Source organism: Arachis hypogaea, chromosome 12 (assembly GCF_003086295.3).
Source record: "Arachis hypogaea cultivar Tifrunner chromosome 12, arahy.Tifrunner.gnm2.J5K5, whole genome shotgun sequence".
Taxonomy (NCBI): Eukaryota; Viridiplantae; Streptophyta; class Magnoliopsida; order Fabales; family Fabaceae; genus Arachis; species Arachis hypogaea.
The window spans coordinates 51,756,691-51,828,779 of NC_092047.1; the positions used below are offsets into that span (position 1 = coordinate 51,756,691).

General features: G+C 37.2%; 1 protein-coding gene and 1 long non-coding RNA gene across 4 annotated transcripts; one reads left to right on the forward strand and one right to left on the reverse strand.

The window, feature by feature from the left end:
* Positions 1-7,750: 7,750 nt before the first annotated feature.
* LOC112727384 (uncharacterized) lies at positions 7,751-35,293 on the forward strand. Of its 3 annotated transcripts, XM_029290725.2 has the most exons (21): positions 7,751-8,245; positions 9,744-9,802; positions 12,242-12,323; positions 12,509-12,576; positions 13,141-13,210; positions 13,583-13,664; positions 13,976-14,040; positions 15,839-16,921; positions 17,058-17,120; positions 17,198-17,244; positions 20,281-20,326; positions 20,438-20,517; positions 23,104-23,217; positions 25,598-25,679; positions 28,205-28,330; positions 29,372-29,452; positions 30,171-30,296; positions 31,396-31,558; positions 32,951-33,039; positions 33,367-33,421; positions 34,332-35,293. In XM_029290725.2, exons 1-18 carry the CDS (start codon positions 7,922-7,924, stop codon positions 31,456-31,458), a joined length of 2,661 nt encoding a protein of 886 aa, XP_029146558.1. In that variant the 5' UTR covers positions 7,751-7,921; the 3' UTR covers positions 31,459-31,558; positions 32,951-33,039; positions 33,367-33,421; positions 34,332-35,293. The 3 variants fall into 3 exon arrangements, with proteins under 3 accessions (XP_029146558.1, XP_029146557.1, XP_072065366.1); XM_029290724.2 differs by lacking the exon at positions 34,332-35,293 and having other exon boundaries at positions 33,299-33,626; XM_072209265.1 differs by lacking the exons at positions 12,242-12,323; positions 33,367-33,421; positions 34,332-35,293 and having other exon boundaries at positions 7,780-8,245; positions 32,951-33,228.
* A 27,836-nt stretch (positions 35,294-63,129) lies between these two features.
* Positions 63,130-68,417, reverse strand: LOC112727386 (uncharacterized). The gene is made up of 4 exons (XR_011868493.1): positions 67,427-68,417; positions 64,093-65,196; positions 63,842-63,999; positions 63,130-63,393 (listed from the first exon to the last, which is right to left on the reverse strand). It is a non-coding gene; the product is annotated as an uncharacterized lncRNA (long non-coding RNA).
* Between the last annotated feature and the right edge of the window lie 3,672 nt (positions 68,418-72,089).

Below are 72,089 nucleotides of genomic sequence, written 5' to 3' on the forward strand. Positions count from 1 at the left end.
ATTCAACATTTTTATTGAAAAGGCTATGAAAAGAAAACTACCTCAGGTTGGGTTGCCTCCCAACAAGCGCTTCTTTATTGTCATTAGCTTGATATTCTTCAATTCTTTTCAAGAAGGTTGTAGGTTCTGAACCTCTTTTTCCTTATCCCATTGTCCTCCCAAATACAGCTTTGCTCTGTGACCATTTGCTGTAAATTGACTCTTTGTTGCTTCATCTAGCAATTCAATACTCCCATAAGGAAAAACCTTTGTCACCAAGTACGGGCCAGTCCACTTAGACTTAAGTTTGCCAGGGAAGATCTTGAGCCTTGAGTTATACAGGAGCACTTGTTGTCCTGGCTTGAATTCCTTCTTTGTGATCTTCTTATCATGCCACTTCTTAGCTCTTTCCTTGTATATTTTAGCACTCTCATAGGCTTCTAGCCTGAATTCATCTAACTCATTTAGTTGTAACAACCTTTTCTCTCCTGTAGCTTGGGAATCAAGGTTGAGGAGTTTAGTGGCCCAAAAAGCTCTGTGTTCCAGCTCTACAGGGAGGTGACAGGATTTGCCATATAATAACTGAAAGGGTGACTTGCCAATAGGGGTTTGTAAGCTGTCCTATATGCCCATAAGGCATCTTCTAACTTCCTAGCCCAATCCTTTCTCGTGCTTCCCACTGTTTTCTCTAGGATCTTCTTCAGTTTCCTATTTGCGAGTTCAGCCTGGCCATTAGTCTGAGGGTGGTAAGGTGTGGCTACTTTATGGATTATTCCATATCTGTGGAGGAGTTTCTCCATCTGTTTGTTGCAAAAGTGACCACCACCATCACTAACCAGCCCCTTGGGCACTCCATATCTTGTGAAATGTGCTTTTTAAGGAATTGGAGGACAATCTGTGCATCACAGGTGGTTGTGGCTATGGCTTCCACCCACTTTGATACATACTCTACTGCCACCAGGATATATCTGAAAGAGTAGGAAGGAGGAAAAGGTCCCATGAAATCAATGCCCCATAAGTCAAACACCTCCACTTCCAGGATGAAGTTTTGAGGCATCTCATTTCTCTTTGTCAATCCTCCAGTTTTTTGACATTCATTGCATTGGTGAACGAACTCTCTGGCATCCTTGAAGATGGTTGGCCAATAAAACCCACTCTGTAATACCTTTGCAGCTGTTCTCTCTGGTCCAAAGTGTCCACCATATGCTGAGCCATGGCAATGCCATAGTATGTCCTTCATTTCACTTTCAGGGACACACCTCCTAATCATTCCATCAGAGCATCTCTTGAATAGAAAAGGTTCATCCCACAAGAACTTCCTTGCTTCATTGAGTAATTTCTTCATTTGTTGCTTGGAGAATTCTTGAGGTATCTTCCTTCCTACCTTGTAGTTTGTTATGTCAGCAAACCAAGGTGTTTGTTGAATTTGGAAAAGATGTTCATCAGAGAAGTTCTCATTTATTTGATGTGGTTTGTCTTGCTTAGCTTCTTGTGGCACTCTTGATAGATGATCTGCTACTTGATTTTCACTTCCCTTCTTATCCCTCACTTCAATATCAAATTCTTGTAGCAACAACACCCACCTAATAAGCCTTGGCTTTGAATCCTGTTTAGACATTAAATACTTGAGAGCAGAATGGTCAGTGTATACTATAACTTTTAAACCGATCAAGTATTGTCTAAACTTATCAAATGCATATACAATTGCTAAAAATTCTTTTTCAGTGGTGGTATAATTTTTCTGTGTTTCATTCAACACTTTGCTAGCATAATATATGACATGATGTAATGTGTCCTTCTTTTGCCCCAGTACAGCACCGATAGCAAGGTTGCTTGCATCACACATAAGTTTAAAAGGTAAATTCCAGTCAGGGGGTGTGATAATTGGTGCTGTTATGAGCTTTCTCTTGAGAGTTTTGCTATTTTTGAAAAGTCCTTGATGAACCTTCTGTAGAAGCCAGCATGCCCAAGAAAACTTCTTACTACTTTCACATTAACAGGTATAGGGAGTTTTTCAATAACTTCTATTTTAGCTTTATCAACTTCTATACCTCTACATGACACTTTATGCCCAAGAACTATTCCTTCCGGAACCATGAAATGGCATTTTTCCCAATTCAACACCAAATTAGTTTCTTGGCATCTTTTCAAAACAAGCGTTAAGTTATGCAAGCAAGTGTTAAATGAATTGCCAAAAACAGAAAAATCATCCATGAAGACTTCTAAAAATTTTTCCACCATATCAGAAAAAATAGAAAGCATACACCTTTGAAAAGTGGCTGGGGCGTTGCACAGCCCAAAGGGCATCCTTCTATAGGCAAACACTCCAAATGGGCATGTGAAGGAGGTCTTCTCTTAATCCTTGGGGTCTACCACTATTTGATTGTAACCAGAATACCCATCCAGGAAGCAATAATAAGCATGGCCTGCTAGTCTTTCCAACATTTGATCGATGAATGGCAAAGGAAAATGATCTTTTCTTGTTGCATCATTCAATCTCCTGTAGTCTATGCACATTCTCCACCCAGTCACTGTCCTAGTGGGGATCAACTCATTCTTTTCATTGGTGATGACTGTCATTCCTCCCTTTTTTGGCACAACTTGAACCGGACTCACCCAAGAGCTGTCTGAGATTGGGAAAATTATCCCTGCATTCCATAGCTTCATCACTTTTTTTTGAACCACCTCTTTCATGGTTGGGTTGAGTCTTCTTTGAGGTTGAACCACAGGTTTTGATTCTTCCTCCAATAAAATTTTGTGCATGCAAATAGCAGGGCTGATGCCTTTGATGTCCTCAATTGTCCACCCCAAGGCTGTTTTGTGAGTTTTTAATACTTCAATCAACCTTGCTTCCTCATCCATGTTCAAAGAGGAATTTATAATCACTGGTAATGCCTCTGCTTCCCCAAGAAACACGTATTTGAGGTGAGGAGGGAGAGGTTTTAACTCCTGTTTTGGTTTCTCCTCTTTCTTGTCTTCAATGAGTATTTCTATCACTTCCTCTCTTTGTTCTTTCTGATGCTCCAAATAGTCGTCTTCAAACATTTCTTCTACCAGCCCTTCTATCATATCCACATTCATGTAGTTTTCTTGCTCAGAGGGGTGTTGCATTGATTTGAAGACATTGATTACCATTTGTTCATTATGCATCCTGAAGATCATTTCTCCCTTCTCCACATCAATAGTAGTTCTTGCTGTGGCTAGAAATGGTCTCCCCAAAATGATTGAGCTGCTTCCTTCCCCTTCTGTGTCTAAGATTATGAAGTCTGCGGGAAAGATAAACTTTCCAACCTTCACTAGTAAATTCTCCACAATACCATTGGGTGTCTTGATTGATCTATCGGCCATGACTAGTGACATCCTGGTGGGTTTAATTTCTTCTATGGCAAGCTTTCTCATCAATGATAGAGGCATCAAATTGATGTTGGCACCTAGATCACACAGCGCGTTTTCCAATGTTATCTTGCCTATGGTGCATGAAACTATAAAACTCCCTGGATCTTTGAGCTTTGGTGGGATACCCATCTGGATCACAGCGCTACATTCTTCAGTGAGCATGATAGTTTCCTTTTCTTGCCAACTTCTCTTCTTGTTGATTAGCTCCTTCATGAACTTGGCATATAGTGGCATCTGCTCCAGTGCCTCAGCCAAGGGAATATTTATCTCCAACTTCTTAAAAGTCTCAAGGAATTTGTGAAATTGTTGGTCCTTTGCCTCCTTGTTGAATCTCTGGGGATATGACAGTGGAGGTACAAAGGTCTTCTCTGCTTGTTGCTTTTGATTCTTTGTTGGCTCTTCAATTGCTTTATTCCCCTTTTTTGGAATTTTTGATTGTTCCTCCTTTTCTTGAGTTTGCTTTGAAGCTTGCTCGCTTGCCATTGCATCATCATCATTGGCTTCCTCTGTGTGTGTTGGCTGTTCCTCTTCTATTGGTCTTTTACTGCTCTTCAATGTTCTCCCACTCCTTAATTGTATTGCCTTGCATTCTTCCTTAGGATTTGGGATTGTGTCACTCGGCAGTGAGCTTGAAGGTCTCTCAACAGAAATCTGTTTGGAGATTTGCCCAATTTGCCTCTCTAGGCTCTTCATGGAGGCTTCATGGTTCTTGGTTGTCATTTCCTGGTGTTTCAACATTTTGTCTATCAAGGTCTCCAAGTTAGTGAGTCTTTGAGATTCAGGTGATACTTGTGGTGGGTTGTGAGATGTGGGTGGTGGATGGTAAGAAATTTGGTTGGTGGGTTGGTTATTAGATTGGTACTGGATGGGGTTGGGGTAGTTGTTTTGAGGTTTTCTGTAAGGGTTCTGGTTTGTTTGCTGCTGGTTGTGGTTTTGGTTGTTTCTTGAAGTGTTTTGGTTTGAGTTCCTCTGCCATGGTTGTTGGTTTTGGGTGTGATTATCTCCCCATCTGAGGTTTGGGTGGTTCTTCTAGGATGGATTGTATGTATCACCATACACTTCATTTGGTCCTTGGTTGTGCATATACTGTACTTGCTCTTGTTGTTGTTCTTCTTGAGTTTCTTCATTTTGCCCCCATGTGGATGATGGTTGGCTTGTGTTAACTGCTGCAACTTGGAGGCTATCAATCCTCTTGGCCATTTGCTCAAATTGTTGTTGAATTTGCTGCTGCATCATCTTGTTTTGAGCCAAGATTGAGTCCACCCCTTCTAGCTCCATTACTCCTCTCCTTTGTGATGGTTGGCGATTTCTTTGATGAGCAAAGAAATATTGATTGTTGGCCACCATGTCAATAAGATTTTGAGCTTCTTCTGCTGTTTTTATCAGTTGCAATGATCCTCCAGCTGAGTGGTCAAGTGATTCTTGAGCCTTTAGAGTGAGTCCTTCATAGAAGTTCTGTAGCTTGTCCCACTCAGTGAACATTTCTGGTGGACATTTCCTCAGTAGAGCCTTGTATCTCTCCCATGCTTCATACAGATTTTCAGCATCCAATTGCGTGAATGTTTGCACCTCAGTCTTCAGCCTGATGACTCTTTGAGGTGGATAGAATTTGGCTAGAAATTTAGTCACCAAGTCATCCCAGCTAGTGATGCTTCCTTGAGGAAAAGTTTCAAGCCATTGTGCGGCCTTGTCCCTCAGTGAGAACGGGAACAGAAGAAGCTTGTAAGCTTCAGGATTCACGCCATTGGACTTGACAGTGTCACAAATCCTTAAGAGGGTAGATAGATGTTGATTTGGATCCTCCAATGGTCCTCCCCCAAACGAGCAGTTGTTTTGGACCAATGTAATGAGTTGTGGCTTCAATTCAAAGTTATTTGCATTGACATTAGGGGTGAGAATGCTGCTTCCACAATGTCTAGCATTTGCAAAGGTATAGGAGGCCAATACTCTCCTCTGCTGTGGGTTATTGTTAACCCCTCCTCCTGGATTAGATGGATCTCCTTCCATCTCGTGATATTCGTCCTCAGATTCTTCCTCTCCAACAATATTTTTTCCTCTTTCAGCTCTTCTCAACCTTCTAAGAGTTCTCTGGTCAGTTTCAGATAAAACAGGAATGGATCTCCCTGTACCTGACATACAAACAAAACAAAAGAAACACCACCAGTAACTCTTCAGTCTATTGCTAGAACGAAGTTTAGTTTAAGCAAAATTTCAAACAGTTAGCGTGTTAATTGAAAATTAAAGACCAGAAAAGTAAAAGTGCTTGATCTAGATCTCCACTTCACTTAATCATTGTCAATCTAATTAATCCCCGGCAACGGCGCCAAAAACATGATGTGCGGAAAACGATCCGACACAAAACTCACCGGCAAGTGCACCGGGTCGCATCAAGTAATAATAACTCACGGGAGTGAGGTCGATCCCACAGGGATTGAAGGATTGAGCAATTTTAGTTTAGTGGTTTATTTAGTCAAGCGAATCAAGATTTAGTTGAGAGATTTGTGATTTGCAGAATTTAAATTTCATGGAAAATAAAGGAAATGGGTAATTCGCATGAAATTAAAGAGCAAAGAAAGTAAATAAGCTGAATCTTAAAGTGCAAGTAATATAAATTGCAGAAACTTAGATCGCAAGAAATGTAAATTGCAGAATCTTAAAGTGCAAGAAATGTAAATGGCTTGAATTGTAAAGGGGATTGGGAATAGGATTTGCAGAAATTAAACAGAGAAAAGTAAATCTCAACAAGTAGATAAGCAAAAGAGGAGTTAAAATGAAACGGATCTCAACTGGAAACGTAAATTGCTTGAAGAAGCGTTCAACAGAGAAATTAAAATGAAAACTCCAGATCTCAGGACCCAAGAGACTAGATAACCAAGTCTAGATCTCAATGCCTTCCTAGATCCAACAAGAGCAATTGCAAAGGAAATGTAAATTGCAGAGAAAGTAGTAGAGGAAGCAATTAATAGAAACTGAAATTCAATTGTGCAGTAAGTAAACAGAGAGATCTCAGGATGAGATTGAAACAGAATTTCTTCAATTCTCCAACCCAAGATCAAAGCCAATGTAAATGAAATTGAAAGCAAGAAAACTAAAAGGAAGGGAATTCAATTCTCCTTCCCTGAGACTTAGAAACTCAAAATCACTCCACACCAAAAGCTCTCCGAAAACTACCTACCAAAAACTAAAGGAAAGCTTTCTACAAAACTACTAAATCCAAACCGAAAGAAAAGCCTCCCCAAAACTTAAATCTTAAGCTATTTATACACTTTCTTCAAATGGTCTTCAAGCCTTGAATTGGGCCTTTGCTCTTGATGGAATTGGGTTGATAGAGGCCTTGGTTGATTGCTCTTGGAGTTGGAGAGAGAACCGAAGTGAACCGGGTTGGGAGTTATAAAAGCTTGAGTAAAAGTTTGAGGCAAACTTTTACTCAAACTTTTCACATCAGCAACCCCATTCTTGCTGCTACCAACGTTTGAGCTAAAGTTTGGGGTCAAACTTTTGCTCAAACGTTGGCCCCTTATGCACACTCATAGCGCCAACGTTTGCCAAAAAGTTTGAGGCAAACGTTGGCGCAAACTTTTTTCCAGGGTGTGTTGTTGATGGCGCCAACGTTTGCCAAAAAGTTTGAGGCAAATGTTGGCGCAAACTTTTTCTCTCCAGGGTGTTGATTTGTGATGCCAACGTTTGCCAAAAAGTTTGAGGCAAACGTTGGCTCAAGCTTTTCTCCCAAAAGTTTGAGGCAAACTTTTGCTCAAGCTTTTTGTTCCCTGGTGTGTTTTCACTTATCCGAAAGTTTGAGCTAAAGTTTGAGGCAAACTTTTGCTCAAACTTTTTGTTCTCTCTTGCTCCGAGCCATTCCTTCTTGCTTCAACCTTTCTCCAAGCTTTCTTCACCTATCATCAATCAACCAAACACATCAAAGCTATGCTCAAAATCATGAGTTTGTCATTCTTTCATAATATGTGGCAATTATAGCATAAATCCTCATGAAATTGCATTAATTCATCTATGGTTGATTAAATCAAAGGAAACATGGAAATCTACCCAATTGTCTAGCTTACGGCTCAAGAAAGTGCATAAATCAATTGAAAACAAAAGAAAAAGGCTAGTGAAACTAGGCTAAGATGACTTGTCATCACAACACCAAACTTAAAGCTTGCTTGTCCCCAAGCAAGAAATGAATTATTGAGAAGAAGGAATGAAATGGAAGATGATGTTCATGCTAGCAGAGTATTATTGGTAATTCATGGGATTTTATGTGGATATGTAAACACTCACTTCTTATTGACTCTTAGGCCTAGAAAGTCTTCTTCAAGCATCAAGCAACACACTGCTATGACCTCTCATTATTCCTTTATCCTTGGCTATTATTTTGTTTATAAGCTTTATTTGAGTGTCATGTGTAACAAGAAGTTGCCCTTTCGTTTCCTCTAAATAACAAAGCTTGCCATTATTTTGTTCTTCTGTTCATTTTCTTTCCCTCCTTTTGACTTTTTCTACCACTCCTGTCTTATAGTCGTCTCTTTTCTGTTCTGTTCAATTTCAAATGGATTCTCTACACTCTCTTCAAGTCCACTGTTTTCTCTCTCCGCTCTCGCCCAAGATTCGATTTCCTGAATCCTCAAGGAGGTGTCGATTTTCTCGCCGTTTCCAGGCCCATTTTCCCGGAAAGCTGCGGGTATTCTCTTCCAATGGATTCAGCGGGAGCAAGAACAGACGGAAACATGTTCTCTCAATCCGCAGTTCCTCGAAAACTGGTTCCGAAGTTGAAAGCATCTCTCTTCAGGAAGGCGATGAACGCCCTCCGTTTGATATCAATCTTGCCGTAATTCTTGCTGGATTTGCCTTCGAAGCCTACACTACTCCTCCAGTATGTATAATCTCTGATTTTTTTTTTTAATTTTGTTTTTCTACTTTCTTGGTTACTGTTTGGTTCCCGAGAAAATTGATAAGGTTTTAGATAGATCACTTTTTCTGCGCATTTTCTTTATATTCCTACGAACGAAAATACTTTTTCCTTTTCTAAACTTGAGGATATGAGATTGCACTCAAACAAATAAAAAGAGAAAAAACCTTTTTCCTTTTGAATTTTGTGTTTTCCGAGAATCAAGCAATGAAGCAATGAGGTGACTATTCTCTCTAGTGGGAATAAAACTCAAGAATCAAGTGTTATCTTGACCGTTCATATCCATTAAATTAAATCAATGGTTAGCAAGGGTAACATGATTTCTTGTCTCTGGAGGATAATAGTTTATATGATTGTATCTGAACCCAGCTACTATTCCTTCAAAACATAAACCTGCAATTTTAATGGTTGAGTATAATAAAAGCTACTTTGATTCTGGATGACAGTGATTATAACATCAAAACTATTTGTTTGTGAATGAATATGACATTTTAATGTACATCAATATTTGACAATAATACGTTTTCATTTTCTTAGTATCACCAAATTGTTTTTACTAAGGAGATGATGATGGAGAAGAAGACCAATATTCTCCTCCTCATCCATCACACACAGTCCCACACCAAGTCCCCAACATAGAAGGACCCAATCTTTCATGTCCAACTCCAATAAGCTCACAAAAACACCAAAGTTAAAGGATCTAAACCACCCAAAAATATGATATTTTCTCCTTCTTCCGCGTCGCTCTCACCCTCCCCTTTCCCCATCTTATTCATCACCATTACTGACATCCATTCTCATCGAATATGCAAGAAAGGTGAAAGAAATAAATCACCACCATCAACAGGCAACAATAGCAATATAACATCGAGACTTGGAATGAGGGCTAGTGGGCCACTGCCAGAGGAGGAAAAATCATAGAAGTGGGAGGAGGCCACATTGTTATGGGAAGGAGTGTAAGATAGAAGAAAGGGCTTCAAGGTCTATTCTATTAAATCTTGGACCATTGATTTAATGGATATGAGCGGTCAAGATTTAACACTTGATCCTATCCATTTTTTATCACTGGAGAGGATATGCTCCCTGATGGACAGAACTAGAAATGGAATATTTTAAAGGAGTAAACTGAGGATATCAAAAAGCCATTGAGGACATTAGGAATGTAATTTCAATAATCAGGCTAGACTTTAGTACCTCCTTCTAGACTAATTATTTTGTCCTTCTATCTCCCCATTCCAACTATCATCAGACAGTCTAAAGGAATGTAGGACCATACATTTTCTTGATGTTTCTTTGTCAGCATAAGTTTGAGGATAGAATAAATAAGATGATGATCATGCAATGCTGAGAGTCATTGTTTGTTTGTTCGCTGCTTTTGTTTCATGTTTCAAAACTGTTTGTACTTTTGTAAATACTCAATTTTAATCTTTTTAAATCTGGTTCACTTTGCAAAATTTTGCAGGAGAACATAGGCAGGCGTGAAGTTGATGCTGCTGGTTGCAAGACAGTCTATCTCTCTGAGTAAGTGAATTTAGAGATGTTCTCACTGCATGAATTTGAATAGTTACACTTGATAATTTATTACGTCATTAGTATTGCTCATTGTCATCAATTCATTCATATGATTGTGTTACATACCTTGGAGAGAGAGAGAATGCTCAGTCAGCACCAAAGGCAGCCAAAAAAGGAAAGAAAATAATCCCTTTACCTTATCATTATTCTAGAAGAAGCAATAAAGAAAATGGAGGAATAATAGGGCAGGAGAAATGTGTAATCATAAGTGACAATAATTGATGATTGGATTGGTCAGATGAGAGAATCAAGGAGGTGTAATCGTAGGAGTTGAATGCTAATTATGATAATTAATTTGAGGGAAGGCAATAAAAGGAGGAGCTGATTAGGTGAGAGGTAGGAAAAGACTTGGAAAGGCCTAGGCTAGGAGAGAAGAGGACTCTCGAAATTCCTCTATTATCTTTTACTGTTCTATTGTATTTCTGTATTTCCATTAAAATAAATACCAGTGTAACAACTGGTATCAGAGCACCGATCTTAGGTGTTCTGTGCATGGTTTCCACGCAAGCTGCCATGGAATCGAGGTTGGAAGTCTTGGAGAAGCAAATGGAGGAGATGAGGGAGGCCCAGAATCGTTCGCTGGAAGCTCAAAACCGATCGTTTGAACTCGTATCCACCAACTTGCTGAGACAGGTGAGGGAAATGCTTTCGCAACAACACCATGACCAGGGAGGAAATGGGGCTGGAGGGAGAAACGGGGGAGATGGAGAAGGTTCAGAAGGCAGAGGCGGCGGCAATAATGAAGGTGAAACAGAACAGAGGAGATTTGAGCCTACCAGGAAGCTTGACATTCCCATCTTCTCGGGAGATGATGCAAATGGCTGGCTGGTGAAGATGGAAAGATATTTTCATGTCACCCAGGTGGCTCCGGCAGAAAGGATGGACTTTGTCACTCTTGCTTTGGAGGGAGAGGCTCTCGCATGGATGGAGTGGTGGGAAGAATACACACCATTTCAGACATGAGACGATTTAAGGAGGACTTATTGAAACTTTTTCAACTTGGAGCTGCTCTCAACCCCATGGCTCCGTTACTCGAGGTGAAACAGGTGGCGGACGTCGCTCAGTATAGGCGAGAGTTTGAGGCTGCAGCACGAACGCAGAGAAACCTGGGAACAGAGGCTCTCATGTGCATCTTTGTCAATGGACTCAAAAAGGAAATTCAGGAAGAATTGGAGGTGGCTCAGTTCGATAATTTACCAGCTTTAATGGATAGAGCCATGGCTATTGAATGGAGAAATCAAGCATGGAAGGAGACTGGGGTTGACCCTAACGGCAAGAGGGTGGAGGGGTTGCTGGAAGGGAGCGGATCAGGCGGATCTGGTTCGGTGGGAGCTAGATTTGGATTTTTCAAAAATTCTAATTCGGCGAAGTACAACACCCACGACGGCAGCGAATCGAGGGGCGAGATTGGATCCAACACAAACAGAGGCACCCCTACTTCTCGTACAGGCCTTACCACCAGTTCGAATGGAGGCAGCAGCGCTTCTCATTCGCAGACGACTCGTAACAGCGGCACACGGCGGCTCTCGAACGAAGAGTGGGCAGAGAGACAGAGGAAAGGGTTGTGCTTCAGATGTGGAGAGAAATGGGGACCTGATCATAGGTGCTCCATGAAGCACTATCAAATCATACTCCTAGGAGAAGATGCAGAAGAGGAGGCAGAAGGAGACGTAAGAATGAACCAAGAGGCCCATACAGGGGAACCTGAACGGGAAGAGCTGCAACTGTTATCATACAGCTGCAATTCAAGAAGCCTTTCCTTCCGTCCACCTTGAGGACAAGGTGATGCTTCAAGGGGAAGGTATTGTTACATACCTTGGAGAGAGAGAGAATGCTCAGTCAGCAGCAAAGGCAGCCAAAAAAGGAAAGAAAATAATCCCTTTACCTTATCATTATTCTAGAAGAAGCAATAAAGAAAATGGAGGAATAATAGAGCAGGAGAAATGTGTAATCATAAGTGACAATAATTGATGATTGGATTAGTCAGATGAGAGAATCAGCGGCTTCACTTTATCGACACTGACCCAAGTAGCCACTTTGCTACGGTCTATCAGTATTCGGTGTTCACCTTAATCCAGCCTATAGGTAGCCCTTTCCATGGCGCCGACAACCTGGCTCTGATACCATTGTTAGGTATCTAAGGAAAGTGGGAAACCACACCTTAAAAGCTAGCTGTTAAGGGGGAAGAACCACTCTCCTTATATACAATATCAAGCATCCCATACTATTCGATGTGGGACTTTGAGCACCCATAATACCCAAGTCCCTAATAGATTGATTCAAATAGGCTACGTGAGCTTTGGTTGCCGGTATTTTACTATCCATCATGATCTTCCTTATTCCTTATGGGGATACTGAGCAAGTTCATTTTTGTTTGACTCTATGCAGGAGATTTTTTCGTGAAATTTATCATGGTCAATTGTTTGTAAGGTTGAAAAAAGGGCTCAATTTTCCCGCCATGGATCCCTGGGTTAGTTGTCTTATTTTGATATCATATCTTATATCTTATTTATATAAAGCTTGACTCTACTGCATCGTTCTGTACTAAGATGTTTATGGTTTATTTGTTGTTCCTGTACCTCTTACCAGAGTGTATCTATAATAAATAGTAATAATTTATTTAAGTTATTTACATTCTTTTTATCTGACTTGTAGGGATCAAGTGATCCATATGTAGTCATGCGGATGGATTCTCAGACAGCTAAAAGCAAGATCAAGTGGGGGTGAGTTTTTTTCCTCCTCCCCCCCCCCCCTTCTTCCCCTCGGTGCATGTGCGCTTGTCTCACCTTTTGAATTGAAAAAAAAAAAGGTGATACAAGTCTTAATGGAAAAAAAGGGGGCTACAAACCTCAATGGGTCATGCTCATTCGCTCGGTAGAATTTTTACAGTGCCAACTGTGGGCTTTTCCTTGATGTTAGAAAATGATCTTTGTTGTTGCTGTTGCAAGCATCTTTTATCTTGAATTGGATTGCCATTTTTTAATTGAAATTTTGTATTGGTTGAATTGCAGCAAGGATAATGTTGGGGACCATAATATGTTGTTATATTCTTCCTTATCTGAAATCTGATGTTAAACTGTTGCTTTGTATTTATGTACTGCATTTTAAATAATTGACTGAGTTGTAAGAAGGACAATATTTTTTGTTTTCGAATTCCATTAAATTAAGCTCATTTCTTCAGGTTTTTCCCCCTTTATAATCCAAAGTCTTAGTTTCTGCTTTGCCTTTACATGCTGCTTTAAATTATTATCTTATATATCTGGTGAGAAATTTGTTTCATCTGGCAGTAAAAGAGAACCAATATGGAATGAGGAGTTTACTTTTAATATAAAGCAACCTCCAAGCAATCCTCTACAGGTCTTTCTCTCTCTCTCTTTGTCTCACTCTTATGTGGATGATTTGTGTAAAAATTGTTTTGATAGAACACTGTTTGATCAGGTGTAGCTGAATCACCTAGTTAGACAAGACTTGATTTTTGTTTTTCATCTTGTGCTGTTGTTTGAATCATGTATATCATTTCCTGGATGTTTACTCCTATGGTGTTATTTAGACAAAGCAGCTTGTAGCTTTAATCAACTACTTACAGTCGGAAATATAATTTCCTTTCATTACGGGTAAATAATGAAACTATTTATTGAAAAATTAATAATAAATAAGATAAAGGTTTTGGTGTTTTAAAATTATCTTAAAAATTCACACCAGTTTTCTAACAAATGGCAATAATCTTAGGTTGCAGCTTGGGATGCAAACCTTGTGACTCCTCACAAACGCATGGGAAATGCAGCGGTTGACTTGAAGTGGCTTTGTGATGGTAAGTGAGGACTGAAAAGCTTGTAAGATATATTGATGCTATGCTGAATGTTTTTCAATGTTTCTTAATGCTTTAATTTGGGTTGAACTCTTGCCTCATTTTCTTACAGTTATGTCTGACTGATATGTTTACTTGGGAATTTCTTTATTTTTATTCATTTTGTTGCTGCCAAATGGCAATAAAGTAATACAGACATTAAGATATGATTTTATTCAGTAAGGTCTCATAAAGCTCAGTTATTTTTATTGGAGTTATGTTGCTGCAACACGTGTCCAAGATTTTCTCAAATAACAACAATGCACTTTTTGTAGGAGATGTTCATGAAATAGAGGTGGAGTTGGAGGGAATGGGTGGTGGTGGAAAGGTTCAACTGGAGGTATGTTTCTTTTTAATGGAGAAATGGAGAAAAATGTTTACAGTATGCTTGAGAATTACTTACCATTTATATTTTAGTGGTCAACACATTACCTAGGCTATTTGTACTTAATGCTCTTTCTTTCTTTCTTTCCTTTTTTTTTCTTTATAGAGAAAAATAATCGTTAAAAGACGAATTACAATTTTCGCAACATGATAAGACATTTACATATAGTTGAAAAATGAACTAAAAGCCATGGAGGAAAACCATGCAGGAAAGGGTTGCCAAAAACTTATATTGTTTTATGCCCTATTGAAACTTAATTTTCTTAAGTTAACATTTCATCCTTTCCATTTGCGGGGGTAAGGATGCGAACGTCTATGATCCTTGTATCTCTCAAGTGGACGCCTCGTACAACTTTATTGGAGGTTATATGCTCTTTTTAATTAAGTTCTACAAGAAAGAATAAAAATCTTGACTTTTGCTTGAACTCAAGATTATCTAAGACAAAACCAGTTCACTTTATCGTCAAGAGTGTGTTTGGGTAGAGTATTTTAAAATTTTGAAGAATTTAAAATGCTATGTAATTAAATTGTTGAAATTCAAATACATGTAATTTTAAAATATCTTGTTTGTATATGCAACAAGAGAATGAGGATGAATATATGTGGCAAGTTCGATTCCAAATTCTTTCCTTTTCTTATCAATCATGTTTTAATGAAGAGGAATTTTGAGAATTCCTTCTCTTATGAGAGCATTTGAAATTTTTTACTCCATAAAATACTTTGAATGTTGGAACTACTTAAAATACTTTGAATTTTTAATCTTCCTTATATTAATATCCGAAGCATTTAAAGTTAAAGGATTTAAAATACTGTTAAAAGAAACATTCCCTCCTCCAAATAGCTTATCCAAATTGAGAATAGACTTGAGGATAAAGGATGGAAGAATTTTAGAGAGGAGGTATTCGAAGAACTCAATATGAAAACTAACTTATCTTTCCATATTGACAATTACATACATATATTTACAATAGATGAGAGTGATACTTTCATGATTGTTAGTTTGAGTACCTAGCTTCTAGATAGTTCCTAGCTTCTATGCCATCAATAGTAATAAATATGTCTCTACTTCCAACAAGCTTGAACTACTTAAAATACTTTGAATTTTTAATCTTCCTTATATTAATATCCAAAGCATTTAAAGTTAAAGGATTTAAAATACTGTTAAAAGATACATTCCCTCCTCCAAATAGCTTATCCAAATTGAGAGTAGACTTGAGGATAAAGGATGGAAGAATTTTAGAGAGGAGGTATTCGAAGAACTCAATATGAAAACTAACTTATCTTCCATATTGACAATTACATACATATATTTACAATAGATGAGAGTGATACTTTCATGATTGTTAGTTTGAGTACCTAGCTTCTAGATAGTTCCTAGCTTCTATGACATCAATAGTAATAAATATGTCTCTACTTCTAACAAGCTTGAACTACTTCAATGCTTAATTTGATGTAAATGCACTTATCTACTATATATAATGGGCATATGGCAGAGTTTCGGTGCACAACTTTCTTTTCCTAAAATACCTTTCATCATATAATCCATTAATTTTTTTTGGGTATTTCTAAGAGTTGAACCAAAGACCTGTTATTAGAGTATAAGATACTTATTATGTTGACTAACTTTATATTTGTTATTATTACACATTCAATTTATAAGGTGATGATTTGTTACACTAATATATGTAAATAATATCAGTTTCCAATTTGATGAGTCATAAGTTGTTGATCTATAAATAAATTTTGAATTTTAGGTTAAATATAAAACCTTTGATGAAATTGAGGAAGAGAAGAAGTGGTGGAAGATACCTTTTGTTTCAGAATTTCTAAAGATAAATGGTGTTGATACTGCACTTAAAAAGGTTATTGGTTCTGATACAGTGCAAGCTCGCCAGTTTGTGGAATATGCATTTGGGCAGTTGAAGTCATTTAATAATTTGAATCTCCAGAAGGGTCAGATATCTGGTAGTGATAATGAGAAGTATGATACTGATGGCTCTGGGGAACTGAATGATTCTTCTGTTGAACTAAATATGCCTTCTCAAGAGGCTGGTAGTTCCAAAGTCTCAAAAGAAGATTGCATTGAACAGAGAAACTTGAAGGAGTTGCATAAGTATGATGGCAATACTGACAATGGACAAGATTCTGATTCATCAACACAATTTAGTGATGAAGAGCTGTCAAATCAACTTTTCTGGAAAAATTTTGCTAATGTTATTAATGCTAACATTGTTCAAAAGCTAGGCCTCTCTGTTCCAGAGAAGTTAAAGTGGGATGGGTTGGAGTTTCTAAATAAAATTGGCTCACAGTCACAAAATATTGCAGAAAATATATATATTCAGTCTGGACTTGCATTACCAGGAGGCACGGATGATAAAGATCAAACAAGTGATAAGGATAATACAAGGGATAATGATAAAACAAGTGATCAGCCTGCCATCGCTGTAATTCAATCTTCACTTCCAGAGGTCAAGAAAGCAACAGAGAATTTAATTAGACAGACTGATTCAATTTTAGGTGGTTTGATGCTTCTGACTGCAACAATTTCAAAAATGAAAAATGAAGCACGTTCTTCGGAAGAGAAAGAAACCAAAGAAGATTGTACCAAAGTAGGAGGTGATGACACACAATATTCTACTAGTCAGGAGTTTCTTCCCCCACAGAATGGATTACTGTTGGATGAGAAGAAAGCTGAAGAGATGAGAGCACTTTTTTCAACTGCAGAAAGTGCTGTGGAGGCTTGGGCAATGCTGGCCACTTCACTTGGTCATCCTAGTTTCATTAAGTCTGAGTTTGAAAAAATATGTTTCTTAGATAATGCATCCACAGACACGCAGGTCTTTTCTTTTCTCCTCTACGATATATATGCTACATTGCTACTCTAACAATTGCAGTGTATCACCCCAAATACCATTTATGCGGATATCTCATTCAATACACTTCTTTCAATTAGCTAATAATTGAAACCTCCAGGTTGCAATTTGGCGTGATTCCACAAGGAGGAGGTTGGTGGTTGCTTTTAGGGGAACAGAACAGGTAGTTCTTGCAATTGCTATTTGATATGAAATGTGGTTTCTGGTAAGTCTAAAAGATGCTTATATTTGATTTTTCAGTCTCAATGGAAGGACTTAAGAACTGATCTAATGCTTGTTCCAGCCGGGTAAAATTCATTTCCAATCTTGTGACCATGCATAAGATTCAAATATAAATGGTTTAGGCACGGATATGATTTTTGGCTGAGCACTTATGTTGCTTGACCCATGTAGCCGACTCCGTATAGTGTGACAACTTTTGTTGTTGTTGTTGTACTATTTTGTTCTAGTATCTCACTATGTTTTCACAGTTGCATATTTTAGTCTCTTGTGAGAACATGTATGATATTTGATAAATCAGCTTAATCTACAAGATGCTTCCACTTGAAATGTATACTCAAATGTACAGGGGATCATCCTCTTTATAGAGGAATTACAGAAATAGGAATAACTAGAAAATGGGAAAATACTAGCCTAAAACAAAGGAAAGATTTCTAATTATAAAATTCCTAAAATTAAGATAAACTAAAAAGGAAAGGATATAATTAATTCTATTTACAGAAAATTCATGAAAGAAATCAGCAATTTGATTTTGATTTGATTTAGTTAACACGCTTCTTCAAGCTGGCTTGAAGATATCCTTCATTGACAGCTTGCTTATTATGCTATCAAAGGTCTTCTTGGGTATTCTTTTAGTTAGAACATCTGTTGATTGCTCTGTGGTTGGAACATATGAGATGCAAATCTGTCATCTCTCAATTTTTTCCTTTATAACATGTCGGTATTCCTTTAGTTTTGTCATGCTGAACTGGATTATGGGCAATAGAAATAGCAGATTTTTTGTCACAATACAACTTCATTGGTGGGGAAATGGAACCTTTAGTTCTTGTAGGAGTTTCTCTACCCATTGTGCTTCACATATTCCATGAGCCACTACTCTAAACTCTGCTTCTGCACTACTTGTCACAACACTGTTTTTTCCTCCTCCAACTAACCAGGTTCCCTCCAACAAAAGTACAATACCCAGATGTTGACCTTCTATCCATGACATTCCCAGCCCAATCTGCATCTATATAGGCTTCTGCTTGAAGATGTACACGGTTTTTGTAGAGTAACCCTTTCCCAGGCGATCCCTTCAAGTACCTTAGGATTCTAAAGACAGCATCCATGTGTTCTAGGCCAGGTGAATGCATAAACTAGCTTACCATGCTCACAGCAAAGGCTATATCTATGGGATAAATAGATTAGCCTCCCCACCAACCACTGATGTCTCCCTTTGTCCATTACATTTTCTGGTTCAGCTGGCTTCAATTTTAAGTTAGGCTCTATAGATGTTTCAGTAGCTTTACAACCAAGTAATCTAGTCTTTTTTAAAAGATCTAGGATGTACTTCTGTTGGTTCATAAAAATGCCTTCCTTAGACCTTGCAAATTCAATTCCAAGGAAGTATTTTAATGAGCCAAGTTCTTTGATTTCAAATGCTTTGGCAAGCTTCTCCTTCAAGTCTTTTAGCTCCAAGATATCTCCTATTTGAGCCAAATAACCACTAGGAATACTAGACACAGAACTGGAATTTAACAGCCTTATGAGCTGCCCAACCTGTTCCTTACTCAAGGATGATTTTTCAGCCTCATAAGCAGTTGGGGTAGAACGTGGGACCATTTTTGCTGCCTTTAAGATGTGCTGGTTTTCCATGAATCTTCCAGTAGGTTTCTCGGGTGTGACGGGGTTTATTGCAGCGGTCAAACCAAAGATTGGAGGGGTGCTTCTAATTTGATGAACTTCTAAGTGTAGCAGGTGCCACTAAGAGTGCATTAGACTCCAAATAAGTCTGTTCAATCTTGCCTTTTCCCATCATCACAGTTTTACGGGTTTCCTCTCTTCTAACTTCAGCAAATACTTCTCCAATTGAGGGTAGGATTGCTCTTCCAATAATTCTGCCCCAAACTTCATCTAGTTCCACGTTGAGGCCTACAAGAAATTGAAATATCCTCCCTTCTTCTGCTCTTTGTTGGTGGTGTTTGGCATCAACGGCTAAATTCCACTTGTAGTTATTGAAGTGGTCAAGGTCCTGCCACATCCGCTTCAATGTGTGGAAATATTTGGTGATGTTGTCACTCACTTGTTGAATTTCTCTGGCTTTTAGAGTAAGTTCATAAATCTGGGATTTTTTCCCAATATCTGAATACATCTCCTTGACACTATCCCATAATTCTTTGGTAGTGGTATAGTATATATAGTTACTACTGATATCCTCCGCCATTGAGTTCACCAGCCATGTCATCACCATGGAATTTTGGTATTCCACACATTATATTGTGGTTCAGTAACATTAGGCTGGCTTCGCTTACCGGTGAGATATCCAATCTTCCGTCTTCCATGGATGTACATCTGAATTGATTGAGACCACCTAAGGTAGTTTGACCCATTGAGTCATGTGGTGATCTGAACTAAATGAGAGTCACCACTAACTAGTACCCGTTGCTCAGATTTTAAATTTGATGGAGTGGGAGTGGTGAGCTCCGTCTATACTGAGGAACTGTCAGCCCTAGTTGTAAATTAGAGGCACAGTGCAGAGATCCTACTCTGATACCAACTTGAAGTGTTTAAATTTTATGTATACTCAAATGTATAGGGGATCCTCCTCTTTTTAGAAAATTATAGAAATAGGAATAACTAGAAAATGGGAAAATACTAGCCTAAAATAAAAGAAAGATTTCTAATCATAAAATTCCTAAAATTAAGCTAAACTAAAAAGGAAAGGATATAATAATTAATTCTATTTACAGAAAAGATTCATGAAAAAAATCAGGATTCTGATTTTGATTTAATTTAGTCAACACTTCCTAATTTTTTTATGATGTACTTGTTGACATCATAACAAAATGGTACTAAATTTTAGGTATGAAAATTTCAATGGCAACGTGTGTCCTTTATAGGAACTCGAGCAAGATCCTTTGATTTTGTTAATTTGATGAAAAGATGGTACATGATCTGATTATCATTGTTCTTGTCAAATTTCTTAATAGTGCTTCTAGCAATGTTGGGTGCCTTAATGTATATTTCAAATGTAATTAATTTAGTCACCAAAAAAAAATGTAACTAATTTAAGGGTTGATTTAAAAAACTTTCTTTTGATAATGGCTTCGCTTTGGCTTCCATAGGTTGAATCCTGAAAGGATAGGTGGAGATTTCAAGCAAGAGGTTCAAGTATGTTAATTGCTGGCAGGTTTAGATGCCATATGTGTCTAATGATTATTAGATATCTGGAAGATGCAAGAACAGTAAACTCCTCAGTAGTTGATGGTTCTGAGATTGCAGGTTCACAGCGGCTTTTTAAGTGCATACGACTCTGTTAGGATCAGGATCATTTCTCTAATTCGACTTGCAATTGGCTTTGTGTAAGTACTTCTGTGGGCAACTTATTGCACCATGCACTGCCTTAGAAATATGTAGATCTCAGTATATCCAATTTTTAAAAACAATAAATTCACTTTCCAATTTGAAAAGGGTAGATTCAGTTGTTTTTGTTAGCAATGTCCATAAATAAATTAGTATTCCTTTTTTTGTTATCCTTGGGTACATGCTGTGGAAGAGTCAAGCAATAATTCTAGATATTAAAGGGAAAAATTCTGGGTACAATTCAATATTGATTATTATTATATTATTATTGTTGTTGTTATTATTTTCTACAAAAAGATAAAAGAATAGTATCAAAAACTTTATTTTCAAGTGGTATGGAGTTTGATACCCATGGCCATCCTTGCCAAAACTTCATTTCAACACTAATGTCGACCTATGCATCATAATGTTTCAAGGGATTTATGATTGCTATGTTTGAAAGACAGGAAGACATATCAGGAATACCATGTCTCAGACAAATTGAAGATTCTTTTTTATTATTGTTGTTATTATTATTATAATTTAGTTCCCCATATACATTATAGATTCTAACACTCACCCTTAAGCTGGAGCATATCAGTCACATCTACCAAACCTCACAATAGGCAACTTATTCTGAGGCCTCTAAAACATTGTTCACCACATCTAGCAGTTGATCATTTGAATTGAGAAAGGTTGTTGCGGTTCTGGCTCCTAATAAAAACCTTTTCTCTGATGAAGTGATATCAACTTAACCATGCTGAGTTTGTCATAGAAAACTAGGTTAGATGCTACTTGCAAGGCAGCTTGATTGTAACAAACATGAGTCATATGTCTAATCTCACAAAAGTGAAGCTCTATAAGGAGTTACTTAAGCAGATTTGCATGTGCTGCATGCCGTTGCAAGATAATCTATCTCAACCACTTTTTGAGTCTTTCTCTTTTAGGAAACGAAATTGGCTCAAAAGGGAATATTATTTCTAGAAAATGTAGGGCCTGGTAATTTTCTATTTTTTTAGTAACTTCTCGTTAAATTTAATTTTCATGTATTACCAATGTAAAGGAATTTTATACAAACAACCAATTGTATGTTGCCCCATCAGCAAAATAACTAATTTTCAAACTCATTACTTAAAAAGTCATCTAAACGCATGAATCTAATTGGATGATGGTGTAAAACATTTTACATGCATGTGCAATGCATCAAAATTGACTAAATCTCCAAAGTAGCCCCTGAGATTTACGTCATGCACAGTTTTGGTCCCTGAGGTTCTAATTGCATTGTTGTCGTCCCCAGGATTGAGCTCCAGGCACCATAATGGCCCATTGACCCCTTTTCGGCAGTGACTCAGCAAACGGAGTGATAAGTTGACACTTCCTTGCCATGCTGGCCAATGGTGAAACGATGTCGTGTGTTTTTGGCACCCAATCAGAGCAGAAATAACATCATTGATATTCGTTGGCATGTAAAACGATGTTGTGTGTTGTGGACAATGATGACACTTCGATTGTGCGTTTTTGCTTTGATTGAGTGCCAAAAGCAAACGACGTTGTTTTACCATACCATTGTTCAGTGTGGCAAGGGAGTGCTAGCAAATCGCTCTGTTTGTTGAGTCATTGCTGGAAAGGGGTCGAGTGACCATTATAGTTCTCGGAGCTCAATTTCGGGGACACCAATACTGCAATTGGAACCTCAGGGACCAAATTGGTGCACATCATGACTCTCAGCAACCACTATGGAAATTTAGTCATCAAAATTATACTCGGTTTTAGTTTTAAATTTTTAAGTAAAAAGTTCAAATAGAAAACAGAATTTTATTGTCTTCATGTTCTTCTGTTAATCAAACAAGTTCGTAATTTATCTCTGTTGTCCTTAGAAATAAAAGGACATGGTTTCTTGGGGGAAAAGTGCTTAACAACCTCAGTAGGGTTGCCTTCCTCTCTAGGCTTTTGATATACCAGGTTAACAGAGAAAATATGAGAGGAAGACGAAGACATACGAGCAAAAATGGTATTTTAGAAGGGAGACAGAGAAATGATTCAATAGAAAGAGACTGAGCTGTCTGATTTTTCATTCATCGGAAGTTGAATGTTAAAGTGTACAGCATGAAACTGAAGCTAATGTAACTGCATAGCTATAATGTGACAGCTATCTTCCGAATTGTACCGGACACTGAATGGAATTGCTAACTTTTAACAGCTAATTCAGTATGTGCTTGCATACCATACTAAATTTCCACATCCCCTTTTCATGAAAGCAAACTCAGGGTAGTAGTGACTGATCAATAATAGTGAATTTGTCATCCAGCTATCTAAATTCATAGAGCTTTAGTATGAACGTGTTAAGAAATAGGAACCTCAAATTAACGTGATGTCAGAGAAGAGCCCATATCAAGTCAGGCCTCCTGTTAAAGCTCATGGTGTAAAATTTGAGGGCATTATGTGATTAGGCATAAGCATTTCTTTTATTGCTATGAAGCATTGCTGTTAAACAGTGGTCTAAATCAGCTGTTTCTTTTCTTATAGCCGTCTAAAATATTCAGAGTGTGCTGCTACATTTCAATGATTACATTTTGATAAGCAGAAGCTATTTTCTTTTGTCCCAGAGAAGAACATTCTGAATCACTTCACAAATGGCATGTTTATGTAACTGGTCACAGTTTGGGTGGTGCGTTGGCAACCTTGCTTGCCCTTGAACTTTCATCAAACCAATTAGCTAAGTAAGTTTATTTTCTGTTTTCAGTCGCACTTTTATTTATAATTTGTTTAAGCAAAGTAGCCTTCATTTAGAAGTATACATGGAAAAATCATATTTTATGTACAATAACTCATTTTCTGCTTGTGGTACTCGGCATGTTATATGCATTGTTTCTGGTATATGTTTCTGCCATTTTAAGGATTCTATATCTACAGTAGTTAGTTTTCTCAAGGTTCATTATTTATTCATTAGAATGAAAGAGGGATAGAGAGAAATAAAGAGCTATATTTCTTGCTAAATATAATTGATAGGCCAATATGCCACTCTTTTCAAATTTTTTTTTACGAAAATGCCATTCTTTTCAAACTATTTGCTCCAGTGTCATCCTTTTGCCATCATGCAACCTTGTATTTTTTTGGCACATTGACTTAGAGGCGCCTAAGAGGAATCCGCATTCCATGAAGAAAGCGCCAATCAAGGAAGCACCTCCTATGCAAAAACGCTAAAGCGTTTAGCGCATTCCATTATGGATACGCCGATCATAAATGTGCTTGCAACTTCCAAGTTGGAAATGCATGATGCATAAGAGCTTCTGCTAACATGGAATAATTAATTTTTTTTTATTAATTAACAATTAAGATAAGTAAATTAATTAATTAATGTTAATAAAAATTGTTACATTTAAATATGCTTATCAATTTAACTAAGTTTATTAGTCATAAAGAAATACAAAAAAATTATATAATACAGTATAAGGAAATATATATCTTTGGTAAAAGAAAATTGTTATGATGAAATATAGTACTCCAATTAATTATATGTTACTTTTTAATATTCTCATGATAAACGATATTAGATAATTGATGAGAGTACTGTGGTTAAATATTTTCAACCAGATATATTAGATTTTGGGACTTTTTTGTGATTAATCCTCTTTCATTAATATTCCAATAATCGTAAAATACATCAATTATCATTATGGGAGTACTGTATTTTATAGTAGAAATTTTCCTTATCTAAGATTATGTATTTCGTTATAAGTATTTTAAAACTTTATTTTCATTTTTTATGACTAATTGGTGGGAGTACTATATTTTATGATGGAAAATTTTTTAATTAGATTATATATATATATATATATATATTAGAATTTTTATGCAATTTTTTTATCATTAATACTCTTGCATTAATATTTCAATCATGATAAAATACATCAATGAGTACTGTATTTTATTAGGAAAATTTTCTATAACCAACCTTATATATTTCGTTATATGGCATTGTAGAATTTTTTTTTGTTTTTCTTTTGTCGAAAATATATTCTTACATTAAGGTTTCAATTATCAATATTTACATTAACATTAATAAATTAATTTAAACATAACGCTATTTATATTAACATTAATTAATTAGTATTACTTATTTTTAATTATTAATTATGTATACAAAATTAATTATTCCACATTAGAAGAGGTGCTTGTGAGTCCAGCGTTGCCATCTTGAAAGCGCCTTTACCTTTGGCGTGTCCTGCTAGATGCTTTAGCGTTTCTGCGTAGGAGACGCTTCCTTGATTGGTGCTTTCTCCATGGAATGCAGGTTTCGCTTAGGCGCCTCTGAGTTAGGGTGCAAAAAAAAAAAAAGAATTAGAAGGTGCAACGATGAAAAAGGGTGGCATGGTAGAAGTTTTAAAAAGAATAGTGTATTGAAAAAAAAAAAAGCCAGAATATTGTTCATGCTGAGATTGACTTTTAACCAGAATTAATATTCTTTTAAAATATTCTCTAGTGGTATAGCTTTTGCAATTCATATGTCAGTTCATGCTTAGTTTCTCTTGATGTGCTGAAAGGTTTTCGTACTTACATGAAATTTTCGAAACACGAACCCAACCCAGTTATCGATGTTCATGGATTGGCTATGTCAACTCATCTGGCTTGGTTAACCTCTTTTTCTAGGTTGGAAATACTGTTAGAACAAACACGTTTGTTTCCTCAAATAAATATCGTGTTGATTTTGTCCACTATGCCTATTTCTAATTGTTTGCTATGCCTAAGAAAATATGTAGATCTTATTTGATCCATACATACCCATAATTCAATTTGGAGAGCAAATACCAATGTTCTCTGTTGTTATATGTAGAACAATTCTGTTAAACACAATAAACTGTGCATATAAAATTACATCTGTAGTATTGATAATTACATTTTGTAGCCTGGAGGGTTGTATAGTTGCTGTATATCTTTGTAAACATGGCTGTTGAAGGCAACATATCTTGATATTCAACTTACCATAAATTCCTTTTAGAATTCATTCAAGTTTTGAACTTTCTTGGTGAGATCATTTTTCTAGTATCAACAAAATTAACCGTGCCTATTGTATAAAGTATCTAACTTTCTACCTACCAGGCGAGGAGCAATTTCTATTACTATGTACAACTTTGGATCTCCGAGAGTCGGTAATAAAAGATTTGCAGAAGTTTACAATGAGGTCAGAAAATTTAATAATTATTTTATTGGTGTTGTTTCCATTGTCTTGCTTTTAATGTTGAACTGAGTGTCCGTAAATAATGGACTGGTTTTATAAGTTGAAGGAAGGAAATCAGATACTGCAAATTATGTGCATAATTATTATCTTATGCAGCAACTTCTCTGAAAACAGAGTAACTTGATGTTTGCAACTTGTGGCGATGCATCTGGTCCTACTGAGTTACAGTCAGCACTGAACTAGTATTATCTTATGCAATTCTGCTGTAGTGTAGCTCATCTAGTATCGTATATCTTCCTAGGCCTTCTGGGAAGGGGCTTAGACTGTGGTGTGGTATTCATGGCCATCTTTTTGTTTGCCATTTGTTCTATAGTAAGACTTTCCTGAGAACCCAATATATTCAGAAACAAATGATTGATTCTTTTTGTTGGTTTTTATCAAACATCTATTCTCGCTACAAAAGGAATGCTCATGAAATTTGTAATTTCTTTTGTTATTTTTGTGGATAAAAACAGAATTTCATAAAGAAGCAGAAGAAAAGTTATCCTCCCAACAAGAAAAATACAGAAAACCAAATCATTAGTAAACCATGGCTTTCCAATCTCTCAACAAGTCTGAGAGGGAAAGTCCTGTAAAGAGACCATCTCCTTCACACCGCTTAGATGCTTGACACCTATTTCTATCCCATACAACAACTTTTCCGGAAAATTTATTAGGTAGCGTTTGGTGGAGAGACAGAGATGGAAAAACTGAGACTGAGAGATAGGGACTAAGAGACAGAGATTGAAATAAATCTCAGTATTCTGTTTGGTGCAAAATGGGAGATAGGAATTGAAACAAGAATGAAACTCTAATTTAATTTGCACAAAGGGTAAAATTGGAATTAATTAATTGAAATGAGAGTATTTTAGGTATAAAATGTAATTAAAGTTTCAGTCTCCATTTCTAAAAATTTTAGTCCTCTGTGTCCCTACTTTTTGGAGGTACTGAAATACTGAAATTTTGGAGACAGAGACAGAAATTTTAGTACCAGTCTCTAAACCAACAAACACGATACTGAGTCTCAGTCTCTGTCTCAATACTTCAAACCAAACGCTACCTTAAAGATGTGTAAATTATGCTCCTGCCAAATGCTCCAGATAGTGCCATATACTGCACATTGCACAAAGATTTTGCTTTTCTTTTTTGTTCTCCTAAATTCTGCAAATGTTGTCAATAGCAACTGATCTAAAGATGTGAGCATACCCAAGGTTCACCAAAGACACCAAACAAAGAATTCCATGAAGAAACAGCGATAGGGCAGTGCAAAAACAGATGATAGGGGAAATGGCCTTGTATGTTCTTCTAACCTACAAATTATCACGTGTTAATCCTGATAAGCACAATAGTCCAAATGAAGAATTTGACTTTAGATGGAGTAGATTTCGATATAGGTTTATCAAGGTGGCAAGGGGATGTGGTTGAGGATTGAGATTGAAATTGGAATTGAGATTACATGTTTGCAGACCAGATATATGATATATCAAGCAGCCACAATCTCTTATTAAGGTTAGAAAAGACTATGGAGCTTTGTCAAGCAGACCCAAGAGAGTTCCTAACTGGAGCTTTATCAAGTCGAACCAAGAGAGTGTCTAACTAAGAGGATTCTATCCCCTAGGTTTTGAAAAAAAAGGGAAGTCCCACGTATAAGAATGAGAAGAACCGTGTATAGAATAGAAATCCTTGATTTGATGGTTATTTAAAGAGGATAGGTAATAAAGATGGGGGAAGGTCAAATAACGACGACAATCGGTCCTCAGCAAATAGAAAATGAGATCCATCCCCTACTTTCATAGGAAGCAAAAGATTGAATGTGGCAAAACCGCTAGAAATTAATTTCTAGGGGCTAGAATGAGTAGCATAGATGTATTAGCATCCCAACCATTCCTGTCCAAACCATACTTTGGATAACTGATGCCATAGAGAGCAAGATCCTGAAGGAAGCACCAATTTTTGATACAAAAGCAATGCGCCAGACACAATTTCTGAGACCCAACTCACCTTTTATAGGACAAGAAACTTCTCAGTTCACTAAGTAATTACTATTCGTTTTGAAAGCACCACACCGAAGAAAGTCCCTCATGATCTTTGAATGGTGTTGGCCACACCCACATGGATACGGTCATACAGAACAAGGATAAGTAAATTGGAATGCTGGAATGAAATGACTAAGAGTTTGGTAAAATTCCAAATTATTACTTTATTACTATTACAATTTTCATATTTTTTGGTTCAATTTCTTAACCAATTTTAGTTTTCCTATACCAAAAGCAAAACCCATTCTTACACCATCTGATCTAGTAGAAAAGATATAAATAAAACCTCCAAATTTTAAAGTCAGCTAAGCATGTGAAGCGTCATTGCAAAGCGTATATCATCTTCCACTCTGAGTCCATGTTTCTTTTAATTTGCCATTTGTTTCATAACCATAGATTTGTTTGTTTGTGTACTTTTGTAGAACACTTAGCAATTTGCCTTTCATTTTGCAGAAAGTTAAAGATAGCTGGCGAGTTGTGAATCACAGAGATATTATACCTACTGTACCCCGGCTAATGGGATATTGTCATGTTGCTCAACCTGTATATCTTGCTCCAGGGGCTTTAAGAAATGCACTGGTGAGTGCTTAGTTTAGTACCAGCCCAATATACTATTTGGCATCTTTAATGAGCATTGATTTAACCGCTTACTTTTATTGCAACAACAAAAACAACAAAGTCTTGTTTCACTAGGTAGGGTTTGTTACATGGATCAAACGACACCTTGCATTCTATCATATATCACATCTGCAGTGAGATACTTCACACATGGATCTCACTTGACCACTTTATATGTCGTGTTGCTTTTAATATTTCTGAGAAATGACTGAAACGTGTTCCTTGCAATTATTGTTAGTTCAGAAATAGGTGGGATTTCAAGTAATTAATTTAGTCCGCAAGTGGTTGCTCGTTAGCAAATTGAGAGCATCATTAACCATATAAATGGTTAGGTTTTCAAAAAATGGTCAAAATCTCCTCTACTTATTTCATATTACATAGGTTGGAAAAATATGATATATTTTTAGTCCTTATCAATTATGCTCATTTTCCAAGTGATCTGTATACAAAATACATTTTAATTGGTACCTAAATTGGCCTAAAGATACAATCATTTCCACTTTTCTCTGCCCTTATGATACCTTGATAATGACAGAACTGGCTGTTCAGACAACCTCTAAAGCCCAATTCGTAAGACACCTGATGAAAAATGCATATGGGATGTACGAACTTCCTTAGTGTTAATACAAATCCAGCTTTATTTGCCATACTAATAACTTTTAGGAATTTCCATAACAATCTCATTTTCAGGATCTTGGTAAGATTCTGAAATCTGTTTTACTGCATTTAATTTTATTAAGTTGTTGGAATGTTATTTGGGATTTACTTATTTCTAAAGGAATTCCCTGCGATTGCTTTTGCTATTTATTTATATCATGTTACGGTGGCACTGTTGAATCCCTTGTATGATGTAACTTTTGCTATTATCGAGATCATGATAGCACACAATATTATTCATTGAAATTTACACTTGGACTCTTTCTGGTGCCTCTGTCTTACTGATAGATTGCCTAGGAAGTTGGCACTTCGTTGTTACTTATTTATTTAGTGCGTGCTTTCCAGGAAAACAAAGATATTTTGGGAGATGGTTATGCAGGTGATGTTCTTGGGGAGTCAACACCAGATATTATAGTCAGTGAATTTGTATGTTTCTTCCTATTTTTCTATTAATATTTAAATTGTTTACATACAACTGGCACAACTCTCATGCATGGTTACACCTTATTACAACATATTAAATATGCTCAACTGCAATTGGGGGGGCATGATTTCGCTTTCCACAATTTATTCTTGTATCTCGAGGTCAAGTGGGAACCGAAATTTCCATAAAGATGAATACATTTTCTGATGATTCGCAACATTTATTTGGAGAAAAACGTCAAGGAGCTGTTCATATTTAATCCATGGTTTCTCAATATCATTGCTTTGGCTTGCCTTGGACTTGGAGTATTCTAATTGAATTTTAACCTTTTGGATATTAAATATTTGTTCTCTATTTTAAATTTTAATATCAAGACATTGTGTGTAATGTTTTTCACTAATATTGTAACTTGTATCTGGATTTGCTATGAGTGTTTTCGTAATTAGTATTGTTGGTTTTGATTGTTAGATTTGCAACAAATTACTTGTTACTTTTGTCTGGACAAAATACGATGCATAGTAATGCAATTTTGGGATTTGGAACATACACACTCCAAAAACATGAAATCTTAATCCTACTGTACCATGTTTGCTTTGGATTTCACCCGATTGACTTTCACTTTAATAGAGAATTCTTCCAAATAATTTAAAGCTTCCCGTTTTAATTGTTTTAGATTTCTGTAATTTTTTTTTCCATTACTGACAACTTTGTTCCTTCCAGATGAAGGGTGAGAAGGAGCTTATTGAGAAGTTGTTACAAACTGAAATAAATATATTCCGCTCAATCAGAGATGGGACTGCCCTTATGCAGCATATGGAGGATTTCTATTATATAACATTATTGGAGGTACACTAGATGGATTGCTTTTCTATTTCCATTTGGTTTGTTATTATAACATAGAGCTTAGTTTAATTAGGAAAATCTGTAATCCTTTGGGGAAGAGAGACATAATATGAATGTTGGCATGCTATGCAAATTGTAGGTTGGGTAAGCTCATAAGCCATAATATGAAGTAGGGGAGAGTGTTAGAGTGGTGATTAAGATTCGTGAGTTTCTCTTTCCAAATAGAATGAGGAGGACAAGAAAGAGGTTAATGGTAGATATTGAAGGAAGAGGAGGAAGAAGATATTGAATGGGAGTAAGAGGAAGAGGACAAGAAAGGGGTTAATGTTAGATAGTTGGGGCAGTGACAGAAAGCAGAAACAATAAATTGAAGACTATTATTAATAATCTCAATTTGACTCCAGTGGGGAATCCCAAGAGAAAGAGAGGTAGATAACAGAGCTTAGCAGTAGCCTAGAAAGGAAAATTGCTCGAGTCCGAGTGTTTGAGAGTCTCTAGTTTCCCCCAAGAGTCCAACACCAAATTCTAGTCTCCCTGTTCACACGCACCCATTTCCTACATAAGCCTTTCACACACCTCACTCCCTAATCCCTATGCCAACTCAGCAGAGTTGCTTACAAATGTAATGTGTGGGTTACTAATCCTACCACAGAGCCAACACCAGAGTAGATCATTGCACTAATGATGAGAATGTTGTGTTTAATAGATGACAGTATTAGTTATTACTTCACTTTCCTATTTTTGTCATATTTTGGTCATATTTTGTTTTTCAGCTCCAGGCAAAGTGTTGAAATTTGAGAAGGGGTATTATTATTAATTATTAGATAATATATAGTGGTTATCAGTTTAGATGGTGCATTATAGAGAGTAGTTGAGTAGGTACTCTACATTTGTTACTCTCTTCTATATATGTTGGTGTTCTCTCTTGGGACACACACAAGTCATATATTATCTTTTCTCTTTTGTCTAGTTACTCTAATATATCTGCTGAGTAACCATTAATCTTAACAACTATTATTATTTTTTAGCACTTGTAATTTGTTCATTCATCTCTTTTGATTACTGATTTTATGCCATTTCTTTGTTATATAAACTATTTCAGAACGTAAAATCAAATTACCAAACTGTCTCAAGGCCACAATCAAATGAAAACTACAGGCTATAATGAGGGAACTGCAGCTCAACATTGGGAGGCCGTCAGTCGAGTTGCATGCATAATAAGTATGATACAATATGTTCCATGTCACACAACCAAATCTTTAATGGTATGCCAACCTCTGCTCTCCACTAAGCATTGTATTTTGTAAAATCAAAGCATTAAAACAATTTTTTTTATGACACGCAAATATTAAAATGATAAATAGTAATATACCAAAACAGCAGGCTTTCTGTTTCTTCTATCTTCTGTTTACTGGCCAAGCGTCAATTAGTATGCAAAATAAAGTTTTTTTTTATCCCAACGTGGATCCATAGGCTTTATGTCATTTCACCTGAAATCAAATCTATTTACCACATCAGTTATTCTTCACCTCTGTCCTAGAATTTGTTTTACATGTATGAAACTGATTTTGTTTAAATTTTTTCATGTCATTAATCCATTAGTTTCATGTTTTAAACTATTTGTTGAAAGTCATCTTCTAGAACTTCTAGGTCTAACGAGTAAATTTTGTAGTTTTATTTTCTGCTGCATTTCATTGAGAGATATTGAGGCATTAGACATTCAGACAAGAACATAGAGACACAAAAATTAGTTACTTTGTGTTTTGTTTGGCAATAATTTAAATACAAATACAGAACAAAATATTAGAAGTCTTTTTTACCCTTGTCATCTTCCTCTCACATTCTCACCATCTGCATTCTCCACCATCCACCACCACTGCCACCATCCTTATGAAACATCAACTAAAACAAACAATCACCAACTATAACTACTTCAACATTAAAAAAAAGGAAAACATCAAGACAAATTTCAGGGTGAAACAAAGATAGGGCTGATGGCTGAGGGGTTGGGGATGGAAAGGATGATGAAGAGGACGAAGCCTGAGAAGACGTAGATTAAGAAATAAGAAGCAAACAAGGAGATGTTGTCAATACTCAGAGGAAACAACGCCATCGCTCCCGAATGTCGCAGAAAAGACGAATCAGATCTGGGACTCTTCTGTGGCCAACGTGGAAGCCAAGATCGACCCCCTTCAGTCACAACTCCTCTCAGTGGCCACTGCCATCATCCAATCTTCATTCGTGTCCACTGCCAATTTAGCCTTGAACAGTGGAGGAAGGTGAAGATGGACGATCTGTGTGTGTTGAAGAGAAAAATTAGGATTATGTAAATGTGGATATAAAATTTTGATAAGGATAATAAGGGGAACTTTTTTGTTTTAATTAATGTCTCTTTTTTGGAAGTACATAATACTCAATTTATCGTCCAAGGACATAGTATGTTGCGCTTGTCTCTTCGTTCCAAACATATTTGTGTCTCGATATGCATATCTTAATGTCCTGTCCTTGAAAACAAATGTAGCCATCATGATTAAGGAATAAATAAGGTTAGAGTTTTTTGTGGAACATATTGCAATATATTTTTAAAATCCTCTGACCCGAGTCTCTAGAAAGCACAATTTTTAGCGTTTCACTTATCTTTTTAAATGTTTTGGCAGTGAGGAGAATGGCAACGATGCAGTATTTTCAGTATAGATGACTGGAAATGGAACCGGTATAGATGACTGTGCACATGGAACTGAACAGTGTAAGTAACTCAGCTGCTAGGGACTGCAAGTAGCAAAAATATTTACAGATCGTATTTCTTATAGTATAATCATGTGTTATGATAGAAACCGAGGTTATAGCATGTATATGATTGTTCAAAAGAATAAAATCTTGTAATAAGAAAGCAACCTATTCAATGCAATTTGTGTTGTAACTAGCAAATATAAAACATGCTTCTGTGTAATGTTCAAGTCTTCCAAATGCAATTTATGTTAGTTTTTTTGGTATGCGTATGACAGTATTAAAAGATGTGATCCTGCCGTCCAGCTATGTAGAAAAACTCAGCCCTGCAAACCCCTTTTTGCAGCTTACGCCATTAACAACTAACAGAACAGTCAACAGCGTGACCTGTCTAGTTGCTGGTAAGGCCGTTATTTCTCAAAATGCAAAATACGAGCTGTTTTGTTGGAAGCGGAAAGTGATTCTTTTTAATGTGGACTAATTTGTTTTATAATAATTTTTTAGATTAATTGTCTTTTCTTTATATAGAAAATTAGTGTTATTTATCTCAGACTAATTTATTTTATATTTTTTATATTAATTTAAAAGAAATTGGAGACTTATTGATACTTACATTATACACAACCGAATCAAATTAGGTTGGTTTAGTGGTTAGTTCAATAGTTCGTTTAAGTAAGTGTCGAGAGTTCGAATTTCGCTTTATGCATGCAGTAATCCATTGGCCAACGGCAAACATTAAATGGAGCTCAGTACAGCGACAGACTAGTCTTTGGCCTGTTGAGTTGGGAGATACTGTGAGAAATAAAAAAAATATATTATACACAACCGAGAATGGATTAGCTTTTTGGTGAGGTGTTTATTAGTAGATGATAAAATTATAAATTTTTTAATAAGCATATTTGATAAAATAAAACTTATTTACAAATATATTTTACCTTGTGAAAAGATAATTGTTCATACCTTGGTCCAAAATCAAGTCAAACCTGAAAGGAATAAAGCCCACCCAAAGAAGGTGGTCTCATCTACTCCTATCTAACCTTATAGAGGTAAGGCGCGATGACAGAAATTCATCCTCACTTATCTAAATAAGTAACTACTTCCTTAGATATCTTTTATCTCTCTAGAAGGGAGATCTCAACAAACTTTCTTAGAAAAAGGGAACAATTATCCACCATCAAATGTGAAACTACACTAAAAGGTGGTTATTGATTCTACTATAAATACACTGAGACCCTTAGGGATATTCAGAGCCATTCTACTAAAAGACTTGCTTAAACTCCTTGCTAATTTAAGAATCGAAATCTTTTGCAGGTACCATCCCCCACCTCCTCGTGAAGAACTTAGACGGCAGCACTTCGGTTTCAATACAAGTTGGACGTTGCCTTAGAAGGAGTTTGGATCTCACGTTCAGGTCCAAATCACCGTTTCAGGTAATCCTTGGAACATTGGCGCTGTTGTAGGGAACTTGGAAGTCTACACCCCACTATGGTGGACGAGCAATTTAAAGATGGCGCACTGCTTCTGAGTCCGAGCCAGAACCTCATAACGATGATCAAGCCCTTGTGATACTCCCACGACAACAAGGATAAAGTAATCTTGATGGGGAAGGAATATCACAAAATCCTCACACCCGATGATTACAGTCAGAGGTACATTCACTTGAGAACGAAGGGCCCCCACATCCCACCGAGATCATGGTACTCGTACACGAACATCAAGGCCGATTAGAGTAACTCAAACAAGAGATCAAACGACAAAGAGAAGCTGAAAAAAATCTGTGAAAGGGAGGTATGGCTCAGAAGAGAACTTGAGGAAAAGCTTCTAAAAATAGAAGCTGATCTACGAACTCGGACCAACAATGAACAAGAAGAAAGCCCTTTTGGGGGAGAAGATTCCTTTATAAAAGAGATCAGGCGGGCTAGGGTTCCAAGTGATTTTAAAAGCCCCGACATGAATCTCTATGATGGCACAACCGACCCAAGACATCATCTCAACAATTACAAAAGTAGGATGTATTTGGCCGACGTATCTGATGCGACTCGTTGCAAGGTTTTTCCGACAACCTTAACCAAAACAGCAATGAAATGGTGTGATAGCTTACCACCCAAGTCGGTGACTTGCTTTAACAACTTGGCCAGGAAGTTTCTTACCCGATTTTCAATTCAGAAGGACAAAATCAAACATGCTCCAAGTCTCTTAGGGGTAAAGCAAGAAGTTGAAGAGACCTTCCGAACTTATATGGAAAGGTTCAACAAAGCCTGCATAGAAATACAGAATTTGCCTCCTAATGCAGTAATATTAGGGTTAGTTAGTGGCCTTAGAGAAGTGTCGTTCTCTCAATCCATATCAAAGTGGCATCCGACTTCTTTATGTGAAGTACAAGAATGTGCAGAGAAGTATATCAACATGGAGGAGAACTCCCGACTTAGAGATCCAGTACCGAGGCAAAACCTTTCCTAGCAAGCTCGGGATAAAGATAAGGAGGCAAAGAAAAATGAGGAATAGAAAAGCTATCACAACTACACCCTAGTTCGAGTTTTTCTTGACGATATTTACAAAGAGATCTATCACACTGAAAAATTTTCACCTCCTCGCCTCCTTAAGCACAAAAAGGCTAGAAGTTAGACAGAATATTGCGAGTATTACAAATTATATGTGAATTCTACCAATGGCTGTTATGATCTAAAAAATGTTATAGAAAAGTTGGCCAGAAAAGGTCGGTTATAAAGATACCTCGCTGAAAGGTCGGGCGATCCAGGAAAAAGGAAAAGAGATGATGAAGGGGGAAGTCGGCAGGATCGACCACCACAAACTTCTGATAGGCATATACACATGATAAATTAAGGGTTTGCAGGAGGGGGAGTTACTAAGTTCTCACACAAAAGACATCTTAAGGAAGTATATCAAGTCGGGGAAGACAGCGGAGTTCCCGATCTACCCACAATCTCATTCATCAAAGAAAATGCACAAGGGGTGACACCTGGTCACGACGATCCCGTAGTAATTGCAATGATCAATTCCAATGCAAACCTCCATAGAATTTTGGTGGACTAAGGGAGTTCGGTCGACATACTTTTCAAGCCCGCTTTTGACACTGGGTTAGAAGAAAATTATCTAAAGGCTTATCTAGACAAGCCTTTTGGGTTAGGAGATACGCTGATCCGACCTGTTGGTTTCATCTCATTATATACCACTTTTGGTAAAGGCATGAAATCAAGGACCTTAGGCATTGACTACATTATGGTTGACGTGGCATCAGCCTACAATGCTTTGATAGTCAGACCACTTTGAACCGACTAGTTGCAATCGTTTCTACACCTCATCTATGCATGAAATTCCGAACTACAGAGGGAATTGCTACTATAAAAGGAGATCAGAAGCTAGCAAGGAAGTGTTAAAATGAAAGCCTCAACTTAAGGTACGGAAGTCAACACCATTGAACTCGGTGGTGTCTGAGTACAAGAAGAGCTACGTCCACAACCTGAAGGGAAGGTAGAAAAGGTTCAAATCGAATATCAGACCGAAAAGACAACAAGTATAGGAGCCAACATAGATGAAGATTTAAAGGCAAATCTCGTTGAGCTCTTACAAAGAAACTCCGCCCTCTTTGCTTGGAAAGCCTTCGACATACCTGTCGTTGTCCCCAACCTCATGAGTCACAAGCTCGCCGTTTATTTAGGCTCCTGACCTATTTGGCAAAAGCGGAAAAAACTTGGTCCTAAAAGAACACAAGTTGTAGAAGAGCAGGTGCAAGCTTTACTAGAAGCTAGGCTTATAAGGGAGGTAAAATACTCTTTGTGGTTGGTTAATGTGGTCCTTGTGAAAAAGCAAAACGAGAAATAGAGGATGTGTGTTGTGTAAGAACCGCAACTAATCAACCGGTCAATTAAGTGATAATATTGCCCAAATTAGATTCTGACAAGTTAGAATGAGAATTTGAGGATTTAAATATGATTTTTGGACTCAGTGGGTCTTTCTGAGTCAGAAAATGTATTTTCTGAGAAAAACTGTGAAAACCGCGAACCGACAGTTGAACCGATTGAACCGGTTTAAGTCTGTCCGGTACCACACAAGAAGAAGTTAAAACTGACAAAAGCTTTAGAAAAATATTAGAAGTTGAAAACCGGGCGTTAATTTTAAAAGTTTGGTCCGAAGTTGGGTCAAACGGGCTAAAAATTCTAACGGGTTGGACCGGGCCCAAGTTGGGCCCAATCCCAACATATAAAAGGCTCATTTAATGAACCATTCAGCAAAACACCCTAACAAACACAACACACCCAGCTGAGAAGAGAAGGAGAAGAGAGACTCCATTAACACTATTCACCATCTCCTTCCGAAGCTCGCATCTTGAGCTAGAGAGCTCCGATCGCCACACTGTTTGCGGCTACGCGTTCCTTGTGAAGAGCTCTACAAAACCCATACAAAAAATTGGAGAGGTAACCCTGAAATCTTTTCTATTCTTCTCTCCAAAATTTTGGTCTATAGGGTTTGTGATTAAGTGAGTTTTTGTGATTTTGTATGTTTAGGTTTGCTCTAATCCTTGCTTAGCCTTGGATTTTTGCTATCAAATTTGTTGGAAAAGGTAAGAGCCAATGAACCCTTGTGAAATTTTAAGTTTGACAAACCCTAGGTTGAATTATTGTAAATTATGTGTGGTATAACTTGAAATGGTGAGTATTTGAACTTGTTGGTGATTGTTGGTGGCTTGGATTGTGTTGGAAAGCCTAGCTTGTGCTCAACTTTGGGTTAAGGGCATATTGGGAATCGGTCAAGGTATGGTTTTAGTTTTTTCTATATAGAATATAATATTCATGGACACTTAGGCTAGTGACCTATAGGATAAGTTTGGATTTATGTGGTTGGTTGATGTTGTATGTTGAAATGATATTGATATGTTAAGAATTAATGATGTTGAGATATGATGCTTGATAACTTTGAATGATTGTATATTGTTGGATATGGATTTAAAGCATGAATGAGGTTGATTATGTGAATTGATAAAGATGAGGTAATGATTGGTGAAGGATTAATTTAGAGTCATATATTTGATGTTGATGATTGAGACTGGTGATTGGTAACCTTAGAAGGTAAATTGTGTTGTAATTGGGGGTTTGGTATTGATCTAGTTGGATGTGTCTTGATGAATTGCTAAATTTGTGCATAAGTGAAATTTGGGTAAAAAAAAATTTTGGTAAACTTTGTTCGATCATAACTTTTGCTTCGCTTTTCAAAATTTAATGAGATTTGTTTAAAATTAAAGATCTTTGAAAAACCTTTATATTGATATAAACTTTGAAAAATTTGAAATTTTGTAGAGGAAGTTATGATCATTCAAAGTTGGTGTTAAAAATCTGAAATTCTGCTAAGTTGCAGAATTTTATGATTTCTGATGTATGCGCACGCACAGCCTTGTGCACGCGCACAACTGATACGTAAAAAATTAATTTCACGTAATTACCGGCAAGTATACCGGGTCGTATCAAGTAATAAAACTCACTAAGAGTGAGATCGATCCCACGGAGATTGGTAGATCAAGCAACTTTAGTTAAATGGTAGATTTAGTCAAGCAAACATGGTTTTGATTTCATGAGATTTGTGATTTTTGAACATAATTGAAAAAATTTAAATGGCAAGGAATTTAAAGAACTAGAAGAGAGAAAGAAGATGAAAGTAAATAACTGAAACTTAAAATGCAAGAAACTTAAATGCCATTAAAGATAAATTGCAAGAAAGTAAATATTGCAGAATTTTAAAGACCATAAGAGTAAATAGCAAGAAATATAGAAACAGAATGTAAATGACAAGAATAATGAATTGCAAGAATGTAGAAGGGAATTGGGTAATGGGTATTCAAACAACTAAAGAGCAAAAGAAATGAGAATTGATGATGGAGAGGATCATTAGGGATCAGAGATGCAAATTCTCCTGAATTGATGTTGATCAATTCTTTCTCAATCATGGGTATAGATCCATGGCAATTTGTGGGTAACTGAGTCCCAATCTCTTGGTAACTCAATTTCTCTCAACACAACCAATTACCACTCTCGTGATCTAATTGTTCATAAGAAGAGATGAAGTTCAATTCCTAATCCAAGCCACACAACTTCCAGAATCTCAACTAAGGGAGGTTACATCTCACATACCAACCAAAGTGTATTGATCAAGGAAATCATGAAAGGATGAACTCTAAACTGAATTATGTAGCTCCTTTCTTAAATTCACCACATAATTCATATAGATTAATCCCTCTTTCGATGGTGATTGAATCTGTGAAGAACAAGAGTTTCCTTTTAGATGAACCACTTGAATTGAGAAGGAAAAGAAAAGTTATCAACTCATTCAAATAAGCAGAGCTCCTCCCCCTAATGAAAATGGGGTTTAGTGAATCATAGCTCTAAATTCAACAACAAATGCAAAAATAAACATTAAAATTGAGTAGAGAAGAGTGATGAAGAATGGAGAAGTTCTTGAAACTGAAATTCAAATTTGCAAGAAAAAACAAAATAGAAGACCGGTGAGAAAAAGTAAAGAGTAAAAATTGCTAAAAAAAATAAAAGTCTAAGTGTCAAAAAAAGTCACTCAAAAGTACTAAACTCTTCTCTATTTATACTACTCCTAAAATTCCTTCAGAGATCTTTAATTTGGGCTAGCAATGTGGGCTTTCTCTTTGTTGAATTCCTGGCTCAATGGCTTGGCGTTTTTGCCAATAACGCTGGCCTTAATGCACGTTGGCAACGTGCAAGGTATTTTCCTGGGGGTGGGCTTTGGTACTTGGGCGTTGTTAGCTCAAGTTGTTGCTAACAACTTGGCTTTTCTTCTTCTTGACTCTACTTTTCATGCTTAATGTTGCCCAGAATTTGAGTTTCAATTCTCTGCTTTAATATGGACTATCATACGTCATTGGAAAGCTCAGAGTGTCTTCTTTCTAATGCACTTGGAATCATCTCAATTGGATTTTCCTATCTCAAGTTATGCTTCCTCAAAGAAGGTAGGGTCAGGCTGCCAAGTTTGTTGAAGTTGTTGCTGGACACGCACCCTTTCTCCCAAGTTGGCAACGTGCCAAACCTCCCATGGCTAAGGCACATAGCTGGCGTTGTTGATGAACACGCCCCCTTGTTGGCACGTTGGCAACGTGCTCGATGCTCTCCTTCAGGGCTGCCTTCTTGCTTCAATTTTGCTTGTCATGTTGCCTTGGAACACGTCTTCAGAACTTGGCGTTGGCAACGTGCTCGAGTGAAAGGATTGCTCTCTAAAATTGCTTGCTACGTTGTCACAAAACATGCCTATAGAACTTGGCATTAACAACGTGCATGCTTCTTCCCCTGGGCAAGCTTTCTTGCTTGGCGTTAACATTGGACACGCCAATGCATCCTCAAGTTGGCAACGTGCTCGAGTGAACTTCTCCAGGGCTGCTTCCTAGCTTGGCTTTGCTTGCTACGTTTCCCTTAAACACGCCTTTGAACTCTGGCGTTGGCAACGTGTTGGCTTCCCTTCCTAGACAACATCTTCTAGCTCAGCGTTGTCTTGAAACACGCCAATAGAAGCTGGCGTTGGCAACGTGCTCGAGCTCTTAGTTGGCCCAAAATCTAGTTGCTGCGTTTTCAGCAAATACGGCCATATAAGCTGGCGTTGGCAACGTGCTCGATGGGTGGAGATCGAAAGCTTTTGGTGTTAGTCTCAAACACGCCCTTGCACATCAAAGGTGAGCAACGTGCTCGAGTCCTCTCCCCCTCTTGCCAAGTCTTGCCTCTTGACGTTATTGCTAAGCACTCAAGTAGAAGTGCAAGTTGGCAACGTGCAACTCCTCTATGATCACTCTCCAGGGCTGCCTGGTGTTGTCACCAAACACGCCAGTGTTAACCCACGTTGGTAATGTGCTTAGGAGAGAGCCAGGGCTGTCTTAAATTGTTGGGCGTTGTTGGCAAACACTCTAGCTCTTCCTAGAGTTGGCAACGTGCATGATCACTTCTCAGGGTTGCTTCCTTTGTCCCTGGTGTTCCCTAGGAGCACGCCCTTGTTCCTGGCGTTAGCAACGCCCAAGCCCCTTTCTCCTTGCCCACTTTGCTTCTTGGCATTGTTGCCAAGCACTCCAATGTAGCTCCAAGTTGGCAATGTGCATATTTCTCTTCTTGAACAAGTTGTTAGCCACTTGCTTGCTTCATTCTTGCTTCAATGCCTCCTTGTTTCATCACCTATCATTAACAAGAGGAATTTGCTTCAAAGTCTCACCAATCCATGCAATCAATTCAATCAATTTCATGAGATTTATTCATAAATGCATGGGAATAAAACTCATAAAAATACTTGTTTATTTCAAAGATAATGAGTGAAACTAAGCTAAAACTAACTAAACTAACTAGCTAATATGGCAAATATGCAAATGCATTACAAACCCTGCGAAAATCTTATTCTGTGCGGACGCGCATGTGCGCACGCACATGCAGAAAAGTGCCTACTGGTTGCAGCGCTAGCACAGCATGTGCGCGCATACATCAATGGAGACTTGCGACCTGTGCGGACGCACACTACTGTGCGCACGCACAAGTCGGGAAGGGGAGTCTGTTGGGGTGCTAGCACACCCTGTGCGAGTGAAAAGACTTGATAAATATCAGTATCTGTGCGTACGCAAACCCCTGTGCGCACGCACACTTTTAAAATCTTCCTAGGCGTGCGCACGCAAACACCCCTGTGCGGCCGCACACGCCCTGTTTCTCAAATTTTACTTATTTTCAATTATTCCACCTTTCCAACAAGGTTGCAAGCTTCTATAATACTGTTTTACGACTTTTGGGCTTGGTTTTGAGTATGAGAACATGGGATATAACCTAAGGGTTTTAGTTGAGGATTATTTGGAAAAAATTAGAAAATGGAGTCCTAGGTTTCTGGCGAGCTGAGGATGGTTTTATGTCATGTGAAGGGTGATTGATAAATGAGATGAGAAAGTATGAATTGTTGATGTTCGGAAACTGAATTGTGGATTGACGGTGGTTGAGATGAGTCGAGGACTCTGAATGAGATTGATGGATCCACTTTATACTGAAAATATTTTCTGCAAACCACTGTACCATTGTTTTATATTGAGATTATGAGACACCATGAGCCCGGCAGGGACGGCGGTTGGATCCCGCCTGTCGAGGTAGCAGCGGCGGCGTAAGGGCGGTGGTTCGTCCCGCTTGCATTGAGATGTGAGGTCTGTGGCAAGAGTATCCCGCTCGCATTCCTTCGGATCTGTAGAGCGTGCAGGCGCCGGTACCTGGACAGTGATCCGAGCACTATATCTTGGGGTTCCCATATGAGAATTCCGAAGGGCAACGTCTCCATGGAGATCTGTCGGGTTGGCAGTTGAACTGACAATGTGATAACACAGCAAGTAGGACAGGCATTTATCATATGCATTTTCTATCTGTTTGTATGCTTTGTCTATTTGTAATGGCTTGCCTATTTGTATAACATGCCTAATTGCTATTTGAATTTATTGCCTTATATGTCAATACTTGTGTTTTACTTGCATTGTATATTATCTGTGCTTTCTACTGGGATTGAGGAGGTTCGGAAGGCGGTGGCGATGGGATCGCATGGTGGATCGGTTGGTGAAGGCCGTGGGACAGCGGTGCTTGGTTAGAGTAGAAATTTCCTAAGATAGATTACCCGGTTTATTTAAGTTAATGTTGATATAATTATGCTTATTTGTTTTAGAATGCTTTAAGTTTGAATCTTGTGATGGATATGGATGTTAGGATTGCCTTTGGTGTCCCGGGGTCTTATATCCTACATTACTGGGCACTGTTACCATACTGAGAACCTCCGGTTCTCATACCATATTTCTGTTGTGTTTTTCAGATGCAGGTCGCAACCCACCTCGGTGAGTTGCTTTGGATGGTGACAGAAGCGGAGGATCTTGGTTTCTTTTGGACTCTTTTGGTTTAATTTGTTTATACATCTCTCCTTTTGTATTTTGTTTTGCCTAGAGGCTTATATTTGAGAGAACAAAACTTGTATAAGTTGTTTTCACTGTATGGTTCTGTATACCTGTATATGGCTAGCCGGCTTAAACTCCGCGAGCCGTGGCTAGTTTCCTATGATATTATATACTTATCTTTTGTTATATCTTATCTGTTTCTTGTGCCTCAAGTTAGTAGCTTCGTTAGTACGTTTTGCGCTTTTCAAATCCAAAATTTGAGCTATATCTTTCATCGATCTTCTAGATTATACTAATCTTTCTATATATATATATATATGAGCTTAGAACTGTCGTAATCTCTGATTAACCTTTGCTTTACGATGCGAGATAAAGCTTAGGTTAATTAGGGTGTTACATGTTGATTACATCGACCTCAACAAAGCTTCTCCCATGGATCCGTATCCTCTTCCAAGCATTGATGTCTTGGTTGACTCAGCTTCAGGGTATAGATATCTTTCTTTCATGGATGAATATTTGGGTTACAACTAAATTCCGATGTATAAGTCGGACCAGGAGAAAATCTCTTTCATCACCCCAAAGGCTAATTATTGTTATGTAGTAATGCCTTTTGGATTGAAAAATGCTGAGACCACGTATCAACAATTGATGAACAAGGTATTTTCATCTCACCTTAGAAAATGGATGGAAGTATATGTAGACGACATGCTTGTCAAACCCAGAGACGACCTCAATCTCTTGTCCGACCTTGTTTAGGTATTTACCACAATAAGGAAGCACAGGATGAGGCTTAATCTTTCAAAGTGCACCTTTGTAGTGGAAGATGAGAAGTTCTTAGGCTTCATGCTCACTTAAAGAGGTATTGAGGCCAATTCGGACAAATGCACATCGGTACTAGAAATGAAAAGTCTGACTTGCCTCAAGGAAGTCAAACAACTATATGGAAGGTTGGCAGCTTTATCTAGGTTCCTACCAGGATTAGTCCTGAAGTCTCTACCCTTGTTCTCAATACTAAAAAAAAGGAAGCAATTTGAATGGACTCATGAATGTGTACAAGCCTTCCAAAACTTGAAAATTTTTTTGAGCCAACCTCCAATCCTTACCCGACCTATCCCAAAAGAGAAGCTCATTTTTTACCTAGCAGTTACAAGCCGGGCTGTAGCCTCAGCTTTGGTCCGAGAAGATAAACACGGACAACAATTCATCTACTTTGTAAGCAAAGCTCTGTAAGGGGTATAACTAAACTATCAAAAGATAGAGAATTTCGCATATGCCCTTATCATCACTTCTAGAAGGCTTCGGCCTTATTTCCAAGCTCACACAATAAAGGTCCGAACTAATCAACCCATGAAGCATATTCTACTGAAGGCGGACATTGTAGGAAGGATGCTACAATGGGCCATAGAGTTGTCCGAATTCGACTTAAGGTATGATACTTGGACAGTAATCAAATCCCACTATTTGGCCGACTTTGTGGCTGAATACACTGAAGGTCAGAAAAATCCTACAACTTGGAGTCTCTATGTGGATGGATCATCCAATAAAGTTGGAAGTGGAGTAAGAGTTATTCTGAAAAATGAAGAAGGAACTTGGATTGAATTATCGTTAAAGTTTGAGTTCCCTGCTTCTAACAACCAAGAAGAATATAAATCATTATTTGCTGGCTTGAAACTGGCTGAGGAAGTCGGGATAGAAAAATTAATAGTCTTCAGTGATTCTCAAATGGTCACCTCCCAAGTCAACGGGACTTATCAAGGTAAAGATCCCAACATGAAGAAGTTCCTGGAAGAAGCACAAGAACAATTAGCTCAGTTCTTGGAAAGAGACGTTCGACTTATAACTCGGAAATTCAATATCCGAGTTGATGCTCTCTCTAAATTAGCCAACACCAAGCCAATGGGCAACAATAGAAGTCTGATCTAGGAAACTCTCCACACACCATCAGTAGCAAAGGAAGACGACAGGTCAGACACAGTGGCCATATCCAATCAAAGCCTAGGATGGATTACCCCCATAATCAAATATCTTAAATTCAATATCATTCCCAGAAAAGAAAGGGATGCAAGGAGGCTCATAAGGGAAGAACAAAATTATACGCTGGTTTATAATGTTTTCTAGAAAAGAGGAGTATCCACATCTCTATTGAAGTGTGTTCCGACCTCCATGATCAAGGAGGTCTTAGAAGAAGTTTATAATGACATATGTGGAAATCACTTAGGAACACGATCGCTAGCCAAGAAATTGATCCGAGCCGCCTTCTTTTGGCCGACCTTGCAAAAGGGGCAGCCGACTTTGTTAAAAAGTGTCCGCCTTGTCAAAGGCATGCCAAATTTCATGTGGCACCTCCAGAAAAACTCATTAAGGTCACTTCACCTTGGCCAGTTGCAAAATGGGGTTTAGATCTCCTTGGTCCATCTCCACAAGCCCTTAGAAAAAAGTACCTCATAATGGGTATTGATTATTTCATTAAGTGGATCGAGGCAGAACCTTTGGCAATCATCACAGCTTAAAGAAGTCTGAAGTTCCTCTCCAAGAACATTGTTAGCCGATTTGGAGTTCCACACTCCATTACCACGGACAATGGAACTCAGTTCACTGACTCAGTTTTTAGAAGCTCGGTGGCAAGCCTCAAAATTAAGCACCAGTTCATGTTGATAGAGCACCCCCAAGCCAATAGACAAGCAGAAGCTACGAATAAGTCGTACTGGCCGAGTTGAAGTTTCGACTACAAGACGCAAAGGGAGCATGGGCAGACGAGCCACCTCAAGTCTTGTGGGCATATCAGACAACTCGCCACGCAACAACTGGGAAATCACCTTTTCCACTCGCTTACGGTGTAGAAGCCATGATTTCTATAGAAGTCACTGAAGAATCTCCAAGGGTTAGGTTCTATGATGAAATAGAAAATGTCCAAGGACAAAAGAAAGAACTTGACCTCCTCTCAGAAGTCCGAGAACAAGCTCGAATAAAAGAGGAAGCATTAAAGCAAAGAATGACCTTGAAATACAACAAGAAAGTCTTCAAAAGAAGCTTTGCCACAAACGACCTCATATTAATTAGAAACGACATCGGAATTCAGAAGTCGGACATGCATGTAACTTAAATAGGTACTACAGCTAAAAAGCGCACCTTACTCCTTGTTGTACTCTTTTTTCTGGCTTCAGAGTTTTTCACGGGAAGGGTTTTAATGAGGCACCATAGCAAAGCTAAGGATAAAAAGAAAATCCTTAGTAGCAAGCCAACTTATGTAAATCTTTTCCTTTAATTAATGATAATTAATTTTCTACCAATTTTTCTGTCCAAACGCGTTAATTTAAGCTCGAAAAATCTCGAAAATCATTACCCGACATGTGTGGTCAGCAAGAGGAAGCGATAATGCGTGAGCATCTTGTACCCTTTTTTTCTTCATTTTCTAGTCATTTTTAGTTAGAATTTATTAAGTTTTATTATATTTTAGTGTTAAAATTCTCTTTAGATGCTACTTTGAGTTTTTCTGGTGTTTTTATTATTTCAGATGAAATTCAGAGCAAGTTGGCAGAGTTTTGTGCAAAAAGGAGAAGATTGGGAGCTGCCACTAGGCGTTTAGTGCCAGTAAGCCCCACAAAATAGCAACGCCTCTGCCTCCTATGGGTGCTAAACGCCCAACTGGCATTTAGCGCCAGGCAGTCCGAATTGAAGCCCACACTTTTGGAGCATCTCTAGTGGATTTAGCTTTTATTAGTTATCTTATCTTTTATTTTTGTAATTTTTATTTACAAACAATATCTTTTAGTTTTAGAATTTATTATTTTATTTTATTTTCAAATCAAATTAGGTTAGATTTAAAAGGGAAAAGATTTACCCTTTGGGGGGATCTTCTCACTTCCGCACATTTCACTTTTCAGAACCCTTGTTTTCTCTGTAAGTCATGAGCCACTAAACCTTCTTGGTTAAGGTTAGGAGCTCTATTTTTTTGTATGAATTAAGAATATTATTTTTCTATTTTAATTAATGTGCTGATTCAGTTTCAAGGATTACTTTCGTTCTTAATTTTATGAATCTGGGTGGAACGAGAGTATGACCCTTATTCTAGATGCGTTCTTGTGACCTTTGGGAGAGGTCTCTCACTTGAACACAGATTGAAAGTAAATTCCTCCTAAATTGCTAAGTACTTGAACTAATTTGGATAAGTGACATATAATCCTGGGTAATTAGGTTTTTGTGGCCATAAACTAGATTTGAACTTAACCCTCTAATCAGAATCAAGAGACCAAGAGATTGGCGTTTGATGAAGATTAGAGGAGACCAAATCACTATGAGATTAGGGTTTAGTCAATTACAGTTTGCCATGAAATGAATCTTACATGATTAAAATAGTTGGTAAGAAAACTTAATTCGGACAAGTAAACATCTCTGATACCTTAACTATTTCTCTTATTGATTTCTACACCAAACATATTATTCTCTTTCTTTAGTCTTGATTTATTGTTTAATGCTTTTGAAACCGACAAAACCAACTTTTCTGTTCGCCTGACTAAGCCAATCGGTTGACCATTGTTGCTCAGTTCCTCAGTCTTCATGGAATCGACAATCACTCATCTGAGGTATTACTTGGATGACCCGGTGCACTTGCCAGTTTAGTTGTGGATATTCTAAATCTGCACCAAGCGACGAGGTACAAATTAGTGTAAGAAGTTACGTATAAAATTTGTGGTCCGACAAGAGTCGGATCTAAAACGAAGTGTAAGAGTAACTTGATAATGTCCGACTACTCGAAAGTCGGAATTCAAACAACTAAAGAAAAATATTATGTATGAAAGGTACAGAAATAACCAATCTACTTTGCCGACATCTTTTCCAACTTAGCAAAAGCAGCATCAAAAGTGATCAAAATGACCTAATGGAAATTTCTACTAAATGTATCAACTAAGGAAAAATGATTAACACAATATTTCATGCAAAAAACCACTATAAGAATAGTGGACAAAGGTTTTTTAAATAGCAAAATAAAGTTGTTTCAAACTACAACTATTACAAAACAAAAAATTGTTCATAAAGACTCATAAATCATGCCATTCAAAGCAACAAATCACAAAGGAATGAGTTGCCTGCTAGTAGTAGCATCTTCAAGCTGAGAAGAGGAGGTCGAAATAGCTTCACAAGAAGTGGGGAGTTCCTTAGGAGGAGGTATGATGGGCTCATCTTCCATCAGGGTTGGAAAGCTCTGGGAAGCTCCCTCAACTCAAACTTCTGAGTTCTTCGGGTCAAGCATGGGAGTGTCCTCATCGTCTTTGGGTGCAGGAAAAATCTTCTAATCAATTACAATATTGTCTTAAAAAGAGGTTTACCTCGAGAACAACAACCAGGAACTGAGCTTTTAGGTTTTCCACTATTTCATCCATACTCTCAGCTATGGTCGCCTCAAGTTTTGCATATTTATCTCTGGACATGGTAACCTAATCTACCAAGTCGAGCCTCTCCTTGGAAACCCCTAGTGTATCTCTCCTCGGCTTTCTTTTTCAAACCCTCCGCCATAGCTAAGGTGGCCTTATCTTGTTTTGTTCTCACCTGAGCTTTGCCAAAGTCGGAAATGAGGGACTCCTTTTCACCATCCCACTTCTTTTTTTTATTCTATTAAAGATGCCACTTCATCCTATAGATTGGTCAAATTACGTTGAGTGGCACCAAGGAGAGTTTTCTCCACGTCCTTCAACAAAGCAGAACACGCCTCGGCCGTCCGAATTTCACCTCGGGTAAATACTTGAAGGTGATTTTTTATGAAAATGTTGTCCATACTAATAAAGCTTTTAGGAATGATGCGTTTCTCGCACCAAGCCACAACATCAAAGTCCTACTCGTAAATGCCCACCAACTCAGCAATCTTACGCTTTTCCTGTTTTGGCTCGGGATTGGGAGGTGAAGAAGGAACTTGTTGTTTTTATGAATTGGAAGGAGGAGGAGTTGAGGCAGCAATAATTTTGACCTAGGATGAAACCCCTGAGTTTGACTTAGAGGTTGAGGAGGGGTCACAGATTCACCGACCTCTTTTAGCTGTATATTTCGGGCAACCACATTTTTCTGGCAGTTTAGAAAATTTTCATGGCAGCAGAGTTAGAAGCTATCCTTTTTGCACGACATTAAAGTCGGACATGTTAGCCACGAAAACAAATCAACAAAAGAGTATCTATAAAAATGAAAAAAAGCTACCTAGTTCGGACTGAAGTTGGAATGGATTTCCTAAAAATTCTTGGTATCCAGAGAAGGAGCTTGGCCCCAACATTCCTGGAATAACCTGAGGACGCTCTCCTTAACCTCATCTAGGTCATCCAAATTATACTTAACTATTACGGGAAACTCCTCCCATTACAAAGAAAAAAGGGCCTCGTCCCTCCATCCAAAAAAAAAAAAAAAGGCCAGACACCCTCAATAGCCCAGATTTTAAAGAAGTAATTTTTGAAGTCGTGGAAGGAATCGTCAAAAATGGCAAAGACCTTCCTCCTTTGAACAGCTCGGAAAGGCTTGGGATGAAGTTAGGAAGGGGCAATGTTACAGACCTTGAGGACCTCAGATTGGAAGAAATGACGCTTCGACTCATCAAGTCGGGGGAAACAGACCCTCTCTTCAAGATTGGCAACTACGATTTTGTATTTTCTCTCTTCCTCACAATTTAAACATAACTATGATGCCTACGAAAGATCTCAACATACTTGTTATCTATTGGGAAAATTATTACAAAGGACCGTTAGGAAGATTTAATTATTAAAAAGGACCTTTAATACTAAAATTATTTAGAAGGACTAATTTTATAATATTTAAAAAAAAGGACCAAATCTTTTTTGTAAAGAGACAAATATATCTTTAGATTATTTTTTCATTTATTTCTTTTTTTTTAAACATATTTTTTTTAATTATCTATCATACTCAAATCCTTATTCTTCACCTATAACTCATAGAGACATTTGTTACTGCCAATCACAAAACATAAGACCTGGGAGTATACTAATGTCTTACTGTTATCATATATAGAGTAGTCAACAATGAGCATGAAATAAATCAATCAAAACTTGTGGAATTTGTCTCGAGAGATCTCTTTCTTCAATTATTCAAGGCTTAGCCCTTGAATTAAATGCAATAATCGGTGCTGATCTAATTGGTCTCTCTAGGGTGAAATATTTGTATACCTTTGTGATAGACACCTGACTCCTGGCAGGTAAGTTGATTTTACAATGCTGCATTTGGTATATCCTTATAGAAATATTGCTATTGAGTAAACCTCTATTACTCCTCAGGACTTGCTTGCTTTCGAGGAATCTAAAAACATTAAAATCTAAAAACAAATTTAAAAGAAACATATTACTCAATAGCAATATTTCTGCAAGGGTAAACCAAATGCAGCATTGGAAAATCAACTTACCTGCCAGGAGTCGGGTGTCTATCACAAAGGTATACAAATATTTCATGCCAGAGACCAATTAGATCAGCACCGATTATTGCATTTGATTCAAGGGCTAAGCCATGAATAATTGAAGAAAGAGATCTCTCGAGACAAATTTCACAAGTTTTGAATGATTTATTTGATGTTCATTATTGACTACTCTATATTTATGATAATAGTAAGACATTAGTATACTCCCAGGTACTCCAAGTCTTACGTTTTGTGATTGGCAGTTCAAATGTCTCTATGAATTATAAAATTAAATGATATAACTTTTCATTATTTTTCTTGCACTGGAACATTAATTTCAAATTATAAAATAACTAATTATAATAAAAATTGTACATAAATGTTAATTGACTTAAACTTAAAACATTTATTAAAATTAATCTAATCATTTTTAATAAATTAATTTCTAAGAGTTCAAATTAATAACATAATTTACTCATAATAGAATTTATTTAGATTGAAGTATATAATTCTTTCTTATTTTTTAATTACAAAAATTATAATTTTAATTATACCAAATATGCAATAAAGATTATATAAAAATTCTAATTAATTTAAACTCCAATTATTATAAAAATTACATATAACTCCTAATTATTTTTTATTTTCAAAGTAACATAAAGCTTTATTTAATTACCTTCAATAAAATAATTTTCTTAAAATAAAATTCTAAACAAATATAATAAATTTAATTTTTTCCAAAAGCTTGGGATGTTACACCAACACTCTTCCAAGCAAGACTAAGATAAATCCAAAGGAAGAGTGCAAAGCCCTCACTATGGACAAGGAGGTCGTGCCTAAAGAAAAGGATGTTATTGAGGATTTGAAGTAGAAAAAGGCTTGAGAGGAGCCTGGGAGTGCACTAATACACGCCCCAGTAAATGTGAACGAGATAGAAGTACAACACTCTCTGAGCGTGCAAAAGGAGACCGAGGATGAGAAAATTGCTCAATTCTTGCAGTCTTGAAGAATTTAAAATCAACATTCCTTTTGCTGAGGTGTTAGAGAAGAAACCTTTCTATATGGCCTGTTTGAAAAGCGTTTTTTCTGAGAAGAAGGGCCTGTGAGGAGATGAAACTTTGGTGCTAACCAAGGAGTGCAGTGCTTTAGTGCAAAAGAAGCTACCTCAGAAAATGCCAAATCCTGAAAGCTTCTTGATTCCCTGCACTATAGGGACCATTACATTTGAGAAGGTACTATGCGACCTTGGATCAAGCATATATCTGATGCCTCTCTCTGTGATAAAGAAGCTGGGGATCCAAGAGGCACATTGGTGCGAAATTTGTAACCCACTAACTTACCGGCAAGTGCACCGGGTCGTACCAAGTAATACCTTACATGAGTAAGGATCAATCCCACGAGGATTGATGGATTAAATAACAATAGCGTTTGATAGGATTAGTTAGACAAACAGAAAATAGTGTTGGAAGTTCAAAAGCATTAAAAAGTAAATTCAAGAATTTCAGAAAACAAGCAGCAAATGAGTTGTGAAATATATATGGGAAAATAGTTAAGGCTTTAGAGTTATCTATTTTCTGGATTGACTTTTCTTATTAACTATTCTAATCATGCAAGATTAAATTCATGGCAAACTATTTGTGACTAGACCCTAATTCCTTAGACCTTCCTAGTCTCCTCTAAAATTCATCAACTGCCAGTTCCTTGGTCAATTAATTCCAATTAGAGGGTGATGATTAAATTCCAGTTTATATGCCACAAGAATCCTAATTGTCCAAAAATAAAGGGATTATATGTCATGTATCCTGTTAAATACAAACAATTAGAAATTCAGGATAATATGTTTTCAAGCTATTGTTCAAGTAAAGAGCTTTTCCAAGTTATACAAGAACTCAAATAGAACATGGGTCATACTTCCGTTTCACCCAAATTCATAAAATAAAGAACGAAAACAATTATTGAAATATAAATCAAAACATGAATTAAAATAGAAAAATAATATTATCAATCCATACAATAGACAGAGCTCCTAACCTTAACAATAGAGGATTAGTTGCTCATGGAATATGGAATGTAAATTTGTATGGAATACTGTTGTGGAATATGTTGTTCTGGAACCACCCTATTGGGATCCCTTTATATCTAATCTTAATAATTTAAAAATCCAATTTCAAAAATTAAAATTAAAATAATATCTTTTCCTAAAATAAGATTTGAATTTAAATTCGAATCAATTAACAAGTCTTCAGCTGATGGGTGGGGACCACTTGATTTGTCCATTCTGCAGCTTCTAATATGTGTTTTCTGGGCTAAGAACTGGGTTAAAACAGCCCAGAAATCGCCCCTAGCGTTTTTCTGCATTTTCTGCACGTGGCGCATGTGACGCGTCTGCGTCATCCACGCGTTCGCGTCATTTGTGCAGATTTCAGTCCACGCGTTCGCGTCAGGCACGCGATCGCGTCATTGCGATCTCCTCCATCCCGCGCTGTCGCGTGAGCCATGCGTTCGTGTCGGTATTCGCTGGTCATCTCCTTGGTTTCTTCTCTTTCTCTGCAGAAACTTCATCAATCTCCGCCGAATGCTACCTAAAATAAACAGTATTGTACAAAACTCAAAATAGCATCCATAATGGCTAAAATATAATTAATTCTTAATTAAACTCAACAAATTACATGCAAATTCACTAGGAAAAGATAGGAAAGATACTCACGGATCACAACACCAAACTTAAACTGTTGCTTGTCCTCAAGCAACCAAAACTAATATAAGCTTAGGATGTGAATTTGCATGAGAATGAGAGTTCGATTAAGCTCATGTATCTTCTTATAGTGGGGTTTACAACTGCAATCCTGAATAGTTTTGGCATCTCACTTTATCCTTTGAAGTTCAGAATGATTGGCATCCATAGGAACTCAGAATCCAGATAGTGTTATTGATTCTCTTAGTTCAGTATGTTGATTCTTGAACACAGCTACTTCATGAGTCTTGGCCGTGACCCTAAGCATTTTGTTTTCTGAAAAGGTTCACTTGTGACTCAGCTTTGCTAGAGTCCCCAGTTAGAGGTGCCCAGAGTTCTTAAGCACACTCTTTTTGCTTTGGATCATGACCTTAACTGCTCAATCTCAAGCTTTTCACTTGACACCTTCACGCCACAAGCACATGGTTAGAGACAGCTTGATTTAGCCGCTTAGGCCAAGATTTTATTCCTTTGGGCCCTCCTATCCATTAATGCTCAAAGTCTTGGATCCTTTTTACCCTTTGCCTTTTAGTTTAAAGGGTTATTGGCTTTTTCTGCTTGCTTTTTCTTTTTCTCTCTTTGTATTTTTTTTTATTTTTTTTGCAAGCTTTGTGTTTTTCACTGCTTTTTCTTGCTTCAAGAATCAATTTTATGATTTTTCAGATTATCAATAACAATTCTCTCTTTTTTTTCATTATTATTTCAAGAGCCAACAATTTTAACATTCATAAACTTCACTATAAAAAATATGCACTGTTCAAGCATTCATTCAGAATCACAGAAAACACCACCACATCTAAGTAAATGAGACTACTCTAAAAATTAAACTCAAATTCTCATGCACTACATCTGCTCTTCTTTCTTTTTGATTTCAAGTTTAGTGGACAATACATGAGACATCTTTCAGAATTAAAGCACTTAACAGAAAAATTAAGCTAGAACCTAAGAATCTACTAATAAAGGATCATGCAATAAACAAAACAACGTAGTAGGAAAATGGAACATAGATAATAAAAGCGGGAGGGAATAAAAAATGAAAGGAACTCAACCACCTGGGTTATCTTAGCGGTTGTTTTATTCTTCAGGTTGCGCTCCTTTGTGAAGATGATTAGCCTCCCTTTTTGTGCCATAGGAATAAACAGAAAACCCTTAAGCAAAGCGTTAACACCAAACTTAAAGGTTTGCTTGTCCTCAAGCAAACAAGAACTGAAAATAGAAGAGACAAATATTAAGATGAAAGAAAAATAAAAGGATAAGAGAATAAGAGAGAATTAGGATTGGGAGAGAGAGAGAAAGAAAACTGGGCGGCGCAAACGACGTGTTCGCGTCATGCATGCGATCACGTACGTCGCGCATTCTTCATAATGACGCGTTAGCGTCAGGCACGCGTCCGCGTGCCCTGGATTTTGTGCGATTCGCGCGAAGCCAGCCGCACACCCGCGTGACTTTCTGTTCGTATGGCTTGGGAGCCAAATTCTCATACGACGCGTTCGCGTCGTGCATGCGTACGCGTGGATGGCCATATGTGCAACTGACGCGACCGCGTCAGTCACGCGTCCGCGTGACCAAATTTGTGCTTTTAGCAAACTTTTTGCCCCAAGCCAGCATAACTCTCTGTCCAGACACCTTTTACGTCGATTTTTCGGGTCACGCATCCGCGTGGGTGACGCGACCGCGTGAATAGCGAAAATCACAAACGACGCGAACGCGTGGGGTACGCGTTCGCGTGGAATCGTCTTTGCTAAAGGCATGAGTCCAGCGCCACTCCCGCGCAACTCTCTGTCAATTTTCATTTTTCACGCACACATGATTGACGCGTCCGCGTCAATGACGCTTGCGCGCCATGTGCCTCCTTTTTTTTTTTTTTGAGATATAGCTTGAGGTGTTCGGTTCCTGGAAGAACATGGCTGCATGATCAGAAAATTAGTAAGAACTCAATAAAAATAAAATAACTAAGAAAACTACTACGACGAAAAATAGCTAAGGATACGAATTTATCGGGTTGCCTCCCGAAAAGCGCTTCTTTAACGTCACTAGCTTGACAATCAGCTCTGCTAGTTCAGCAGATGAGTGGACCTCTGGCAATCAATCTCGCCTCCAAGATAGTGCTTCAACCTCTGGCCATTCACTGTGAATTTCCTGTCAGAATTCTCTTCCTGTATTTCCACATGACCATATGGTGAAGCTCTGATAACCACAAACGGTCCTGACCACCGGTATTTCAAATTCCTGGGAAATAATTTGAGCCTTGAATTATATAGAAGCACTCTCTGTCCCGACTCAAAGACTCTGATGGCTATCTTCTTGTCATGCAATAGCTTAGTTCTCTCCTTATAGAGCTTGGCATTCTCATAGGCTGAATATCTGAATTCATCAAGCTCATTCAACTGAATCATCCAATTAATTCCCGCAGCTTCTGAATCAAGATTCAAGTACCTGATTGCCCAATAAGCCTTGTGCTCCAGCTCAACTGGCAAGTGATAGGCTTTGCCATAGACCAACTGATATGGGGACATGCCAATTGGAGTCTTGTATGCGGTCCGGTAAGCCCAGAGAGCATCATCAAGCTTCCTAGACCAGTCCTTTCTTGAAACACTGACGGTCTTCTCCAGAATCCTCTTAAGCTCCCTGTTGGAAACTTCAACCTGTCCACTTGTCTGAGGGTGATAGGGGGTTGCCACTTTATGACAGACTCCATATCTATTCAGAAGAGAGTCCAGCTATATGTTACAGAAGTGACTTCCTCCATCACTAATGAGTGTCCTTGGGACACCAAACCGGCTGAAGATATATCTCTGAAGAAAGCTCATTACCACCTTGGCATCATTAGTGGGCAAAGCCACAGCTTCCACCCACTTGGACACATAGTCAACTGCCACTAGAATATAGTTGTTTGAATGTGAGGGTGGAAAAGGTCCCATGAAATCAATTCCCCACACATCAAACAACTCAACCTCAAGAATCCCCTACTGTGGCATTTCATGGTTGGCAGAAAGATTCGTGGCTTTTTCACATCTGTCACATTGCTTTACAAATGCTCTTGTGTCTCTGAAGAGAGTCGGCCAGTAAAACCCGCTCTGAAGGACCTTTGTAGCTGTCCTTTCACCACCAAAGTGGCCTCCATACTCAGAACCATAACAGTGCCAAAGATTCTGCTATTTTTCTTCATCTAGGACACACCTCCGGATAATTCCATTTGAACACCTTTTAAAAAGGTATGGTTCCTCCCAAATGTAGTTCTTTGCATCAGTCAATAGCTTCTTCACTTATTGCCTACTGTACTCCCTTGGGATAAAATTCATGGCCTTATAATTTGCAATGTCTGCAAACCATGGACCCTGCTGAATGAGGAATAATTGCTCATCCGAAAATGTCTCAGTTACAACTGTGGGTGGTTGCACTCCTGCTTCAGGCTCAATTCTGGAGAGATGGTCAGCTACTTAATTTTCTGACCCTTTCCTGTCTTTTATCTCAATATCAAACTCCTGAAGGAGTAACACCCATCTAATTAATCTTGGTTCAGAATCCTGCTTGGTTAGAAGGTACTCAAAGCAACATGGTCAGTATAAACAATAACCTTAGAATCAAGTAAATAGGACCTAAACTTATCAACAGCATACACAACAGCTAATAATTCCTTTTCTGTAGTTGTGTAATTCTTTTGAGCATCATTTAACACACGACTGGCATAATAAATGACATGTACAAGCTTACCATGCCTCTGTCCTAAAACAGCTCCTATAGCAAAATCACTAGCATCACACATTAATTCAAATGGTAAATCCCAGTCAGGGGAGCTATAATGGGAGCAGAGGTAAAGTTTGCTTTCAGAGTTTCAAAAGCATGCAGACAATCAGAATTAAAGACAAAAGGAACATCAACAACCAACAGGTTGCTCAATGGTTTAGCAATTTTAGAAAAATCCTTTATAAATCTTCTATAAAATCCTGCATGACCCAAGAAACTCCTGATTGCCTTAACATTGGTTGGTGGTGGTAATTTTTCAATTACCTCCACCTTTGCTCTGTCAACCTCAATTCCCTTACTTGAAATCCGGTGTCCAAGAACAATGCCTTCTGTAACCATAAAATGGCATTTTTCCCAATTTAAAACAAGGTTTGATTCTTGACACCGTTTCAAGACAAGAGATAAATGTTTAAGACATGATTCAAAAGAATTACCAAAAACAGAAAAGTCATCCATAAATATCTCAATAAACATTTCAACCATATCAGAAAAAATTGAAAGCATACACCTCTGAAAAGTTGCTGGAGCATTGCAGAGTCCAAATGGCATTCTCCTGTAGGCAAATACTCCAAAGGGGCATGTGAATGCTGTCTTCTCTTGATCTTGAGGGTCCACTGCAATTTGATTATATCCAGAATATCCATCTAGAAAACAATAAAAAGCATGACCAGCTAACCTCTCAAGCATCTGATCAATGAAAGGCAGGGGGAAATGATCCTTCCTTGTAGCAGTGTTGAGCCTCCTGTAGTCTATGCACATTCTCCATCATGTGACTGTTCTTGTAGGAATAAGCTCATTCTTTTCATTCTTGATCACTGTCATCCCTCCTTTCTTGGGAACTACCTGCACAGGACTTACCCAAGGACTGTCAGAAATAGGGTAAATAATACCTACTTCCCATAATTTCATTACCTCTTTTTGGACCATCTCTTTCATAGTTGGATTGAGTCTCCTTTGTGGTTACACAACTGGTTTGGCATCATCTTCAAGGAGGATCTTGTGCATACACTTGGTTGGACTAATCCCTTTCAAGTCACTAATGGTCCATCCAAGAGCTGTTTTATGGCTCTTGAGCACTGAAATAAGTGCCTCTTCCTCTTCAGGCTTCAGGGAAGAACTAATAATTACTGGATATGAAACATTTCCACCTAAGAACACATATTTCAGAGAAGGGGGTAAGGGTTTGAGCTCAAGCTTGGGGGCTTTCTCTTCCTTGATTGGCGTGTTCATCAGCTCCTTTTGGGGTGGTGAATCGTCAACTTCAACTAATTCACACTCAGAAATAGGATCTAGAACATCATCAAGTACCTCAGTTTCCAGTACTTCTTGAACAAGTGGTTCAATAACATCTATTTTCATACACCCCTCAGAATTATTGGGGTGCTTGAGGGCTTCAAAAATATTTAGGACCACCTGTTCTTCATTGACCCTCAGGGTTAATTCACCCTTTTGCACATCAATCAGAGCTCTACCTGTAGCTAAAAAGGGTCTACCAAGTATAATAGAGGGTTTTACCTCCTCTTCCATGTCTAATATAACAAAATCAACAGAGAAAATAAATGGTCCTACTTTAACAAGTAAATCTTCAACCACACCCACAGGTAATTTAATAGAAAGGTCAGCAAGTTGAAGAGAAATACGAGTGGGTTTTACCTCTTCAATTTGAAGCTTTTTCATCACTGAAAGTGGCATGAGGTTGATGCTAGCTCCAAGATCACATAAAGCTCTCTGAATGCTGACTTCTCCAATGGTGCAAGGAATGACAAAGCTCCCTGGGTCTGGCATCTTCTCGGGAAGGGTGTGTTGAATAATAGCATCGCATTCCTTGGTTAACACCACGGTTTCTTGCTCCTTCCAATTCCTTTTGTGGGTCAACAACTCTTTCATAAATTTAGCATAGAGAGGCATTTGCTCCAGAGCCTCTGCAAAAGGGATGTTGATCTGCACCTTCTTGAAGACATCTAAAAATTTAGAGAATTACTTTTCTTTGGATGCCTTCTGAAGCCTCTGAGGATATGGCATTTTTGGCTTGTATTCTGGGGCCTTTGGTAAGGTGGGAAAAGTGTCAAGAGAGTCAGGAAATGGGTTGTCTGCACGTTTAGGAGGGGCATGCTCTACTTCTTTCTTCTTCTCCTCTGGAGTTTCCTTTTCAACTAGATCTTCATTGACCTTGGTCTCAGAACCAGCTACCTTACCACTTCTCAATTGAATAGCCTTGCAATCTTCCCTTGGGTTCACCACTGTATCACCAGGGAATGTATTTGAAGACCTTTCAGGTAATTGCTTGCTCATTTGACCCATTTGCACCTCCAAGTTTCTAATGGAGGCTCTGGTTTCTTGTAAGAAACTCATCATCATCTCCCATTTAGAATCTTCTTGGGATTTAGAAATTGCCTGCTGAGGTGGTTGTTGTTGCTGAGACTGAAATTGGCGGTTATTATGGTTGTTCTGTTGAAAACCACCCTGAGAACTATTGTTGAAGTTTTGAGGTCTCTGAGGTTGATCTCTCCATCCAAAATTTAGGTGATTCCTCTATACCTGATTGTATGTCTTAGAATATAGATCATTGTTGGGATTTCTAGGACTATTCCCCATGTAATTCACCTATTCAGAAGATGGTTGAGCATAATCATAATTATCATTTTGTATAAAGTTACCTGTCATGTCATAGGAGGTATCTTGGGGTGGATTTTGAGTGTTGATGGCTGAGACTTGCATGCCACCCATCTGTTGAGTAAGTAGATTTATCTGCTGAGACATAAGTTTGTTCTGAGTAAGAAGAGCATTAACAGCTTCTACTTCCAACACGCCTCTCTTCTGAGGGGTCTCAGAGTTCACAGGATTCCTGTTAGATGAATATAAATATTGGTTGCTTGCAACCAATTCAATCAGCTCAATAGTCTCCTCTGGTGTCTTCTTCTTGTGCAATGAACCACCTACAGAAGTATCTAAGCTCATCTTGGATATCTCACCCAAGCTTTCATAAAAGATATCCAGTTGGGTCCATTTGGAGAACATGTCTGGAGGGCATTGCCTAGTCAGCAGCTTGTATCTCTCCCAAGCTTCATAAAGAGTTTCACCCTCCTTCTGTCTGAAAGTCTGAACCTCCAACCTAAGCTTAGTCAGCTTCTTTGGTGGGAAAAATTTAGTGAGAAATTCAGTAACGACCTTTTTCCAAGTATTCAGACTCCCCTTTGGTTGGGAATCTAGCCATAGCTTTGCTTTATCCCTCAAAGCAAACAGGAAAAGCATGAGTCTGTACACCTCTGGATTCACTCTATTTGTCTTCACAGTATCACATATCTGTAGAAAATCAGATATGAACTGATTTGGATCTTCATGAGGAAGTCCATGATACTGGCAATTTTGTTGCACCAAGGTGACCAATTGTGGCTTCAACTCAAAGTTGTTTACATTTATAGGAGGCACCACAATACTTTTTCCGTAAAGATCCGCAGTAGGGGCAGAATAAGAGCCAAGCACTCTCCTCTGTTGATCATCCCATTCGGATTTACCACATTGGCATTAGCATTATTATTTGCCATAGTGGATTCTGCAGCCTTGCAAAGTCTTGCTTGTTGTAAACGTCGCCTGAAAGTTCTTTCAGGTTCAGGATCAAAGTCTAAGAGATGTTCTTTGTCTCTGTTCCTGCGCATAAACAATCAGAAGACAAAAAAATATGGGACTCTCTACGTCAGAGTGTAGAGAAGTCCCTGTGAGGTAACCTGTATAAAATAATAAAATAAAAATACTAAGTAAATAAATAAAAATTTGAAAAATTTAAAAATAAAAATAAACAGAAAAAATTAAAATAAAAATAAAAATAAATAGAGGACACCAAACTTAATTTCAGAAATTAAAAAAAAAATATTAGTGCTATATATATTTTTTTTAATAAAATAAAATAAAACTAATAGAATATAAAAAGTAAAAAAAATAACAAAAAAAGAAGCAAAATAAAACGGGAAAAAAATGAAACTGAAAAGAAAAATTAAAAGTTAAAAATGACGAGATTTAAATAAATAAAATAAAATAAAAATTCAAAAGGAAGTAAAATAATAAAGAAAATGGGGACAGGGGGAACGGGGAAAACAAGACGAAACGTACGGAAATAAACAAAAATTAAAAATAAAAATTTATAATAATGAAATAAAACTAATTAAAATCAAAACGCCTAATCTAAGCAATCAAATAACTAATAGTTGTTAATCACTATCAATCCCCGGCAACGGCGCCAAAAACTTGGTGCGAAATTTGTAACCCACTAACTTACCGGCAAGTGCACCGGGTCGTACCAAGTAATACCTTACGTGAGTAAGGGTCGATCCCACGAGGATTGATGGATTAAACAACAATAGCGTTTGATAGGATTAGTTAGACAAACAGAAAATAGTGTTGGAAGTTCAAAAGCATTAAAAAGTAAATTCAAGAATTTCAGAAAACAAGCAGCAAATGAGTTGTGAAATATATATGGGAAAACAGTTAAGGCTTTAGAGTTATCTATTTTCTGGATTGATTTTTCTTATTAACTATTCTAATCATACAAGATTTAACTCATGGCAAACTATTTGTGACTAGACCCTAATTCCTTAGACCTTCCTAGTCTCCTCTAAAATTCATCAACTGCCAATTCATTGGTCAATTAATTCCAATTAGAGGGTGATGATTAAATTCCAGTTTATATGCCACAAGAATCCTAATTGTCCAAAAATAAAGGGATTATATATCACGTATCCCGTTAAATACAAACAATTAGAAATTCAGGATAATATGTTTTCAAGCTATTGTTCAAGTAAAGAGCTTTTCCAAGTTATACAAGAACTCAAATAGAACATGGGTCATACTTCCGTTTCACCCAAATTCATAAAATAAAGAACGAAAACAATTATTGAAATATAAATCAAAACAAGAATTAAAATAAAAAAAAATAATATTATCAATCCATACAATAGACAGAGCTCCTAACCTTAACAACGGAGGATTAGTTGCTCATGGAATATGGAATGTAAATTTGTATGGAATAATGTTGTGGAATATGTTGTTCTAGAACCACCCTATTGGGATCCCTTTATATCTAATCTTAATAATTTAAAAATCCAATTTCAAAAATTAAAATTAAAATAATATCTTTTCCTAAAATAAGATTTGAATTTAAATTCGAATCAATTAACATGTCTTCAGCTGATGGGTGGGGACCACTTGATTTGTCCATTCTACAGCTTCTAATCTGTGTTTTCTGGGCTAAGAACTGGGTTAAAACAGCCCAGAAATTGCCCCCAGTGTTTTTCTGCATTTTCTGCACGTGGCGCATGTGACGCGTCCGCGTCATCCACGCGTTCGCGTTAGGCACGCGATCGCGTCATTGCAATCTCCTCCATCCCGCGCGGTTGATAAACCCATATTTTATGATATATTTTGTGCTTAATCTGAGTGATTTATTCAATCCTTCACCCACTTATTCATATTAATTGCATGGTTTTACTTTACCTTTCTTATTATGTGATGTATGTGAAAAATATGTTTTCTATGCTTAAAAATAATTATTTTAATTACCTTTATTTCCATTCGATGCCGTGATTAGTGTGTTGAGTAGTTTCAGATCTTCTAAGGCAGGAATGACTTAAAGGATGGAAAGGAAACATACAAAAATGGAAGGAAAGCATAAAACGGAGTTTGTGAAGAAACTGGCAGCCACTAGAAAAGAAAAGGGTTAAAATGGCGGTTTTTTAAGGTAATTACGGCGGTTACAACTGCCATTATTACGAAAATGGCACCCCCAAGAAACGCCAGAATTCTGGGCGCCATTCTGGTTATTACAGCGGTTTTCAGAAAACCGCCGTAATAACCAGTGGATAATACGGCGTTTTTGGCGGTTAAAACGGCAGTTTTAACCGCCATTTTAACCAAATAAAATGGCGGTTTTGTTTTTGTTTAAAATGGCGGTTTGTAACCGCCGTTTTTACCTGGGTTTAATGGTACCCTTTTCGTTTAAAATGGCGTTTATAACTGCCGTTTTTACCTGTATTTAATGGCATCCTTCTCGTTTAAAAATGGCATTTATAACCGCCATTTTTACCTGGGTTTAATGGCAACCTTTTCGTTTAAAATGGCGTTTATAACCGCCGTTTTTACCTGTATTTAATGGCATCCTTTTCGTTTAAAATGGCATTTTTTAACTGCCATTTTTATCAGGATATAATGGCACCATTTTTGTTTAAAATGGCATTTTTAGCCGTCGTTTTTACCTAATTGTAATTTTATACTTTTTAAAATGAAATTGAAAATATGTATTTAAAGTGACATTTTTAGAACTCAAACATTAAAATCTCATAATAACCAAAAAGCATAACCTTAAATCAAACATCATAACAAGATTTTTAATTCATACACAGTCTCCAAAAATAAAAAATCATAATCCTAAAACAAAGTATCAAAGATAACATTTTTCAATAATTTGTCTTCACATATATCTATAATACTTAATACATAAAATCTTTATCATACAAGATCATGCTTCTTTGTTGCTCGCTCCAGAAGACCTACTTCCTAACTCTCTTGGTGATGGAATCTCACTCTCTTGATCCAATCCCTACAACAAAAATATAATTATGAGCACAATAAAAAAAGATATAAAACTGAATCTAAAACTATTAATATAAAATTATTCAATCAAAAAAGAAAAGATCAAAGATCACATAAAACTGAATCTGAAACTATTAATATAAAACTGAATCTGAAACTATTAACATATAATCCAACAAGGTCATATGAATGCAACTTCTGCAAGAGAGGCTTCTCTAATGCACAAGCACTTGGAGGTCACATGAACCTTCATAGGAAGGACAAATCAAAGATCAAAGAGCAGCAACAATTTTCTTCTTCTTTAAATCAAACTACTCATCATCAACAATTTTTATTGGAGGGGAATCTTGGTAGTAACAATGATAATAATAATAAAGAGCTTTTGAATGTGCCTCATCAACCAGTTATGGACGATGAAACCAATAATAATAATGTTGTGATGATGAGGCAGTTACCACTCTTTTCAGAATCATCATCATCGTCTCCTCCTCATCATCATCTTCAACAGCAAGAGGATCAAAATGTAAGAGCTTCTTCAGCCACGTATCCCTCAGCTATAGAACCTTCTGATTTAGCTTTGTTTCGTACATAGGACTTCAAATGACCTAAATACCTAGTTTGTATAATTAAGTGACAGGTCAAATACCTAAGCAAGATATAACTAAGTGATAAGTTAAATGAATAATGATTGAAAAGAGATATTTACCTCTCAATAGGATACATCCACCTATAGTGTACTGGTCCTCCGAGTTTTGCTTCATCAACTAGATGATAGGTTAAATGAACCATGATTGTAAAGAAAGAAGGAGGGAACAACATTTCTAAATGACAAAGGGTAAGGATTATTCGAGGTTGGAGCTTCTCAAGTTCTGTAAGACTTAAGCTTTTAGAGCACAACTGTTGAAAGAATGAAGACAACTCTATTAGCACTGCAGTAACTTTATCTAGTAGCACATTACGTATGGCAATGGGTAATAGTTGCTGCATAAGAACGTGGCAATCATGGCTCTTCAATCCAGAAAGCTTTCTTTGCTTCAGGTCAACACATCGTGAAATATTACTCGAGAGACCATCTGGTACTCTAATATAACATGCAGTCATTAGGGCAAGCAGGTATCTTGGTATAATTAAGCCCTAGTTTATTTATGGCTTTCTTGGCCTCATAGAATGTATTTGAAATCTATGCATTTCCAAAAGCATCTTTTAATAACTTGAGGATTTCGGTCATGGCTTTGTCGCTTATTCTATATAAGCACTTTATGTGATACAGACTAATTAAGAAAGACAGTTTTGAATACTTTGTGCACCCTTCATACAATTGTTCATTGCCATCTTCTAACAACTTGTAAAATTCTACATTTTCTCCATTGTGCTCTTCATTTGCTGCATTGTCTCCATCTTCATCTTCTATGTTGTCTTCATCTCCACCTCCATCTTCATTCAAGTCAAGTCCAGCAACTCCAAACGCGTCATTGAGCATTGTTACCATTGGATGCTGAGATGTCGAATCATCTTGTACAATATGACTAGTTTGATGAACTTGTGACCCAACTCCAACTACTTCTTCACCATGCCAATACCAAACTTTGTAGTTTTCTGAAAATGGCTTGACTATTAAATGTTCAAAAACTTTCTCTCTTGTTTGCCACTTGCCAAAACCACACACCGGACAAGGGCATTGAATCTGACGACCCGTGAGAGATCGATGCTCAAAAGCAAAATCCAAAAACTTGTTTAAACCATCTTTATACTCATGCATGGTTCGTGGTTTTCCAATCCATGACTTATTGATTGTCATGACTAAGAGGAACTACAAATAAGAATTTTAAAAAATCTATTCATTAAAATTCTATATATATTCTAAAGGCAAGAAATTTATTCTTTTATATGCAAATTAGATATTAAAAACTTACTTAAATAGTATTTAAAAGAAAATATAAGAAAATTATAATTATCTCTTTCAAATGATAATTCCCTTCTTTTTTCTTTCCCAGCAAATATTAAAACTTGAAGCTTTCAAAGTAAAGTAGCTAGCAGCAAGAGTTGAAGAAGATCTAAAAGCTGTTTCAAATAATCAGCATGCATGTGGTCAACTAGAATGATAAGAATAGTATAAACTCAACAGTGTGCAGCCTACAATAGAAATGGAAAAACTACTTACAGGTCTGACATCTGAGGTAAAGAAAAAATTTTATTGGTCTTTCATGTAACAAAACTAGATTATTACTTAAACAATATAAATTTCTTACATGTGATGATGTATATTTCACATCAGCACACACATATGTTGACTTTGATATTGTAATCAATTTCCAAATATCTTCTATATCTTTTATATATGAGTAACATTTTAATAATTTAAGTTGGTATAATCAGCTAATCAAAATTTAAATATAATTATACTTTGGTGGATTTATTTTAATGGAAATTTTCTTCCTTGGAAATGCTCCCTTATGGAAGATTCGGTTGCTGGGACATAGTTTTCGGATTAGAGCATGATAGTTTAAAATTATTAAATAAAATAGAATAAGTCATGAAGCATGAAAAATATTCAATGTGCCTTATACGAATGTGAATATAGCCTTAACAACAACGTTTTAATTGAATATGCTTGCTTAAAATTTAGGGGTTTTTTCTTTTAATATTTTTTTACTAGTCTTGTATCACTGTTACTTGTGCCTAAAGTAGTTTCTACCATTCTAAATTTCTAATCCAAGATGAAGGGAATTGAAAGTGCTCTTTCTTAATATTAATTGCTTTTCTAATTCTCACCAGAACCGAAGAAAAACTCAATTAATAAGATTCAAATAAGATTGGCGAACATAGAAAACATTAGTCCCTAACAAAAATAGGTTATTGTTAGAAATAAGGAATGTCCTGAATACAAGAGTTTTATTGGTTTATGATGCAAAATTTTCTACAAACTTTAATTGTTTAACTGACTTTTTGATTGATAAAGAATGCTAAATTCAACTAACGAACAAAATGGTTGTTTCAATTCTTAATTAATAAAAGAAAGTAACTAGCTATGACTTTGTCTTCTTGATGTTTCTCTATTTTTTTTTAATGTTTAATGGTGGTTGGAAAAATTCCAAGGACTCTTGTGAATGAGGAGTATGCTGACAATTACTTGACAGAAGAGAAAGGCAAGAGGAATCTGTTTCTTCAAAGTTCATTGACTTGTGCAATCTTAAACAACTATTTCATTCTATTAATCTGTTTAACAAGTTTAATCCTTTCATCAATTAATATATTTAAATATAGCTTATTTTTAAAAATCTTAAAGAAATTGGTGATTGGAACCAGCAAGAATAATTTAAGGTACAAATACAAATTATTACAATACCCTATCTTTGCAATATATGAAATTAAATTAATTTTTATAACACTAGTTTGTTTTTTTCTGAGAAGCCAAGTTATTTGTATTATTTGAATGAGTAGGAAAAAATCTGTCTAGAAAGGAGACAAGGCATGGCAAACAAGATACTGAAGAATTTATAGCAGAGACATGTGATGTTAAAATTATAAGAGAAGGAGAGGAAGTAATTGATCAGAAATATAATCATGTGAATTGCAGTAAATGGACAATTTACTATGATAGAATATAATCATAAATAATTACCTTATTGTTTTGTTGCTCTAGACCATGTACTAACAAGGTGTTAACAAGCAATAATTACTGTGGGAATTTATATGGACTAGCGTTACTCGCAACCACCTTCACCAAAGTACTCAATAGAAATAGAATAAATCATATTTGGAACTTGTAAGCATATGCTTAAGCAATATTTTTGGGGAACATGTATTAGTTGACTAGTGAATTGGGCTCATATGACACTATAACCATACTTTTGTAGTGAATTTTATTCTTCAATATAAATAGAGAGAGGATATCTAACATCAAATTAATCATTCCTATATAATCAACCAAGTACACACATATTGAAGCAGAAAACATTATTGTTTTTGCTCAAGAGATTAAAAGAATATGTACTTGTAACAATTCATGTATTGCATATTACAAGTAAGAAATTCCTTACCTGAAATTTTCAGAAGCTTTTGCTGAAAAACAGAGTTGAGACCAGATTCAATATCTGCAGAAATAACAGAGGCCAAGTTTGGTCAGCTAGTGCAACAAACTCGAGCACAGATGCAGCTTTTTCTTGTAAAATGGGTGAAGAGGACTTCAGAATCTCAACAAGACGTGCAATGAAATTAGATTCCAGTATAACATTCCTGAAGATCCAAATAGAAAAAAAAATCAATGTCAACAAAAACTTTGGAGAGAATTTATGGCTTCTTGCTCAGATCAATCTAGGAACTCCGTGTAATTAAACTTCAATAACACCATCGAAGTCTGCTTTAGATCCTTATGGTCAACCTAGAGTTTGTTTTTGATATGGCTTGTTCAGTTCTTAACCCAGCTGGAATTTCACTTTTCGCTTTGTCAAACATCTTCAATTCAGATTACCAAATTTGATCACACGATTTAACCAAGTTGCATAAAAACTAACTATATTGTATACAACAAATACAGATTAAGGCATCTACTATGATAGATTTGCATGATACTGACATCATGTCTATAAATCATATCAAAGGGGTGAAAGGACATCTACTGATCGATGGAGACATCTTCAATTCTTGTATTTTTATTTGATTTGATATAATTTTAACCTTTCTGTCTTCAAAATCTATACAAGATTATGGTTTGGAGAATGAAGAAAACTTAGATTCCTATGGCTACAAATGAAATCTGACACCATTTTATTCCCTAATCCTTTTAAAAAGCAGAATTAATTAACTCTTCTAAACAGCAATCAGTAGGGATTTGAAGGACAGTTCACACACATGGGACCAAAAGAAAAATTGCTAATGTGTCTAAGTGCAAGGGTTCAGTTAATGCAAAAAATATTGAACAGAGCAAGGGCAGCAGAGCTAAACAACTACAGAGATTACTCATTTATAGCTTTGCTTAAAAGAACCAAAAAAGAACAAAGAGGCAAATAGAGAAATTGAGATTGGAGCAGTTTTTTCTGAGATCTAAGATCTGAGATCGGAGATCAGAGAAATACCTTAATAGAAGTAAGCAATAGAAGATATGAGTTCAGAGAGAGAGAGAGAGAGAGAGAGAGAGAGAGAGAGGAGGGAGTAAAGTTAAGAAAGAAGACCTGAGATCGTCGTCAATCAACCCCGCACCAACAGCAATCCAATGCTTCAAGGAAGACCCAAAAATCCCTAACAGAGCTGTAGAGAAACAAAACCCCCCAAAAATCAGCACCAAAAGCAATTTTGAAACCCTAACCCAAACAAAAACAAAGAAATCGGTGCCTTCTGGAATCGAAATGCTGAGGTCAGTAGCCACCAGAACCTTGCCTCTCGCCGAAATCTTCGTCTCCACAGCACAAAAGAAAAAACAAAATAAAATAGCATTTCAATTTAACTTGAGAGGGAGAGGTACCTGGAGAGATCGTAACCAGTGGAGAGAGGAGAAGCCCTAGAAGGAAGAACGGCGTTTTTGGAGAGCTTCTTTACACGGAGGAGATGATGAACGTTGTTTGTTCAGAGAGGAGATCGTAACCAGAGCGTTGTTCAGAGAGGAGATGATGAACGTTGTTTCTTACCTTTACGTTGTTTGTTGGTGTAACCAGATCGTAACCAGAGAGGAGAAGCCCTAGCTAGAACGAAGAACGGCGTTGAATGAGCCAGGATTACAATTTTTTTTCATTTTATATGCGTGTGAAAACGGCGGTTCAAACCGCCATAATCACCAGAACTGCCAAAATATATAAAGCCAATTACGGCAGCAGCAACAATTGCCATAATGTCTCGATATTATGGCGGTTCTTTAAAACCGCCTTAATATCAATGCCATTTTAACCCTTTTTTTTTGTAGTGGCGCATGCTAGTGCGAAGAGAGCACGACGCGAATGCATGACTGACGCTATCGCGCGCCTAAGCAGAACACATATGACGCGGTCGCATGACTGACGTGACCGCGTGACAAGGAAAAACTCCGAATGACGTGACCGCATGACCCACGTGGACGCGTGACAGAGGCCACGCACCAGTAATTGCAGAAAACGCTCCCAGCGAATTCTGAAGCCCTTTTTGGCCCAAATCCAAGTCCAGAAGGCATAGACCAGAGGTTATGAAGTGGGGGAATGCATCTATTCAAAGGGAGTCTCCACTTTAGTTTGTTTTGATGATTTAGATTTAGTTTAGAGAGAGGTTTTCTCCTCTCTCTTCTCTCTTTAGGACTAGGATTTAGAATTAGGATTTTATTCGCTTTCAGGATTATCTCTTTATCAGGTTCAATATTCCCTTTTATTTACTTTTGCAATTTAATTTATGAATTCTTCCATGTTACAGATTACTCTTTTGAATTAATGTTATTTGAGGTATTTCAGTGCTTTCTTTTATTTACATTATTGTTATTCCCATCTGAAGATATTTTTATGCCAGTAGATTTACTTTTCTCCTTTTGGTCTTGGTTAAGAAATCAGTAACTCAGGAGTTATCAAACTCAAACATGATTGATAATTGTTATCTTTGTTAATTGAATTGAACTTCAATAATCCCAATCTTTTCTTAGGAAATAAATAGGATCCGAAGATCAAACCAATTAATCCCTTGACCTTCCTTTATCTTAGTAAAGGTTAACAAAGTGGAATTAAGATTCAATTCTCATCATCATTGATAAGGGTAACTAGGATAGGACCTCCAATTTCTCATACCTTGCCAAAAGTTTATTTACAGTCATTAATTTATTTTACTTGCCATTTAAATTGCTTGTTATTCATTTACTTTATTTGCTAATTAAACTATTCACTCCTCATTCTCAAAACCCCAATTTACAATCTCCATAACCGATAATAAGAACATACTTCCCTGCAGTTCCTTGAGAAGACGACCCGAGATTTGAATACTTCGGTTATCAATTTATTTAGGGGTTTGTTACTTGTGACAACCAAAATGTTTGTACGAAGGGATTTCTGTTGGTTTAGAATCTATATCTACAACGCGACTATTTTTATAAAATTCTTAACTAGCAAAAATCCTAACGTCAAAATGGCGCCGTTGCCGGGGAACTGCAATCGTGTGCCTTATTATTGGTTATTGTAAATATTTTTCTTTTAGTTGTTTATTTGTCTTTATTTTCCCCTTTTATTTTTATTACCTACTATGAATTCTCACCCCTTTTGCTTTGAGTTTGGTTCTAATGTTATTGAAAGGAATGAAAGTTATAACAGGAATATGCATTAAGGTCAGAGCAATCAAAGATGGATGGAGCCAAGAGGATCTGATAAACCCTTTAGGCAACAACACCCTCCAAGATATCATGGACAAAGACCATTCTACAATGCATACCAAGGCAATAGACATGGTGGACAACCTTGTAGTTACCAACAAGCCCCACCCTATGCTTATAGACCATGCTCTCAACATAACTCTGAACCACCACACTCAAAAGCTCCTTTTCGCCATTCACCACCATATGATCCTCATTTACCCCGATTCCAATCCAATTACTCCCAAACATCACCACTTCCCCATGTACCATATCCAAATCTATCACCCCGAGAATCAGAGGTTCACCTCAAGAAAATAGTAGATCAACTTCAAACAACCTTTCATCAACTGGAGCAAGCAGTAAGGCAATTAGCTTCTAGACGTTCGAACATTCAAGGGCCTCCCAAAGCCCCATGTGGACAATCTAATGAAGACCGTAGCATGAAAGATATATTAGAAACTCCAGTGGACAAGATAGAGCATGACTTCGTACTAGAACAAGTAGAGGAAGCTGTCATTATACAAGAAGAAGAGTTAGTTGAAGACTTAGGGGACGCTGAACCTCCATGGGAACCCAGAGTTGTGGAGAATTCTTTCAAGGACGTTACAACTGATGCTAAGGAGGATAATGCACAATCCCCAAGGCAGGTATTTCATGAAAAACTACACAGAATAACCCAAGAAGCAAGTCTCCTTGATGATAATAATCTCAAGTCAAGTTCTTCTGGTAATGAACTCGCATCCGCGAGTGAATTCTCTGAGATCGAAGAGTCTTCCCCAAGTGAATACGAAGATGATTGATGACAAGTCATCTTAGCCTAACTTTACTAGTCTTTTTCTTTGTTTTTATTAGGTTTTATGCACTTTCTTGTATTGTAAGCAAGTAATTTAGAGTGGAATTGCATGGTTTCTTTGAATCAATCAACCACCCTTTAATTGATATTAAATCATGAGGTTTAAGCTAAATTTAATTGGTAATTAATTGATTTATAAACCTTGTGAATTTTATGATACTTTGATTGGTTGATTTGATTACTTATAGGTGAAGAAAGAAGAAAATAAGAAAAGCGTGGCTTAAGGAGCGTGTCTAAAGGAAGCAAAAAGCGTGCCCAAGGAAAGAAAAAGCGTGGCAAAAATCAAAGAAGAGTGAAAGCTAAGTTGAGAAAGCAAACTGAGCTTCACAAGGAAAAATGGGAAAGAACAAAGCACCAAGCTCAGTTCAATTAGTCAACTGAGCACTAAAGAAAGCAAGGAAACAACATGAAGCTCAGTTCACTAAGTGAGCTTTATCGGGGACTTCTCAAAATTTATTCAAGATGAAGTTCCAAGGGAGGAAGCCACCAAGTTTCGAACCAATGACCAAAGGCAAGCAAGGAGCGCTCTTTGCAAAGAAAATCAAGAAGAATTAGC

Coding starts and splice junctions, on each gene's coding strand:
- LOC112727384 (XM_029290725.2), top strand. CDS start 7,922: ATGGATTCTCTACACTCTCTTCAAGTCCACTGTTTTCTCTCTCCGCTC. Junction 13,665..13,975: donor CTTGAAGTGGCTTTGTGATG/GTAAGTGAGGAC, acceptor CACTTTTTGTAG/GAGATGTTCATGAAATAGAG. Junction 23,218..25,597: donor TCATCAAACCAATTAGCTAA/GTAAGTTTATTT, acceptor TCTACCTACCAG/GCGAGGAGCAATTTCTATTA.